The sequence below is a fragment of the Rutidosis leptorrhynchoides genome, chromosome 1, assembly GCF_046630445.1.
Source record: "Rutidosis leptorrhynchoides isolate AG116_Rl617_1_P2 chromosome 1, CSIRO_AGI_Rlap_v1, whole genome shotgun sequence".
NCBI lineage: Eukaryota > Viridiplantae > Streptophyta > Magnoliopsida > Asterales > Asteraceae > Rutidosis > Rutidosis leptorrhynchoides.
In genome coordinates, this window is record NC_092333.1 from 637,728,063 (window position 1) to 637,800,151 (window position 72,089).

The 72,089-nt window shown below is 35.4% G+C and overlaps 3 protein-coding genes across 3 annotated transcripts; 1 reads left to right on the forward strand and 2 right to left on the reverse strand.

Annotated features, from left to right (window-relative positions):
- Window positions 1–29,442: 29,442 nt before the first annotated feature.
- Window positions 29,443–44,209, forward strand: LOC139885671 (L-ascorbate oxidase-like). The gene is made up of 5 exons (XM_071869422.1): window positions 29,443–29,743; window positions 29,846–29,938; window positions 30,910–31,122; window positions 41,665–41,862; window positions 43,022–44,209. Exons 1-5 carry the CDS (start codon window positions 29,465–29,467, stop codon window positions 43,979–43,981), a joined length of 1,743 nt encoding a protein of 580 aa, XP_071725523.1. The 5' UTR covers window positions 29,443–29,464; the 3' UTR covers window positions 43,982–44,209.
- Window positions 44,210–46,063: 1,854 nt separating this feature from the next.
- On the reverse strand, window positions 46,064–46,636 carry LOC139849153 (uncharacterized). The gene has a single exon (XM_071838825.1). The coding sequence runs from the start codon at window positions 46,634–46,636 to the stop codon at window positions 46,064–46,066; it is 573 nt and encodes a 190-aa protein (XP_071694926.1).
- A 573-nt stretch (window positions 46,637–47,209) lies between these two features.
- Window positions 47,210–49,466, reverse strand: LOC139849157 (uncharacterized). The gene is made up of 2 exons (XM_071838829.1): window positions 48,422–49,466; window positions 47,210–48,129 (listed from the first exon to the last, which is right to left on the reverse strand). The coding sequence occupies exons 1-2, from the start codon at window positions 49,464–49,466 to the stop codon at window positions 47,210–47,212; spliced, it is 1,965 nt and encodes a 654-aa protein (XP_071694930.1).
- Window positions 49,467–72,089: the final 22,623 nt, after the last annotated feature.

Sequence of the window (72,089 nt, forward strand, 5' to 3'; positions counted from 1 at the left end):
TTTTCACCTTTATATCAGTCACAATTCCAGAATTAAACAAAAAGCTGCTGTCCCAAATAAATCAAACCGAAAACATATGTATTTGAGTAATTCTACTCATACAAACACCATTACAACAACAAGTAATCACCATACTATCAATATATAATCAAAATACAGAAAAATAATGAAAACTCAAAAGTTCTAGGGTTAGGGTTTATACCCTAAATGAGAATCAAGAAGTATAATCGCGTAGAGGAGATTGAAAGGAACTCGTTGATGCACTTTAATTGATGATCCAAGAAATATTGAATGATGATGATGATGTTTTGTTGGTGTGGGGTGACGGCAAGGAGAGGAGGAAGAGGAGAGAGCACAAAGTAATTTTAGGTTTTGGAAATATTGATGAAAAGGAAAATAAAATCACAAAATGAGAAAACAAGGGAGTATTACTCCCTCCCTTGGTGGTTTCAGCCGAACCAAGCAATGGGGTGGGCCCCATTAGATCAAATTTGCTAAAATTTGATTTCCTTGTGGCCCGAAAGCCCAAACGAACCCCGAAACGCGAAAACACGCTTACGCGATTAAAAATCCAAAGAGATAACAATTACGCGACGAAAAATAAATATAAATATAAATACTATATATAATAATATGATCTTAAAATATCATATTTAAAATAATTAGGATTTAAATATCCCAAAAACTCGACCGTTGGTTTAAAAACCGAAAAGATTCGCCGGATAGAAATCTGCGACACGTAGAAACGTATAACTCAAAATATGAATACAAATATTCACATAACACATAATAATTAATATATATATTATTACAAAAATAATAATATAGGTCATAGAAATGACGTAGCACGAATAACAGTTAACGGGCGTTAAACAATTAACGATAAAAGATAACAGAAAAAGTAGGGTCGTGACAGTACCTTCCCGTTACGGAAATTTCGTCCCGAAATTTAAGCAGGTGCAGGGGTTGACTCAGCATCTGGGAACAAATGCGGGTACTTCTGATTCATCTGATCTTCATGCTCCCAAGTGAACTCGGGACCGTGTCTGGCGTTCCATCTAACCCGGACAATAGGAATTCGGCTCTGCTTAAGAGTCTTAACCTCTCGATCCATAATTTCAATAGGTTCCTCAATAAAGTGTAGTTGCTTATCAACATGAAGTTCTTCTAGAGGAATAGTTTTATCGGCTTCGGCCAAACACTTCTTTAATTTCGATACATGAAAAACATCGTGAACAGCACTGAGTTCTTGTGGCAACTTCAAACGATAAGCCGCCGGTCCAACTCTCTCAATGATCTTAAACGGTCCAACAAAATGAGGACTTATCTTTCCCCTTTTACCAAAACGGATCACACCCTTCCAAGGTGAAACCTTTAACATAACACGATCACCAACTTGAAATTCTACATCTTTCCTTCCCTTATCGGCATAACTCTTTTGTCGACTTCTAGCGGTTCTCAACCTTTCCTTAATCTGTACGATCTTCTCGGTAGTCTCATGAATAATTTCTGGACCTGTGAGTTGAGCATCCCCAACCTCATTCCAACAGACAGGAGACCAACACTTCCTACCATACAGAGCTTCAAACGGTGCGGCTTTAATACTTGCATGATAACTGTTGTTATAAGAAAACTCAGCTAGCGGCAAGTATTTATCCCACCCATTACCAAAATCAATAACACACGCTCGTAACATATCTTCTAACGTCTGAATGGTCCTTTCACTCTGACCATCTGTTTGAGTATGATAAGCGGTGCTCATATCTAACCTAGTTCCCAAGGCTTCCTGTAAGGATCGCCAAAACTTCGATACAAATCGACTATCTCGGTCTGAAATAATGGATACAGGAACACCATGCCTAGAAACAATCTCCTTCAAGTACAAATGAGTAAGCTTCTCCATCGAATCCGTTTCCCTAATCGGCAAAAAGTGAGCTGACTTAGTGAGTCGATCTACAATCACCCAAATAGTGTCATAGCCACCCGCAACTCTCGGTAACTTAGTAATAAAATCCATCGTAATTCCTTCCCACTTCCACTCGGGAATCTCAGGTTGCACCAAAAGTTCAGACGATTTTTGATGTTCTGCTTTAACCTTAGCACAGGTCAAACACTTAGCCACATACGTAGCCACATCACCTTTCAAATTAGGCCACCAATACAGCTCCTTAAGATCATGATACATCTTTCCTGAACCAGGATGAATAGAGTACCTAGACTTATGAGCCTTATCCAAAACAAGTTGTCGCAGTTCGCCAAACTTCGAAACCCAAAGACGTCCTGCAAAGTATCTAGTACCATCTGCTCGTACCTCAAACTTCTTAGCCATACCTCTTACGTTCTCTTTCACAAAATTCTCTTCCTTTAAGGCTTCTTGTTGTGCCTCAAGAATCTGCCTTGCGAGGTTTGTTCTAATTATCATATTCAAGGCTCTAAACCTGCGAGGTTCAGCCCTTTCTTTATGACTCAACACATCAGCCACAACATTGGCCTTACCCGGATGATATAAAAGTTCACAATCGTAATCATTCAACGTCTCAATCCATCTTCGTTGTCTCATGTTCAACTGTTTCTGATCGAGGATATGTTGAAGACTTTTGTGATCTGTGTACACAGTTCTCTTGACCCCATACAAATAATGTCTCCAAATCTTAAGCGCAAAAATAACGGCCCCCAACTCTAAATCATGAGTTGTATAGTTCTGCTCGTGAATCTTCAATTGACGTGACGCGTACGCAATAATTTTCTTTCGTTGCATCAAAACACAACCAAAGCCTTGACGCGAAGCATCACAATAAACAACAAAATCATCATTACCCTCGGGCAGTGATAATATCGCAGCGGTAGTCAACTTCTTCTTCAAAATTTGAAAAGCAGTCTCTTGTTCATCCTTCCACGCATACTTCTTCCCCTTGTGCATTAAAGCAGTCAGAGGTTTCGCTATACGAGAGAAATCTTGAATGAACCTTCTATAGTAACCTGCTAATCCTAGGAACTGACGAATCTGAGTAGGAGTTTTCGGAGTTTCCCACTTTTCAATCGCCTCAATCTTAGCAGGATCAACTTGTATCCCTTGTTTACTAACAATATGTCCAAGGAATTGAACTTCTCGTAACCAGAATGTACACTTAGAGAACTTAGCGTACAACTCTTCTTTTCTCAATAGATCAAGCACTAACCTTAAATTTTCTTCGTGCTCTTCATCACTCTTTGAATAAATAAGGATGTCGTCGATGAACACAATAACGAACTTGTCCAGATAGGGTCTACACAATTGGTTCATGAGGTCCATGAATACAGCAGGTGCATTTGTCAATCCGAACAGCATAACAAGAAACTCAAAGTGACCGTAACAGGTGCGAAAAGCAGTTTTCGAAACATCAGATTCTTTAACACGCAACTGATGATAGCCGGAACGAAGATTGATTTTTGAATAAACAGATAAACCCTAAAGCTGATCGAACAGATCATCAATTCTTGGAAGGGGGTAACAGTTTTTAATAGTAAGCTTGTTCAACTTACGATAATCAATGCACAAACGGAAATAACCATCATTCTTCTTAACAAATAGAACAGGTGCTCCCCAAGGGGATGAACTAGGACAAATAAAACCCTTGTCTAACAACTCACGGAGTTGACTTGACAATTCTTGAAGTTCGGAAGGCGAAATTCGGTAAGGAGCACGTGCTATAGGAGCAGCACCAGGAACAAGATCAATTTGAAATTCTACCGCGCATTGCGGCGGAAGGCCAGGTAAATCTTCGGGAAACACCTCGGAAAAATCTCTAACAATATGAACATCACCAACACTCTTCGTTTCTTTATTGGAATCAACAACTTGGGCCAGAATAGCATGACAGCCTTTACGAAGATGTTTAAGAACTTTCAAACAGCTAATAAGATTTAACTGTCGGCATTTCTTATCTCCAAAAACCATCAGCGGCTCTCCAACCACATTAGTAATACGAATAGCTTTATCATAACACACAATCTTAGCACGATTCGCAGATAACCAATCCATCCCAATATGTAAGACCCAAATATTTATTGTACATAATGTATTTAAGGTGTACTATGTGTGTATGGAGTGTGCACAACATGTAGGTGTTGCTTGCTCGACCGTCGAAGGAAAACTGGACGTTGTTTGAGGTACAAGGTGTGTACGTACCTTTTCAACCCCAAATAAAGTTTGTGTTGATGTTTCAAAGCCTTACCATTGGAAAGAAAATCTTATTACGTTTCCAACGATATTTGATTCATCGAAAACGGAGCTACGGTCAAAAAGTTATGGCCAAAACAAGTTTCTGAAATCTGACCTGCAGAGTGGAGCGGCGCTCCACAATGTGGCGCGGCGCGCCGAATGGGTCAGAAGCAATTTTCAGCCTTTTTAAAGGCTTTAGATGAAGGGTACTTTGGTCTTTTCACTTGGGGTCGGTTTAGGGTCATCAAAACTGATCCTTTGATCAGTTTGGATCATATTTCACTCATCAAACACTCTCATCTTCAAACCCTAGAGTGAGAGGAGAGTTTTAGAGAGAGAGAGCTCCAATTGGAGAAGAAGAAGGGTGTTTCGGGTCAAACCTCGGGTATTAAAGTTGTTCCACTCGTCAACGGCATCATTTTGGCGGTATTGGTAAGTTCTAACTCCGAATTTCATTGTTGATTTTGCTATTCAAAGTTAGGGTTTGAACTTGATTTGTTGATAAACCCATTTAGACTCATGAAGTGACTTTAGTGATGCTAGTAATCGGGTTTATTGTTATTGTTGGTGGATTTCGGTTTGGTGAACAAATTGGTTATGTTTAGAACTTGAAATTGGGTTTAATCACTAGGTTTAGTGATTGTGGAAGTATTGAAACCTATTTAGGGTTATTTGGTTGACTAACTTTGACTTTGGGTCAAATTAGGGTTTGGTGGTGATTATGACCCAATTGGCGATTTAACAAAGTTTATAAACTTAAAATGGATTAAGTTGAAGTGTTAAACCGAGTTAAATGTGTTTTGGTGTCAAAACTTGCTAATAGCGTGATATTGACTTCTTATGGGTCAAACTAGGGTTTAAGTGTCATTTTGGGCAAGATAGGTGTTTAACACCTATGATCGGGTTTAATTGGCGTATTAAGACCATTCTCACTTGTGTTAGTGATTATTGGTTAATTTTGGGTGCGTTTTGTACTTGGAAGTGCATTTGGGTCAAATTTGCACTAAGTGTCAATTTGGGTTGATTTGTGAATCCATTCTAAGTGTAATGTTGTAATTGTGATAATGGATTAGGTATTTCCCCATTGGCGACTTGCGGATTACTTGGAAGCACTCTTCAAGACTTCAAGGTGAGTGATATTATCCTATGTACATATGTATGTGTAGGATGGGTGCGGGTCGGGTGAAGTGATTCTCGGCTATAGAGCTCACTTCACATATAGGTGGATTTGATGGACTTGTGCATAGGTCCAATTGGCACGGTTGTGCGTTTTGGTTGACTACCTTTAGCAAAGTACACATTTTGGGTGTACGTTATCACACGTGGTTGTGAGTGGAATAATTATGCGTATGTGTATATAATGTATTTATTTGTGTCGTATGAATGTGGCATTGTCGCGTTGTTTAAGACACCACATGGTAAAGAAGTGGATGTCGCGTTGTTTAAGACACCACAATGTAATGGAGGGGATGTCGCGTTGTTTAAGACACCATCCATCGTATTGAATGGCATGTGGAATCGTCGCGTTGTTTAAGACGCCACATTGTAAAGGGTGAGTGAGTCGCGTTGTTTAAGACATCACCCGGGGGATTAGTGACTACGCGTTGATTAAGTAGCACTAACGGATGTTATGAACTCCAACGGTCTTGTATGTACCGTTTCCCTTGTTCGAATTGGTTAACCATGGTTGTATGAATTATGTATTGGCATATTTAATTATGAACTATATGCTTTTGGTATTGCTAGCTATTGTGGACTTGCGGTTATTGGTATATGCACGATATGTTGCATGATTGTCGAATTGCTAATTCGTGATTAATGTTGTGTTGTCGTGATGTAGTTAACCCTCCGGGGTAGTTATTGGCGTTGTTCACATTGACGTTGGTGAACTTACCTTATTGATGGTATTATTAGCTTGTTGCTTAGTGATCGTATGGTATACTTAGATTAGCTTGCCTTTAGGCTTGGACGCTCCGGTATGCGATATTTGTTTATTTATGTGGCGTGTCCATTTTATGCATATATATGTATGTAGTATATTATCATTCACTAAGCGTTAGCTTACCCTCTCGTTGTTGACTCTTTTTATAGATTGCATGCGGATGGTGGCTCGGGTAAGTGCGAGGACTAGAAGACTTGCATAGTTGCTTTAGAGGCTTGCTTTTGGATTGTTTAGGATTGGGTAGCGTATCCCCAATCTCCATGCTCGGCCTTGTTTCGTATTAAGAGTCTTATGGTCAAAAATTGTATTTTGATACTTAAAGGGTAATTTGGGTCGATGTGGGCCCCGCTTCGTAAACTCAATTTTATTAATTGAACGTGCTAGTTTTATATATATGAATTTATGGTTAAAAGCGTTTTGGCTAAAAATGTCGGAAACTAGTCAAACATTTTTACAATTAAGTAACCCGGGGACAGCCCCCTTTTGCGCGCCGCGCAAGGGGGAGTGCGCGCCGCGCAGGTAGCCCCAACAGCAAATTTTTTTTTTTTAGTCACGAATTTAACGGGGTTTTGTCGCGGTATGGTTTGGGTCGTTACAAGTGGTATCAGAGCATGGTCTAAGGGATTTAGGTGACTTGAGATAGGTGCCTAGACTTAGACTTTTGTGTGTGCTTAAATTGTTGCGGGACTTGTAGGATTTCGGGTCGGAATGGGTTTAGTTAGTGCCTTGTTTATAGGTCGACTAACGTATATATTAGTAATGCGGATATTATTAATATGCTTTTGTGTTGTGGTAATAATTCTCGCGTGTGTTTGTATCGCGTAGAATTTTGGTTGTGTTTGTTCTTATCATCGAGCGAGGCGGTCGTTGTACTAACGAGTCGATGCGGCGTGTGTGCGTAATAAGAACTTTCAAACCTTATTACGGGTACAAATCGTGTCTAACAAGTGATGTACGACGAGTGTTTAGCAAGATGGGACGGTGTTGTGCGTGCGGTTTTATACGTTCGTGGACTAATCGTTTTGCATTCTTTTGAATGACGATGCGAAACGAGACCGAGGCGAATGATGCGGAGTTTAACGCTAGAGTTGCGGCCGCCGTTGCGGAGCAAATGGGTGCGTTGGAAGAAAGAATGGAAAGGAGGTATTCCGAACTTCAAAGTAGTAGTGAAATGGAGCGTTATCTTAAGAGCTTCATGAGGACTAAATCCCCGATGTATGACGGAAAGTCGGATCCTTTGGTGAGCACAACTTGGATTTCGGACGTCGAAGGGTGTTTCCGTACTATTGATTGCCCTCCCGAGAGAAAGACGAGACTCGCTACGAGTTTGTTGCGGGATAGGGCGAGGGATTGGTTGGATGGTAAGATTGATCTTGTCGGTGGTGAAACGTTTATGGCCTTATCGTGGGACGAATTTAAGGAGGAATTCTTCGAGGAATTCCGGACTTCGGCCGATTTGTGGGAATTGCGTAATGAGTTGCGAAATTTGCGACAAGGATCTATGGATTTAAATACTCTCAAGACGACCTTTATGGCGAAGGCTCGTTTTTGTCCGGAGTATTTGGGAAGTGATCGTTTATTAATGGGGGATTTCTATCGGACTTTGAATGACGACTTGAAAAGAAAAATTAGACGTGGTCAAGCGAAATCGTTTTCGGAATTATTCGACTTGGCTAGGGGTTTCGAGTCGCATACACGATCGAAGAAGGGTGAGCCTTCAAGGGATAGAAGGGTTGTTTCTTATGGTGCTCCGAGTAAGAGGACTAAGGGTCCGAGTGTGAGCACGGGTGGTACGCGGACGAGTATATCGAATTCTAGCGCGTCTAGATGTTACAATGGTGGCATGAGGGGTCACAAGTCTTGGGAATGTTCGATGCTGTTTGAGTTTGAGTTGTTAATGCCTTGTGTTGTGCATATTGTTGTTATGGGTGACGTTCCTAATGGAAGTACCCTATGGTGACGTTTGATTGTCGGGCGAAGGGCGTAAGACTTGGTGCAACCAAGCATTCCTTGATATTTGAGAAATGTTTCTACCAAGCCACGGAAATGGTTTTGGTGTTCGATTGTTAAGCGCGTGTTCGCTTTTATGTTGAAGTGATGAACCATGAGGTTCGTCGGGTGGTTGGAACCCTTGAGATCGAGTGTTTTTAATCTCGATGTGTGTTGGTAATGGAGTCTACATGATGCAACATTAGGTGCCTCTTTTATACCTACTAGCGTGGTGTTCGACTCCGATTGTGTTGCGGTACGCTTTCGTTCAAAGTGTATAAGGATTGGTTAAAATCCTTCGTGAACTCGAGGTTAGAGCGAGATGTGGTGATGGGTCGTGTGTACCCAATCGTTGGTAAAGTCTACATTTGGTAGCACTGTACGGTAGTACGAGTTATGGATATGGAACGTAGTTCCAAGTGGGGGAGTTACACTCCCGCACGAGGAAGTTTTAGGGTGAGATTTCGGATAGTGCTTATGGTAGATCCGAAACTTGTGTTGAGACCTAGTTTTGGTCAATTGGTGGTAGAGTACAATTTTTGGCTCATTGGTACTTATGATATTGGATTTGTAAATTACCACCGAGGTGGTAAGTTTGGTGAATCTCGTCGAGAGATAATGGACGTGTTTTGGCGAGCAAGGTGAAATCCCTCGGTTAAGGGATGTGCGTAACGGATTCTCTTCTAGAGAAATATTGTTTTGTGCCTATGTTTGATATAGGTGGTTCTTGCTCGATAGTGTAGACGGTTAGCGGTATCCGTTAGGGTTCACTATAGTGTAGCGGAGCGCGATGTTGCACTACTCGTTGTGTGAGGTATTGTTATAGTGGTGAAGCATGACTTTCGGGGTCCGCTGACTTCATCATGAGGTATTGTTATATCGGTGAAGCATGACTTTCGGGTCCGCTGACTTCATCCGGTGTTGAGTGATCTATCAGTTGTTTTATACTCCTATGGTGGGATCGTGAGGACCGTATTGTGTGATTACTGATGCGATAGCCGTATTTCGCTCACATGTCGTTACGGGCGTGACAGTGGTCGATTTTGTACGCCTAGGGTTTTAAGTTGTTATAGTCGATTGGACGCTAGCGGTTCTAGTCGTTCGCCTATGATGTTACGGTAGTTGCGTATTGGTTGTATTATGCGCTACAAGGGATGTTTAGTGATTGGTGTTATCCGTAAGGATTCGTTTGGTTCGGTCTTCATCGTTTCGGGTTGTTGACCTTAGGTTGAGACTTGGTTGCTTTAGCACGGTACTTGGTAATGGTACGCTAGAGGAGTGATATCTCGGTTAGAGATGGGATGAGTTTCCCGATGCGAGGGAATGAGTATGGTTTTAGTGCTCGGATTGTAGATTTGAGAAAAAAAAAAAATCGTGGATGACGATTTAGTTGTGGAAGGCGATTCGTCGGGAAGAATTGCTTATGAAAGTCGGATTGGGACTTATGTTGAGGACCGTGGTGTGTGGTCCGTTTGGTTAAGTGACGAGGATCACGAGGACGTGATCGATTCTAAGTGGGGGAGAGTTGTAAGACCCAAATATTTATTGTACATAATGTATTTAAGGTGTACTATGTGTGTATGGAGTGTGCACAACATGTAGGTGTTGCTTGCTCGACCGTCGAAGGAAAACTGGACGTTGTTTGAGGTACAAGGTGTGTACGTACCTTTTCAACCCCAAATAAAGTTTGTGTTGATGTTTCAAAGCCTTACCATTGGAAAGAAAATCTTATTACGTTTCCAACGATATTTGATTCATCGAAAACGGAGCTACGGTCAAAAAGTTATGGCCAAAACAAGTTTCTGAAATCTGACCTGCAGAGTGGAGCGGCGCTCCACAATGTGGCGCGGCGCGCCGAATGGGTCAGAAGCAATTTTCAGCCTTTTTAAAGGCTTTAGATGAAGGGTACTTTGGTCTTTTCACTTGGGGTCGGTTTAGGGTCATCAAAACTGATCCTTTGATCAGTTTGGATCATATTTCACTCATCAAACACTCTCATCTTCAAACCCTAGAGTGAGAGGAGAGTTTTAGAGAGAGAGAGCTCCAATTGGAGAAGAAGAAGGGTGTTTCGGGTCAAACCTCGGGTATTAAAGTTGTTCCACTCGTCAACGGCATCATTTTGGCGGTATTGGTAAGTTCTAACTCCGAATTTCATTGTTGATTTTGCTATTCAAAGTTAGGGTTTGAACTTGATTTGTTGATAAACCCATTTAGACTCATGAAGTGACTTTAGTGATGCTAGTAATCGGGTTTATTGTTATTGTTGGTGGATTTCGGTTTGGTGAACAAATTGGTTATGTTTAGAACTTGAAATTGGGTTTAATCACTAGGTTTAGTGATTGTGGAAGTATTGAAACCTATTTAGGGTTATTTGGTTGACTAACTTTGACTTTGGGTCAAATTAGGGTTTGGTGGTGATTATGACCCAATTGGCGATTTAACAAAGTTTATAAACTTAAAATGGATTAAGTTGAAGTGTTAAACCGAGTTAAATGTGTTTTGGTGTCAAAACTTGCTAATAGCGTGATATTGACTTCTTATGGGTCAAACTAGGGTTTAAGTGTCATTTTGGGCAAGATAGGTGTTTAACACCTATGATCGGGTTTAATTGGCGTATTAAGACCATTCTCACTTGTGTTAGTGATTATTGGTTAATTTTGGGTGCGTTTTGTACTTGGAAGTGCATTTGGGTCAAATTTGCACTAAGTGTCAATTTGGGTTGATTTGTGAATCCATTCTAAGTGTAATGTTGTAATTGTGATAATGGATTAGGTATTTCCCCATTGGCGACTTGCGGATTACTTGGAAGCACTCTTCAAGACTTCAAGGTGAGTGATATTATCCTAAGTACATATGTATGTGTAGGATGGGTGCGGGTCGGGTGAAGTGATTCTCGGCTATAGAGCTCACTTCACATATAGGTGGATTTGATGGACTTGTGCATAGGTCCAATTGGCACGGTTGTGCGTTTTGGTTGACTACCTTTAGTAAAGTACACATTTTGGGTGTACGTTATCACACGTGGTTGTGAGTGGAATAATTATGCGTATGTGTATATAATGTATTTATTTGTGTCGTATGAATGTGGCATTGTCGCGTTGTTTAAGACACCACATGGTAAAGAAGTGGATGTCGCGTTGTTTAAGACACCACAATGTAATGGAGGGGATGTCGCGTTGTTTAAGACACCATCCATCGTATTGAATGGCATGTGGAATCGTCGCGTTGTTTAAGACGCCACATTGTAAAGGGTGAGTGAGTCGCGTTGTTTAAGACATCACCCGGGGGATTAGTGACTACGCGTTGATTAAGTAGCACTAACGGATGTTATGAACTCCAACGGTCTTGTATGTACCGTTTCCCTTGTTCGAATTGGTTAACCATGGTTGTATGAATTATGTATTGGCATATTTAATTATGAACTATATGCTTTTGGTATTGCTAGCTATTGTGGACTTGCGGTTATTGGTATATGCACGATATGTTGCATGATTGTCGAATTGCTAATTCGTGATTAATGTTGTGTTGTCGTGATGTAGTTAACCCTCCGGGGTAGTTATTGGCGTTGTTCACATTGACGTTGGTGAACTTACCTTATTGATGGTATTATTAGCTTGTTGCTTAGTGATCGTATGGTATACTTAGATTAGCTTGCCTTTAGGCTTGGACGCTCCGGTATGCGATATTTGTTTATTTATGTGGCGTGTCCATTTTATGCATATATATGTATGTAGTATATTATCATTCACTAAGCGTTAGCTTACCCTCTCGTTGTTGACTCTTTTTATAGATTGCATGCGGATGGTGGCTCGGGTAAGTGCGAGGACTAGAAGACTTGCATAGTTGCTTTAGAGGCTTGCTTTTGGATTGTTTAGGATTGGGTAGCGTATCCCCAATCTCCATGCTCGGCCTTGTTTCGTATTAAGAGTCTTATGGTCAAAAATTGTATTTTGATACTTAAAGGGTAATTTGGGTCGATGTGGGCCCCGCTTCGTAAACTCAATTTTATTAATTGAACGTGCTAGTTTTATATATATGAATTTATGGTTAAAAGCGTTTTGGCTAAAAATGTCGGAAACTAGTCAAACATTTTTACAATTAAGTAACCCGGGGACAGCCCCCTTTTGCGCGCCGCGCAAGGGGGAGTGCGCGCCGCGCAGGTAGCCCCAACAGCAAATTTTTTTTTTTTAGTCACGAATTTAACGGGGTTTTGTCGCGGTATGGTTTGGGTCGTTACACAATAACAATGTCAAAACTACCAAGTTCAATCGGTACCAAATCTACCTCAAAATCTCTACCAGCCAAACTAATGTTACATTTACGATACACAGTCTTAGCAGTAAGCACTTTACCATTAGCTATTTCAACAACATAAGTATTATCTAAAGGAGCTAACGGTGTTTCAATTTTTGGACTTAATTTACTCGACACAAAACTCAAATCAGCCCCTGAATCAAATAGTACATAAACTGATAAATCGTTGACTGAGAACGTACCCGTAACAAGTTTAGGATCTTCCTCAGCATCCCTGGCGTTAATGTTGAACGCTCTACCACGTACAGTCTCTGCAGTCTTCTTGTTGGGACAGGCATCACGGAAATGCCCCGGCTTCCCACACTCGTAACAAACTCTCTGATTACCACCATTATTCGACTTTCCATTACCATTACCATTCCCACCTCTATTACCAGCATTATTACCACTATTACCACCTGCATCAAGAGTAGCAGAACCCGGCAGAAGCACCGTACAATCCTTAGCAATGTGTCCCTGTTTGGAACACCTCTTGCAAGTCACCGTACAATAACCCTCATGAGCCTTGTAACATCGAGGATACACACGCTGACTGTGGTAGTTTGAACCAGAAGTATCCTGCTTTTTCTGCTGACCCTGGCTTTGATTACGGTTATTATCTCACTTTCTCTTCCCATTATCAGCTTTCTTAACAGTCTCTTCACTGGGTTTGGTTACAGCAGCCTTGCTTTTTCTCAAGATCTTATCATTCAACTTATGAGCCATAGACATCGTGGCCTCAATTGTCTGGGGCTCACTAGACTCAACCCCATGCTCGATTTTCTCAGATAACCCATCAATGTAAGCTTCAATCTTAAGATTCTCATCAGCATAAACATTAGGGCACAACAAAGTCAACTCGAAGAACCTTTGCTCGTAGGCATCTAATTCGGTGCCCTTCATTTTCAAGTTCTTAAGTTCAACCTCTAGCTTCTTAAGCTCACCCCGGGGACAATAGCGGGTGATCATTCTTTCCTTGAAATTATTCCAAGTTAAACCATAAGCCACATCATTTCCCAAACTATTAACCAAGTTATTCCACCAAGTCAATGCACTATCCTTAAGAGTGCAGCTAGCAAAACTAACCTTGTCCTCCTCTCGGACTCGACTAACCCTGAAAATAGACTCGATTTTCTCGAACCAGCGGGTAAGTCCTATGGGTCCTTCAGTACCACTGAATTCCTGTGGACGACCTGCCATGAACGTTTTGTGAGAACATCCCACCTGATTGTTATTATTCATATTAGCAATAGCATTTGCTGCCATATCAGCAGCTATCCCTTCGGTGATAAGACGTTGCATACGGGCTTCGTTGGACTCTCTAGGAGGCATGATCTTCAAAACAGAATAACACAACTGTTAGTACTAAGAATAATACCAGTGTTATAAACGAATAGATCGAACAAGAAAAGATTAACCATGAAAATAATAGTCAGTAAACACTATGAGTAATAACATGACTGTTATGATAGTTATAGAAATAACCACCACATGCATACATATTTTATGATAACATCATACAACATATATAGCACCTAACATACATGATCTACATTACGCATAATATAACATGCCAAGAGTCACAACATCAGAAATAAAATGTGATAATGATAATAGATGTCATAAAAATAACCATCCATACATAATGAAAAACATCCCATAACAAAACCTTAATAAAATCATCGGCAAAACGCCGTACATAACCCAAAAATGTATGTATGAAAGGACATTAAGTCTTATGAAATAAGTAATCAATCATGAATCATCATATCACATCTGCTTAGAGCGGGTGTGATAAGCTGGGCCAGCATGAGTCTCTGCAGGAGGCTCATACTTCCGCAACTTTCCTTTCACTTCTTCCAACTCTGCCTTCAAACCACGAACTGTGCTCTCTAGAGCCTCGAACTTAACGTCAAATTCATGGTTATGCTTACGATTCTCGAACCTAACATTATTCTTGAAGCTAACAAACGAATCCATACTAGCTCGAATCTGGTCAATCACCTCGTTATGTGGCAAAGTACGCATACAATCACTAAGCGCATTAATATGCGTCTTGTCGGTGTAAGCTCTGTTCATGTGAGTTAGGGTGGAAAAGTAGTAGTGAACGGGATCATCGATCAAAGGTTGATCAGCACGGCGTCTTTCAGCAGTCGTAGGAGCAGGAGCAGGAACAGAGTTGTTGCTCGAAGTCGACATCTGCAAATAGTAAAACCACAAACCATATACCAAATAGAAATAAATGCTTATGATATATCTCATACGAAATGAAATGCATAATAATGCTATAGCAAAAGGGTCGGGCTGTAGACTAGACTCTAATGCACCCTAAGAATCACGGGTTGACCACATTAAGACCTCCTAGTTCCCTACAACCTGAGCTCTGATACCAACTGTAATGGCCCCGTCAAAACACTTAACAGCTCCATCACTTGGTCCCACAGCTTGATCGAACTTAAATGAATTTAACAAACGACATTGCATTCTTTTATTTCAAAAGTTTCCCAAAAAGGAAAGCATACCAAAATATGTAGTTTAAAAGTAACCCAACATATTAATTAACCAAAGTTGACATAAAACATTTTCAACAAACCCACAAATTTAAATTATCCAAAAACAGAATGCAAACTTAAGTTTCATAATTTGTTTAATTAAAATCTGCCCAAATGCATGCAGACTCTTCTAAACACAGCGGAAGCATCACATAAACTCAAGTACCAGTGAAAACATGCGAGTAAGCTGTCAACACAAAGGTTGAGTGAATTATAGGTTTAAATAATTGAATAAACTTTAGACCACAAGATTTAAAAATGTTAGAAAACATTAAACATTATTCCATTATCAATGAGCCACCTGGTAACCACTTAACTGTTTATTTACCCTTGCCAAACACAATAATAATATACACTGGACAGTGTATCTACAACAAAATACGAAGTACTAAATATTCCGATTATAAATTGCTAGCGCGACTAGCTCGAAATGGGATTGTCAAACCCGATAGATCTATCCGTAGGATTCGCGTTCACCGGTAGAAACCAATGATTACAGTTACCAGACTAGGAAATATTTTTTTCCAACTCACAATGAATAATTTAAATTTAATTGTCACTTGTGTCTAAACGTGAAATAAAATGCATGTAATCACATCCCAAAAATATACTTTGAAAAGTATGTAAAAACGAGACTATAACTCACCTTAATAGTAACGAAGTAACCAACACAAATAAGCGAACAGCAAATGAAGTACAGTGATCAGGAATGATCACAACGCCGACCTATAAATAAAGCAGGTCGATATAAATAACTAACTTAGGTCAAGTATTAGTATGATAGCTATTGTACATGTTGCAAGTAGACATAGAACAATACTCAGCATGCATCGGTTTGATCGGAACAGCTTACGGACACACACTTTCTATTTTTAGCAAGTTTCTATTTTTAGCAGGTTTCCATTTTTGGAAAGTTTCTATTTTTGGAAAGTTTCTATTTTTGGAAAGTTTCTATTTTTAGAAAGTTTCTATTTTTGGAAAGTTTATATTTTAGGAAAGTTTATAAGTTAGGAAAGTTTCCTTAATTAGAAAGTCAACAAAATTCAACTGAAAGTCAAAGTCAACTGAAAGTCAACTCAAAAGTCAACCTTGGTCAAACATAGTCAACGTTGATTTTAAAAGTGTAAGTTGTAATAATAATGTAAGTTATAATGTTTATTAAAGTTAAATATGTCTAATTATGTCATAACATAAGTTTAATTACATTAATGAATTATTAAAGTTAATATAAGTTTAAATGATATAATTAATATAACATAAGTATTTAATTAATTAATTAAATATTAGTCATAATATAAGTATTATTAATTAATAATAAATTTTAAATCATATCATAAGTATTATTAATTAATAATGAATTATTAATCATATCATAAGTTTCTAATTATAATTATTAAATCATAAGTATTTAATAATTAAATAATAATTAAATAATAACTAAGCCTTATAATAATTAAATAATTAATTAATCCTTATTATAAGTCTTATAATAATAATCTTATAATATAAGTTTAATACTTATCATAAGTATTTTCCATTAATAATAAAAGTATTATTAATCATAAGTTTAATTAAAATGTTAATTAAATCATAAGTAATAATTAAATGATATAATAAATATATATCATAAGTCTTAAAATTTAATAATTACTTTTTATATCATAAGTAATTAAATGATAATGAAATTCATTATTTATATCATAAGTTTAATAATTAATCATAAGTTTAAAATCAAAAGTTCATCGGGTCGTATCTTGAGCCCCGAGTGTCGGTTTTCGGCGAGCCTTACATATATCTCCGCCTAATCAAACCACCCGACACTTTGGTATACTCAAGAACACACCAAGAACAGTCCACTAGTCATGGTGATTAGCCATGACACCACTTGGAACTTCAATTCAATCAAAATCGTGTTTTAGCCATAACGGGTGATTCGTGGCTCGGATTTAGATGACCCGAACATGAAAGTTTATCCCACCATCAATCCTAACACACTAAAACACCCTAAACTCACCAAATATGGTCACAAAGTCGGACCAAACCTGGTTCATATCAATATCACATTTCAATTTTAACAAAATACCATTTTGATCATATCTAGGGCTCCGGGAATCGAAACGACATGAATCCGGAGTCTAAAATTAATGTATTGATGAGAGGAACTCATGTAAATACTTTATTTTCACCTTTATATCAGTCACAATTCCAGAATTAAACAAAAAGCTGCTGTCCCAAATAAATCAAACCGAAAACATATGTATTTGAGTAATTTTACGCATACAAACACCATTACAACAACAAGTAATCATCATACTATCAATATATAATCAAAATACAGAAAAATAATGAAAAATCAAAAGTTCTAGGGTTAGGGTTTATACCCTAAACGAGAATCAAGAAGTATACTCGCGTAGAGGAGATTGAAAGGAACGCGTTGATGCACTTTAATTGATGATCCAAGCAATATTGAATGATGATGATGATGTTTTGTTGGTGTGGGGTGACTGCAAGGAGAGGAGGAAGAGGATAGAGCACAAAGTAATTTTAGGTTTTGGAAAATTGATGAAAAGGAAAATAAAATCACAAAATGAGAAAACAAGGGAGTATTACTCCCTCCCTTGGTGGTTTCGGCCATACCAAGCAATGGGGTGGGCCCCATTATCCCAAATTTGCTAAATGTTGATTTCCTTGTGGCCCGAAAGCCCGAACGAACCCCGAAACGCGAAAACACGCTTACGCGATTAAAAATCCATAGAGATAACAATTACGCGACGAAAAATAAATATAAATACTATATATAATAATATGATCTTAAAATATCATATTTAAAATAATTAGGATTTAAATATCCCAAAAACTCGACCGTTGGTTTAAAAACCGAAAAGATTCACCGGATAGAAATCCGCGACACGTAGAAACGTATAACTCAAAATATGAATACAAATATTCACATAACACATAATAATTAATATATATATTATTACAAAAATAATAATATAGGTCATAGAAATGACGTAGCACGAATAACAGTTAACGGTCGTTAAACAATTAACGGTAAAAGATAACGGAAAAAGTAGGGTCGTGACAGCTAGTCCCTCCAGAGCAAGTTAGAATGATTACTTGGGAACAGTTTTATGTGAAGGTATGTGAACAGTACTGTAATGTGTTCGATATGAACAGAATCAAGATGGAGTTCCTAGAAATGTGGATGACACCGCAGATGTCAATTGATGAGGTGATTGAGAAATACATGGACAAGTTAAGGTTTGTGCAACAATGGGTGCCTGATGAACAATCAAGAATCCAACATTTTGTAAATATGATCTTGCCGGAATACAGGACGTTTGTAAGGTTCGCGCCAACGTTATCTCAGGCTTTTGTGATGGCAAAGATGGTAGAAAGTGATGTACGAGCAGCAAGGGGTATGAATTTGGGAAACGTTATATCACAAGGTAGTCAAGCTACCAGTCAGTCAGGTTCTAAGTCTAAGAAATCTTTTAGGTTTAGACAAAATGGTAAAGGTAATCAAGCAAGTTCAGGGTTTGGTTCAGGAAGGAGAGAATGGTGTAAAGGTTGTAAGTCTTCTCACAGTGGGCAGTGTTCTGAGGCAACGAGAAGATGTTTGAGATGTGGTATGGTAGGTCATGAGTCTCGGAGGTGTTCTTTTAGGGAGAATGTGTGTTGGAGTTATCATCAGTCGGGTCACCGTTCAGCTAGTTGTCAGGCGTCAAAGGGCGCAAGTTCCGGGGCAGGGTCAGGGGCGCGTTCGGCATCTGACGGGGGTTCCACAGCCTCTAGTGGACAGAAGAGAAAGAACCCGCCGACTGCGGAAGCCAGGACCTTTCAGATGACAGTTGAGGCTGCAACTAATATTGATGACGTCATAACCGGTATGTTCTTGATCAACTCAATACCTGCTAAAGTATTGTTTGATTCAGGTGCAAATAGGACGTTTATGTCTATAGATTTCTGTACTAAGTTAGGGTTACCTGCTACTGTGCTGCCTGAGCCTATTAGAGTAGAGGTAGCTGATGGTAAGACGATTACAGTCACAACGTATGTGTCTGGAGCTAGTATAGAAATTGATGGTAGACCACTTTCTATGTCCTGTTTAGTGTTGCCTATCCCTAGTTTTGATGTAGTGTTAGGGATGAACTGGATGAGCCTGCATAAGGCCCATATTAAGTGTGATAAGAAGATTTTGACTTTTCGTTTGACCGACGAAACCCGTATTGTGGCTCGAGAGGAACGAAGTGGGTTCAGTTTTCCGTTGATATCTATGATGAAGGCGAAAAAGTCACTTTCTAAAGGGTGTGAGTCTTTTATGGCTTATGTTATTGACGCTAAGATAGAGAAGAGATATGTTACTGATATTCCAGTACTTTCGGAATTTCCTGAGGTATGTCCTGACGAGTTATCGGGGTTGCCGCCGGTAAGAGAAGTAGAGTATAAGATTGAGTTGGTTCCATGAACAACTCCAGTGGTTAAGGCTCCTTATAGGTTAGTACCTTCTAAAATTAGAGAGATGATGTCTCAGATACAGGAACTGTTAGACAGGGGGTTTATAATACCGAGTTCCTCGCCGTGGGGTGTGCCGGTGTTGTTTATAAAGAAGAAAGACCGTACTCTGAGAATGTGTATAGATTATCGAGAATTGAATAAGAGAACGGTTAAGAATAAGTATCCTTTACCTAGAATCGATGATATGTTTGACCAGCATCAGGGTGCGTCGTATTTTTAAAAAATAGATCTTAGATTCGGGTATCATTAGGTTTGGGTTGCAGAATCAGATATACCGAAGACAACGTTCAGAATGAGATATGGGCATTACGAGTTCTTGGTTATGCCATTTGGGTTGACGAATGCTCCAGCAGTTTTCATGGATCTGATGAACAGAGTTTGTAAACTGTATTTAGATCAGTTTGTGATTGTGTTTATCGATGATATATTGGTGTATTCCAAGTCAGAAGCTGATCATGCGACACATCTTCGATTGGTGTTAGAGTTGTTAAAGAAAGAGCAATTATACGCTAAGTTCTCGAAGTGTGAGTTTTGGCTTCGAGAGGTGCAATTTCTGGGTCATGTTATCTGTGAAGCAGGTATTAAAGTGGATCCATCGAAAATAGAAGCGGTAATGGGTTGGAATTCGCCGAAGACGCCGACAGAAGTTAAGAGTTTCTTGGGTCTTGCGGGTTATTATCGCCGGTTTATCAAAGTTTTTTCTAAAATAGCGGGTCCGTTAACCAAATTGACCAGAAAAGACGTAAGTATTCGATGGAGTGACCAACAGGAACAGGATTTTCAGACGCTCAAACAATTGTTGTGTCAGGCTCCAGTGTTAGCATTGCCAGAGGGTCCAAATGACTTTGTGGTTTATTGTGATGCGTCAATTATCGGGTTAGGGTGTGTACTGATGCAGAGAGATAAAGTTATTACGTACGCTTCTCGTCAGTTAAAGACACACGAATGTAATTATCCGGTTCATGATTTAGAAATGGCCAAAGTGGTATTTGCGTTGAAGTTATGGAGACACTACTTACACGGTACAAAATGTGTAATATGTACAGATCATAAGAGTCTTCAGCATATTTTCACGCAGAAAGAACTGAATATGCGACAGAGACGGTGGATAGAGCTTATAAAAGACTATGATTGTGAAATAAAGTATCACCCGGGCAAAGCAAATGTTGTTGCCGATGCTTTAAGTCGTAAAAAGACCGCGGAGACCGTAAAATTTATGAGAACCGAAATAGTTTCTGTAGTGACCCGAACTTTTCCATGTTTATATATATTAATTGAGATTGATATTTACATGACTAAATATTTCCAACGTATTAAGCAATCAAACTTGTTTAGACTTGATTAAATGAAATAAGTTTCATATAGACAATTGATCACCCAAGTTGACCGGCGATTCACGAACGTTACAAAATTGTAAAAACTACATGTTGTGGTATATATAGACATATATATATGGTTGACATGAGATTATGATGAGTAAGTATCTCACTAAGTATATTAACAATGTGTGATATACATAAGAAATGAGATTACTAAGTTAAGAAACTCGAAATGATATATATAACGATTATCGTTATGATAACGTCTACTAAATATATATGTATCATATTAAGATATTGATACACTATATTTAACATGATAAAATGATATTTAAATATATCATTAAGTGTGTTAACAATGAACTACATATGTAAAAACAAGACTACTAACTCAAGAATTACGAAACGAGACTTATATGTAACGATTATCGTTGTAACGATATTTTAATGTATATATCATATTAAGAGATATTCATACATCATAATATCATGATAATATAATAATTTAACATCTCATTTGATATAATAAACATTGGGTTAACAACATTAATTGAGATCGTTAACTTAAAGGTTTCAAAACAACACTTACATGTAACGACTAACGAAGACTTAACGACTCCATTAGAATGTATATACATGTTGTGTTTTGATATGTATTCTTACACTTTTTAAAGACTTCAAGACACATATCAAAGTACTTCTACTTAACAAAAATGCTTACAATTACATCCTCGTTCAGTTTCATCAACAATTCTACTCGTATGCACCCGTATTCGTACTCGTACAATACACAGCTTTTAGATGTATGTACTATTGGTATATACACTCCAATGATCAGCTCTTAGTAGCCCATGTGAGTCACCTAACACATATGGGAACCATCATTTGGCAACTAGCATGAAATATCTCATAAAATTACAAAAATATTAGTAATCATTCATGACTTATTTACATGAAAACAAAATTACATATCCTTTATATCTAATCCATATACCAATGACCAAAAACACCTACAAACACTTTAATTCTTCAATTTTCTTCATATAATTGATCTCTCTCAAGTTCCATCTTCAAGTTCTAAGTGTTCTTCATAAATTCTACAAGTTCTAGTTTCATAAAATCAAGAATACTTTCAAGTTTACTAGCTCACTTCCAATCTTGTAAAGTGATCATCCAACCTCAAGAAATCTTTCTTATTTACAGTAAGATATCTTTCTAATATAAGGTAATACTCATATTCAAACTTTGATTCAATTTCTATAACTATAACAATCTTATTTCGAGTGGAAATCTTACTTGAACTTGTTTTCGTGTCATGATTCTGCTTCAAGAACTTTCAAGCCATCCAAGGATCCTTTGAAGCTAGATCTATTTTTCTCATTTTCAGTAGGTTTATCCACAAAACCTGAGGTAGTAATGATGTTCATAACATCATTCGATTCATATATATAAAGCTATCTTATTCGAAGGTTTAAACATGTAATCACTAGAACATAGTTTAATATATATGTACATATTTGTTATAGGTTAATGAATCGATCCGTGGACAAGTCTTATTTTCGAGGAAGGAAATATATGTGAAAGTGAGTTATAGTCCCACTTTTAAAATCTAATATTTTTGAGATGAGAATACATGCAGGTTTTATAAATGATTTACAAAATAGACACAAGTACGTGAAACTACATTCTATGGTTGAATTATTGAAATCGAATATGCCCCTTTTTATTAAGTCTGGTAATCTAAGAATTAGGGAACAGACACCCTAATTGACGCGAATCCTAAAGATAGATCTATTGGGCCTAACAAACCCCATCCAAAGTACCGGATGCTTTAGTACTTCGAAATTTATATCATATCCGAAGGGTGTTCCGGAATGATGGGGATATTCTTATATATGCATCTTGTTAATGTCGGTTACCAGGTGTTCACCATATGAATGATTTTTATCTCTATTTATGGGATGTGTATTGAAATATGAAATCTTGTGGTCTATTGTTACGATTTGATATATATAGGTTAAACCTATAACTCACCAACATTTTTGTTGACGTTTAAAGCATGTTTATTCTCAGGTGAATACTAAGAGCTTCCGCTGTTGCATACTAAAATAAGGACAAGATTTGGAGTCCATGTTTGTATGATATTGTGTAAAAACTGCATTCAAGAAACATATGTCGATGTAATATATTTCTATTGTAAACCATTATGTAATGGTCGTGTGTAAACAGTATATTTTAGATTATCATTATTTGATAATCTACGTAATGTTTTTAAAACCTTTATTGATAAAATAAAGGTTATGGTTGTTTTAAAAATGAATGCAGTCTTTGAAAAACGTCTCATATAAAGGTCAAAACCTCGCAACGAAATCAATTAATATGGAACGTTTATAATCAATATGAACGGGACATTTCAGTTTCTGACCTAATTGAACAGATAAAACAGGTGCAAGCCCAAGCTTTATTGGAGGAGAATTTAAAGACTGAATTGATGACCAAAATAAAGGACCAATTGATTGACAATTCTCGTGGACTTAAGACGTTTAAAAACCGAATTTGGGTGTCTATGCTTGGAGATTTAAGGAAACTGATCTTAAATGAAGCACACAAATCGAGGTTAACTGTCCATCCGGGTAGTACTAAGATGTATAACGACTTAAAACCGATATATTGGTGGCCAACAATGAAGAAATATGTTGCTCAATTGGTGGAAAAGTGTCATATTTGTGCATAGGTTAATGCAGAACATCAGAAACCCTATGGTTCATTACAGCAGTTGAAAATTCCAGAATGGAAATGGGACCATATTACGATGGATTTTGTAACCAAATTACCTAGATCTCAGAGAGGTAATGATATGATATGGGTAATTGTTGATCGACTGACGAAAAGTGCACATTTCTTAGCAACAAAAGAGACAGATTCGTTAAGTACTTTGGCAGAATTGTACTTGAAAGAAATAGTTAGTCAACATGGGGTTTCGTTGTCTATCGTATCTGACAGGAATTCTAGATTTGTATCGAACTTCTGGAATAGTTTACAGAAAAGTTTGGGAACGAGGGTAAATCTGAGTACCGCGTATCATCCACAGACCGATGGTCAAAGTGAGCGTACTATACAGACACTAGAGGATATGCTTAGGTCCTGCGTATTAGAGTACGGTGGTCCGTAGGATATACATCTACCTTTGATCGAGTTTGCCTACAACAACACTTACCATTCGAGTATTGGTATGCCGCCTTATGAAATGTTATATGGTCGCAAGTGTAGAACGCTGACTTGTTGGTTAGAATCCGGTGAGAAACAGTTTGCAGGTCCAGAATTAGTTCAGATAACAGCCGACAAGGTAGCGATAGCGCGTGAAAAATTAAAAGTGGCACGTGAGAGACAGAAAATGTACGCTAATCCACGTAAACGTCCAGTAAACTTTGAGGTGGGTAATCATGTTTACTTGAAAGTTTCGCCGTGAAAGGGTGTTATCAGGTTTGGTAAGCAGGGAAAGTTAGCTCCGAGATACATAGGGCCATTCAAGATTATTCAGAGAGTTAATGATCAGACGGTTGTATTAGAGCTCCCGACAGAGTTAGCAGGAATTCATAACACTTTCAATGTGTGTTACCTTAGGAAGTGTAAGGTTGATGATGAGACGCAATTGGTTCCATTAAGTGATTTGAGGGTGGACTTAAATCAAAAGTTAGTTGAAGAACCGGTTAGGATTGTTGATAGAAAGGTGACAAAGCTGAAAAAGAAGGAGACCTATATGGTGCTTGTTGAGTGGAAGCATAGTTTAGGATCGAACCTTACGTGGGAGACCGAAGAGCTGATGAAGGCTCATTATCCACGTCTGTTTGACCATGACCAGATTCCGAGGATGGAATCTCTTTAAAGGGGTGGATTTGTAACATCCTCAGATCGGGCCTAGATGTAAGATGACTTTATTGCCCTTAGGCATAATTGTGTGATTAATTATGCTTTTATTTTAATTATTTGTTTAGTGTTATGTTATTATTTGGTTAAGACCAGTTTGTGACAAGGGTCACAGAACAGGTTCGTTTATTTAATTTAGACTCCGTTAGGGCAGTCAAATTAAGTACAAAAGTTATCAGATAACTGGTAAATACCCGTGTGTGATGGGGTATGTTATTTAACTCACATATATAAGCTTGTTATAGCTCATTTCTATCTTTTTCTTGAAACTTCGAAATTACTCCGTACCTTAACTCTCACCACTTGAAAACCCTAGATCTCTAATTTGTGTTCTAGAGCTCAAATCATTCATATCAACTTGTTCTCTACGATTTACTGAGTTTTTAGAGGTAAGAATCAAAGTATTTCAAGCTCTAATCTTTGAGAAAATGATGATTTTGTGTTAACTTTGTTAAAAGAGCAATTTTGAGTCAAAATGGTTGATTTTGATGTTGTTTGTGTTAAAATCTTGTGGGTTTATGTTTATTGATGTCCAGTGTAACTGATTTGGTCAGTTTAGAGGTAAGAAACGAGCTCTAGAGCACCAATTGGTGATTTTAGGTCGAAACCCGTCAGTTTTCTGCTGCTGCTGCTCGATGAACAGAACCGTACGGTTGCAGCTTCCAACCGCACGGGTACACGGTGCAACCGTACGGGTGCATGTGCAACCGTACGGATGCAGTGGTGTTGGTGCAACAGGGCAGAAAGTGTGAAACCGTACGGATGCACTATGCAACTGTACGGATGGACTTGCAACCGTACGGGTGCATGTGCAACCGTACAGATGCAGATCAGATCAGTAGTTGTTGTTTGATTTAGTTGTTTCCTTGCCATTATGCTGTCTGCGTGACTTATGATTATCAGGATGTAAATTCTGAAAATGCATAAGTGTTAGGTGGACTTTTAGCGGTGCTTTTTGTGACTGATTTTCTGTACTGTGTTGTTTTGTGTTAACAGACAGAAACTAACTTGATTTACCTTATGTTCAGGTGATAAGGATAAGGAAGCCGCTCAGTGATAGATTATCTGAGCTTATTACTGGTATTCGGTGAGTGGGTCTATCTCCGGATAGAGTATTAAGTAGCTGACACGCTACTTGTTCAGACTCTTTATTATTATGTTTATGTCTTGTATGATTGCCATGTATAGTTAGATATTTCCATGCTAGTTAGGACGATTGCATGACTGAATATCTGTGATATTATGTACGCACTGTTAGTTGGACACCAACCGAGGCGGCAAGGTAGGGTTGATGTGAGGTCGACTGTGGTAGCCTGGTCGGGTCATGGTGTTACTAATTGTTCAGTATAGCATAGAAGGACGCATGTGTTGCGTCTGGACGGTTATGCGGTGGAGTCAGTAAAGCGGACTATCGGTAGACTGTAGCTTGATCAACTAAGTCGTGTGCTCGTACAAGCCGCCGATCCTCATATTGTTAGTTGTTGTTATATGCTAGTTCAGGACGTTAGCATATCTGTGGCCTTTGCATATTCAGTTGCTTATGCTTTGTCTGTTAGATAGTATACATTCACTTAGAAATTGTGCTAATTCCCCCATATTTCCACCCTTGCAGGTTTAGGTACTGCTGTTTATGATGGGTGTTGCGGACGGGTTTGAAGACATGTTTGACTACGTGATTAACTCTGATGTTTCAATTTTAATCATGTTTTCACGTAACACCGATGTTTTGGAATATTGTAATAACAGTAACTAAGTTGATTTGTTAACTATGGTTTGTAAGCATTAACCAGGGTTATTTTAGTAACTAATTGTACTTCCGCTGTGATATAAAAAAAATCTGGGTGTTACACATAGATCGGAAAAGAGGCTCTATTGATGGTGGATAAAGAGATCAAGTGTGAAAATTAACCGGAAGTTGGTTGGCAAGAAAAAGGATCGGTAAGATGAATAATTGAGAGAGACATAGTTAAGATAATTAAGTATGGGCTATATATTAATATTTCATTTGAATTCGGCATATTAGAGGAAGCTGAGCACCCCCTCTATTCCCTCTCTGTCTCCACTACTGTTAGTACGATTTGTATATCAGAAGGAGTATCTACATAAAAAAAAAGTTTTGGTACTAAACCAACAATTGTATACAAATTACAAGGACTATCTCAATAACTTTAAATAGTTTAAATCATTTTAACTTTAACATCAACTAAATTAGGTTAATTAACTACATGTGTTATTCTTGTTATATAATAAAAAAAATTAGTGAGAATTTTTTTTATCATGTAAGTGGTTATCAAATTCGATTCATCAATTCGAAAATGACTATGAACCATGTTTATTTTATGTTACATTTCAAATATTTAATTGTAGACGAAAAAGTTTACTACGGGAAAATCTTTTGAGCAAAACTAATAAAAATGTTTAGCACCTTTTCTAATTAACTACTCCGTATTGAATGTATAGTGAACAACATAATTCTTTTAGTGTATGTTTGTTCTCCTTTTTAATTGAATGATTCAACGTTGAATACCGAATCATTCATCATTCAACGCATTTATTACTGACCTCTGAATGACAGATGATGTTGAATGATTCATCATTCAATGTTAAACAATTCAGAACTATAAATATCTCTTAACCATTAAACACCTAAATTTTTTATAATATTCTCTTTACATTATATCAGTAACACTTATTAAACAACTATATTGTAATTTTATTCGTGTCATATATTAATAAAGTAATTTTACATCATTCACAATATTCGTTCAAAATAATTATCAAGCTGATTATTTTCATCCAGAATCTTTGAATTATTCAAATTATGAACAATTTAGCGATAAATCATTTAGGTTTATCAAACACATCCTTAGTGCGTATTGCAATAATCAAATTCATTTTAAAATACTATTTTTTTAATTGGTGTTAGAGCACTAACAACGGGAGATGTTGATGTTAAATTGCCGCCAATCTTCTAGCCAATAATTGGCATCGTTTGGAGCAAAGTGCCAAAGTAACGCAAATCTTAGCTCGTAAAGGATTTCGTGAATGTTAAGCATAAACCATCACGGATGTTATTGTTTTAATTGGTTGTACATTTGACTTTAAGATGTGTACTATAGTTTATTTAATTAATTTAAAGTGGTTGAGAAACACTATAATGATGATTGAGAGTGATATGTAGTGATGAGTAGGAAATAAGAAGGAAATAGTGATGTGAAGTTGATGTGACAGTGTGTTAATTATAAGAAAGATGTTATGGTTGAGAGTGATCTTAGACTATTAATAACACCGTGTTACATATTTCTCGTTAGATGATGTGTCACAATTTGACGAAACGTGACGCCCCTAACCCGACATCACTCTCTAATGGATAGGGGCATTAGTGACTTTCTTGACCAAAAAAAGGTTGTGTTTTTTTTACCGTTCAGATTTTGATACATATTTATATACATTATTAACTTTTTTCTCCACCAAACTTTCAATCAAATTTTATCACATCTTTAATATCTTTTCACTCAAATTTAACACTAAAATTTAACAATAACCATTATTTAACTTCACTCATGACCTTGTCACATCACCAAAAAAATGCATTTTGTATGTAACGTTACAGTCAGGATTAACACCAGACTTATAATTAGAACATAGGTTGCAAATCATACAAACAAACCATCCATATATATTATTTGTTTCAAAATCAAAGAGCCATTGGCCTAACATTCTAGCAGTATCAAGCCTCTTCAACTATAAAGTTATAAAACCGTGAGTTTGAGTTCACTGATGTATATTTGTAAATATTCATGAAAAAATTATGGCAAGTGAATCTACCTTGAAGAAATTTTACTTGTTTCAAAGCCATAATGGAAACCCTAAATTACATCGAGTTAATTAGAGCATCTACAATTATTCTAACCCTACATGGTGTTTATATGTATCTGTGTATTAGCTATTTTTAGTTGAATATAATGCTGCTTTAAAAAAATAAATTATCATCCTACTTGTAAACTACGTTATTGTTTGCTTTTAAAAAGTTTGCAAAATAATCAAGTATGGAGTACAGTATCAAACAATCGGTCAAAGCACGCGGAATTCAGAAAAAAATAAAAATAAATAAAAATAAAAACGATATTAATGATAATTAACAATTAATATTTGATAATAATAATAATAATAATAATAATAATAATAATAATAATAATAATATGTAGAAGTATAATAATATAAAGTTAATAATTATAATTATAATTTAATTTAATTTAATTATATTACAATATAGAAAAAATAATAGTAATAAAAACAGTAAGCGATTCGTTTTCCTCTCGAACGCGTGTGTGTGCAAATGATGAGTGTCGTTGAAATAAATGATACACCGATGCAAAACTTGCCGTTCAGCAAAAATAATAACAATAATAATAATAATAACAATAATAATTTAATAATAATGAATAATTAAATAATAATTATAATTTATAATTATAATTATAATTATAATTATAATATAATAAATAAAAAAAAAACATGAATAGAATGGATGTCCATTCGAAGAACAATAATTACTAAATACAGAGCAACATAGCTTTTTAAACAAGTAACGAAGGCATTATCACTAGTAGTTTCGCATTAACAACCAGAGCTCTTGAAAAGTTTCACCCAAATATATATAGTACCTTATACCTTTACCATTATAGTTGATTCATTCACATCCCATTTTATACCAAAAATGGCTCTTACCAGGCTTACACCTATTTGTTTACTTGTATACTTTTGTTATTTTGGGGTGTTATTGAGCTCTACTTTGGCCTCAAAAGCTAGACATTTCGAATGGGAAGTCGAATACATGTACGGTGCACCTGATTGTTTAGAAAATGTTGTGATGGGCATCAACGGTCAGTTCCCTGGCCCGACCATTAAAGCTCGAGTTGGGGACACCGTTGTTGTCCATCTTACTAACAAACTCCATACGGAAGGAGTTGTTATTCATTGGCATGGAATTAGACAGGTTTGTAACGTTTTGGAATTTATATAAGTATATATGGTATTAATTGAGTTATTAATTAAACGGTGTTTAAGTTTCTGTTTTTATAATAATGAATACATGTAGCTTGGAACACCATGGGCTGATGGAACTGCATCTATATCACAATGTGCTATAAATCCTGGAGAAACATTTGAATACAGGTTCAAGGTTGATAAGGTATGTATGAAAATATGGAACTTTTGATTCTATATTTATTATTTAATTATTTATATGTATATATAATAATTTATATCCTTTGTCATATCACATTTATTTTAAAATTTTAAAATATTCCAACTAATTAAGAAATGATACATATTATAATATCATATTGAAAATCCTATCCTATAGTACTAATATAATAATAATACCTATCTACAAAACAATGGAAATACTTTATGTAAGACCAGGCGTGATTTTGTGCGTCGAATCCTAGTTGGGGAGAATGATGACGCTCACAACGTATGTTATATGGTGTTGTGAGACAACATTTTTAGGCGTGAGGGTGTAGTCGGAGACATAACAACCTTTGACTCGTTTTGATTGGTTTGTTTCTTTTTTATTTAAATTTACTTATTCTCTTAATTTTCACTCAATACTAATCATATTTAATCAAATCACTCACAAGCTACCATAACTATTTTACACAACATTCACCATAACAAGGTAGACTACCATAAATATATCACACAACCTTTCGGTATAATATAACCATGATGATTTCAGTAGATTTTTAGATATTGGTAATATTGTATGTTAAAAGATAGGATACGTTATTGGAATTTTTTCTAATGATTACTATAAGAGTTATGTTTAAAAATTCGAACATACTTAATTTATTTGTACATTAAAAATAATCACCCAGATTGTGAAGATAACTAACCATAACTAATTTAATTTAATTCATAAATTTGATTTTTAATGACACTCTTTAAGGGTGCATGTTCTTAGAAAAATACACACTATTATTCATAGAGAAGTGTTATAACGTGACCTGAATAAATTAATCAAGTGTTATAACGTGAGAAGTGTTATAACGTGAATAAATTAAGAAGTATTATTCATAGAGAAGTGTTATAACGTGAGGATGAATAAGATTTGAAAAAAATACAAAATTCGAATGATAAACTATGGATGATTTGGTGCAGGCAGGTACATACTTTTATCATGGACATTATGGGATGCAAAGATCAGCAGGATTGTATGGGTTACTAATAGTAGACGTTGAAGAAGGGAAAAAAGAACCATTCAATTATGATGGAGAGTTTAATTTGTTGCTGAGTGATTGGTGGCATAAAGATATTCATGAACAAGAGGTTGATCTCTCTGCTAATCCGATGCGTTGGATAGGTGAACCACAAGTAAGAAATTTGTTTTTTCTTCCTTTTTTTCTATATATATAAAATATAAATAAGTAAATAAATGATACTATGGTTAATTATGCCTCAAAAAATTATAGTTAAAATTGACGCCTTGTAATGGGCGTTGCTTTCCGTCAATATTTAGACACGTTAATTTGATGCCACATTTGACGCCCGTAACAAATAGTCTTGTTGTAAAATTAAGTTTATTATCATGCATATGTAAAATGTAAAATATGTAAATGTAAATGTCAAATTAAAATTTAGACATGACTATGTATTGGCACTATATCGTATTGATTCATGGTCTAAAAAACACTATACCTTGAGAATTTTTGCTTGATTTGAGATAAATTTGATACATGTGAGTATATATCTTTATAGGTTTTGGTAAGTTTGAATAAATTTATCTGAAAAATAAATTAATCCTATTTATTAAAAAGTAATAGATAGATGAAGGTGAAACATTGAGTTGTAGCTCAACTGGTAGTGGTTTGTCTCTCTTAGCCAGAGGTCGGGAGTTTGACTCCGCTGGCTGCAACATTGCACCCGAATTGGTCCGGGTTTCCTCCAAGGTGGTAGTTGGGGGCGGGTTATGCAACTACGAGAGATGAACGCGTGTAGGAGTGGTCAGTATTTTGTTTGAAACCGTTTAACCCGAAAACCATACCGAAAAAAAGCCAAACCGAATTTGAAAAACGGTTTTCGGATCAAGTCAAACCGAAATCGAATTTAAATTCGGTTTTCGGTTTTAAAAATTCTGAATTCGGTTTAACCGAAAACCGAATTCAAAATTTTTATATATTTAAATTGTATATTTATGTTTTAATGTCATTATAATTTGAGATCTAATCAATAAAATATGTTTTCACCCATATGATAATTTGATAGCTCACATATAATTATGTTACTCAAATTATTATGTTCTTCTTCTTAATAACAGGAGCAATAAACGTCATAATTAAGTTATAAATATTAATAAATCATCGAATTCTTGATGATTTAATAGTACATCATTGTTTTAGCATATGAATAACCAAGACATCACTAACGCTACAATTAAACAACCATCGTTCTTAGTTGTTTCATAATATTAGGTTTTAACCGAAAATCGAACCGAATCCGAAATCGAATTCGGTTTCGGTTAGGTTCGGTTTTACCTTTGAATTCGGTTTTCGGTTCGATTTTCGGTTTTGCCCCAAAAAATTTAAAAACCGAATACACCGAACTGAATAAACCGAACTACCTGAAAATTGAACCAATGAACACTCCTAAACGCGTGGATGGTTTTGTCTACCTGAGTGATCCAAAGGCCAAACTGATGTAAAAAAAAAGATAGATGTGTTGAAGGTGTGAAGAATTTGATCAAAGGAACAAGACGTGACTTGATGAACAAGGCGCTTGACTTGGTGAACAAGTCGTAGGAAACTTGACTTGGTGAACAAGTCTTAGAGATTTTGTTGCCTTAATTAAATCTTCTAGTAGAAATGGAGTATGGAGCAAGTAGTAGATATTTATAGAATATCTTTTGCTTGAAGGACAAGTGTAACTTGATGGACAAGTTTAACTCTTCCTATAAATTGTAACCCCTAGCCTCATTGTAATGTGTGCACAATAATAGAAGAAAATCTCTGGTTTGCGCCCGTTGACTAAACCCTTCTCCGTGTTTTGGAGTTGGGATATAACCACGTTAAATACCCTGTGTCGTTTATCGTTTTTATTTATTGTTCTAGCTTTATTAATCGTTTGTCGTTTTTGGGTTTGGTGGTTTGATGAATCACCTGTCTTGTTAGGGCCTACCGAATTCCTAACAAGTGGTATCAGAGCTTTAAGGTTCGAAGACGGGCACGATGGCGATTTGAAAACAAAATATTCTATTCGTTTGATGATTCGGGTTTTTCATCAAGGTTAGATTAAACGACAGGGTTGTGTGTCTTGCAACTTGTGTCGAGATATCGAAGATTTGTTGCTGAAGACAAAGAAGAGATTTTGGGGAAGATTCGGGTATCGGATCTAAGTTATCATTCCTTGCGGTCCCGTTCGAGGGAATGGTGAACTTTTCAAAATTCGGATTCTACTGCGCAGCTGGAGAATAAAAATTACTGCGGGTTCGTTAGTCGTTGGATTGGCTTGAAATTTTTACCGACGGTGCTGGAGTCATAGATCTAGTAGCTGTAAAAATTTTAGGAAGATCGGACCTTTAGATTTCAAGATATGATTTTTCGAATGCTTCTGTTCAAGATTTAGTTACAGAGCTATTAGAGGAGAAAAATTACTACGGGTTCGTTAACCGTCGGATCACATTGAAAATTTTACTGTAGATGTTAGACTCATATATCTAGTCATGGTCAAAATTGGACAGTGATCGAACCGTTATATCTTGAGTAATGTTTTTTAGAAGTTGCAGCCGTTCGGGTTTAGAGCAGTTGTACGAGAAAATTCATAGAGGGTTCGTCTACCGTTGGATCGACGTGAAACTATGACTGTAGGTTCCAGAGTTACCGATCTAAGAGTGGTAAAATTTTGGTGATGATCGGACCGTTGGATCTTGAGATACGATTTTTTAAAGTTGCGGCAGTTTTATGGAGAGAGTTCCGGTTTTGATGTTGCGAGTGGCGAGACGTTTTGTCTTGCGAATCTTCGGGCGATAAAGGCTGTGATTTTTTTTCCAGAGATGAAGGTTTGTTACGGGAGCTAAATATATTCCGAATGTGATGGACGGCGTTGTGGGCGCACCTCTGAGCGCGCGTGCGTTTTCCTGGTAACGTTGAGTTGATCCTGGAGTCTTGTATCGAAATCTCACTGGTCCGCACATAGACAGTTGGGAGTTCCGTTTGGCGGCGGTAAAGATTGGGTCTGAACTATCGTTGGAAGGGAGGCTCATATGGATTTGGGTTTGAGGGGAGGTTTGTTTTGGGTGCAAACCTTAGTCATACATCGAATATTGGGAAAAAACAAGTGTGTGTGCTTAAGAAGTTGGTTTCTCTCAGGTTTGGGAGGTAAGGTAGCAAACAATGGGACATTCGTTTGAAAATCAAAAGTGAGAGTCATCGTGAAGGTTAGACACTCGCAGGTTGTAGTCTGGATGTGTGGATAGCGCAACGTGACATTTGCAGCATGTCGACTTTTGACTTAACCCCTTGGTTGGCACATGCGGTTGTGCACCCTCAGTGGATGAGTTGATCTTGGAGCCTTGTACCGTAAATAGACTTGATGTGGTCCCATTCAAGTTGTGTTCCGATGTTGCGGCAAGTACTAAAGAAGGTTGGATCTTGACTATCATTGGAGGGATGCCGAGTTGAACTTGGGTTTGAGGGGAGGTTTGTTATGGTGCAAACCAAAGTCCAACATCAGATTATTGAACGAGTCGACTAATGTATTTGGTCGAATATTCCATAGTATTTTGGAGTATGTGGGCAGGGTTAGCTTCTCTCACTGAAGAAATTGGTTTGAAGTTGTCGGATAGGACGCGTTCGACTGTGGCTCGGGTTTAGGTGATGGTTTGTTCAACAAAGCGAGCAGTTTCTTATGGGTGACCAATTAGGAATGTTCAGGTGATGGTAGAAGTGGATAATCTTGTAAGTCCTGGAACTTGAGCTTTCTAGAGGGTGTCTGGAACTCGGTGGGAGTTTGGTAATCGACGGAAGTACTGAGCTAGTGGGAGTTTGAAGACTAATGGGAGTTATGGAGACGATTATGCAACGTGGGTCTCTTGTATTCACATGATTAGTGCGTATAACACTAGGGTACTTGGATGCTGCAAGTATACCCTCGAATGGCAAAGAGATTTGTAACTGACCGGTGGAACGAACCAGATTGTTCTCGGATAGCCGCAGTTTTATTTCTTACTCGTACAGTGGGAGCGTGCTTAGGATGAGAATATAGGGTTTGTGAAATTCATAGCTATGAGGAGGTCAGTGTACCAGCGAGAAAGCGGAAAGTTGAAAAGGTGGTAGATTTCGAGGTTGTTCTCACTGGAGCCTTGATGAAGAGTACAAAGACGTCTGTTGAATTTTCTGATTGCTGTTAAAAGGAAATCATAGATAGACGGGAAATTCTGTACGAGGGTGATCATTGACATGTGGGTTCGGGATGTCTAGATTGATTAGTGAGGTGGTGTAGTCTCATGAAGAATCCTATAATTGAAGAGTTGCATACTTCAATTGATCTTCTTGTGTAAGAAGATGGTGGTGCAAGAAACCGAGAGTACCGCTGTTAGTAACTGGAGATCTGGTTGAAGCTTATCGGTTTTGATGTCGAAAGACTTCCCTCCCTCAGGTGTGGAAGAGCGGCGTGACCAAAAGTCGTAGCTGAGAGGAGATCTGTGATGCCCCGTACAAAACCATCGTGTACGAATCATCAACAACAGGATCATTACAAGGTTAAGTACTATATGCTGTAATAAAATAAGTTGCATTCACGATAAAAAGGTGATGTCATAACCGACATCAAATGTTTTACAATCCAAAAGCATGCTTCACTAAGTGGAAGCAAATAATAAGTGTATGTGACCACAATGGTCGTTACAAGTCATAATTCAAAAGTACTAAAGTTTGAATGCAAGGTAAAGTAGTTCATGCGATAACAACTCTAAGCAGCGGGTGTCTACAGTACGACTAGTACACAGCGGAAGCTAACCTCAAGCACCTGAAAAAAACATGCTTAAAACGTTAACACAGGTTGGTGAACTATAGTTTAAGTATAACAGTATGTAAGGCAGGCCACGAGATTTCAGTGCTACAAAGAGCGTTTCAAAACGATATGATAAAGTATATGCTTAACCGTGGGCACTTGGTAACTAACTTAACGTTTATACCCCCTGAAAGTACACTTGGCAAGTGCGTATGATTACGAAGTATTAATCACTCGTTAAATGCTAGCGCGACTAGCCCGAGTGGGGATGTCAAACCCTATGGATCCATATCTAAGATTCGCGTTCACGGTTCAAAAACCAATGATTAAACGTTACCGAGCTAAAGGGAATGTTTGTGCCGTTGTATAACCCACACATATATAAGTTTTTAAGTACTCGTGCCTAGTATGTAAAACATAAAACGTGTATGTATTCTCAGTCCCAAATAGTTAAAGTAAAAAGGGATGCTATAACTCACAATGATAATGTAGTCGTAAAGTTGGTTCGGAAAAGGTGTGCAAGTAATCGGTCCGAAGGTCCTCAACCTAAGTCAAATAGTACTAAGTCATTAAATCGTCCCAAAAGGTTTAAAAGCATGTAAATAAGGTCTTAAGGGTCATCATCATTCATCATCAAACAAAAGGCGTAAAGTAAGTTTCGTTCATGAAAGTAGTTTAAAACAAGGGCTGAGTTCGGTCAGTCACCACGGCCTCTACACCTACTGAAATAAGGTGAGACCAGTGGCCATGGCTCCGTATACAAGTCCGTTAAGTGTGGTAAAATTTACAGAAGCAAACTCGTCTTCGCTTGACCGTGGCGACGGTCTAAGTGCGAGTAGGTCAGAAATTTCTGCACAACGTTAAAAGGACATAGTGACGATCGGAGGGCCATAAATCCTAAACCGTAACTCGGATTAAGACGAGTCCTATATGAAAAGTTATCTACACGAACTGAGCTATCTGAAAATCAAGGTTACAGTAACCCAGGTGTATTGGTCTGTTACAGAAACCAGAAAAACTGAAACTATAAACAGAAAACAGAAAAATAAATGGACATAGTGACGCTCGGAGGGCCATAGATTCTAAACCGTAACTCGGATTAAGACGAGTCTTATATGAAAAGTTATCTACTCGAAAAGATCTATTTGAAAATAAAGGTCTCAGTAGCCCAGGTCTACTGGTCTGTTACAGAAACAGTAGGACAGAGGGCTGTAAACAGAAAACAGGAAGTTAAAAGTGAGTTCCGGTGGTCTTGGTACTTGATGCTTATCACGGTTCTCATTCTTGATGCATATAACTTCAAGCGTACAACTCGTTGATGTGTTTGCATCATCTTAACCAAGATTTGACCATCATAACACTAGTGTAAGTCTATGATATGAAGCACAACTCACTTAAGAGTTGTATGAAGTTTGATGAACCAAAGTTGCATCAAGATCATAGATTCAACACATGCATGAATTAGAAAAGTAATATTGTACTACAAACTTGAAAATAAACTAACTAATCAAGATCTTAAGTGGTTAGTTTGATCTTGAAGATCCAAGACCCAAAAGTCTAGATCAAACATAAGTGTACAAAGTTATAATTAAAAGTTTCATTTGCATGTTCTTGAACTTTTAACTTTAGTTCAAGATAAATGAGGTCAAGGTTAACTAGTAACACTTTGACCATTATAACAAGAATCACGAAATTAAAAGTGTATGAATAAATTTACAAGTAATAAGTTCATGGTTATTCATACTTTAAAGATTCAAGCCAAGGCTTTGATTCTTAAGAAAGTAAACCTCAAGTTTACAAACATGAATGCATGTATGATTTTTAGAACTTATGAACTTTAAATCTTTAAAATATCAATTGTAGAACCATAAACTAGAGAGTTTAGGTTGTTGCTTGTTCTTGAATAACAAGATAATATGAAGAACAAACTAGGAAGTTTGATTATTTAAAACAACAAACAACTTCAAGAAGGTAATCAACAACAAGAACAAGTAATTAAACAACAACACAACCAAGTAAAAGAATGATGATGGTGGCGGTTTTAGATGAAGAAAAAGAAGAGAAAATAAGCCTTGTTACTTACCAAGTAGAGAGAAAAATGTGAGAAAGAGAAGTAGCAAAGTGAAGTGTGTGTAAGAGTGAGATGAATGCAAGTAATAAGTAACATAAAAAAAAATTGAACCTCCCCCCTCCCCATGTAAAGTGGACGATTTTTAGGCCATCCAATGGGGGTGGTCAACTTCCTAAATTCTTGTGTTGAGCATGGTGTAAGTGTTGAATGGTAAAAGTAAATGCATGGGGGAAAGGGTTACTAGCATGCTTGTAAGTATTTTGTTTTTAGTTTAATCTAGTTATTCCAAGGTTTATATTAACAAGTTACTAGCCTAAAGTTGGGCTTCTAGTAGTCTATTTAGATGTAGGGTGGGCTTATATGTCCAATATCATGAGTCCATTAACTTTGTCAAGCCCAAGTTCAAGTATTTAACAAATAAATCCAATTAAAGCCCAAGTAACCAACTAATCACCATAGTTAATTAAAATGATTAATAAAATTAATCATGAATGTAAATAATACTTGAAAATATTATTCGGGTAAGTTCCGGGTGTCACAAAGACGTTTCGGGCAATTAAAGTCAAGTTCGGGCAATCATGGCAACATGCAAATGTAATGACATACATTCGTTTAATCACACGTATTAATAATAATAATTATTAATAAATAAACGTTGGAAAATCCAGGGTCGTTACAAGATCGGGAGTTGCTATGGGTGTTTGAACAACATTAACACTTGAGGTGGTTATTGGTTTCTAGTTCCAACAAGTAGTGTTGAAGACCTTGTATCGAAAGTCTACTCATTCGACGTATGTGATGAGTGTGCGTGTCCCAAATGGAGTTTGGCGGTATAATAGTGGTTTGACGTTCTTGGTTGGAATGGAGATTGATGTTCGGGGTTTGTTCAAAATCTTCAAGTGAGAGATTGTTGAGTAGTGAAGAGTTTGCTCAAAGTCTTCAAGTGAGAGATTGTTGAAGGTGTGAAGAATTTGATCAAAGGAACAAGACGTGACTTGATGAGCAAGGCGCTTGACTTGGTGAACAAGTCGTAGGGAACTTGACTTGGTGAACAAGTCGTAGAGATTTTGTTGCCTTAATTAAATCTTCTAGTAGGAATGGAGTATGGAGCAAGTAGTAGATATTTATGGAATATCTTTTGCTTGAAGGACAAGTGTAACTTGATGGATAAGTTTAACTCTTTTTATAAATTGTAACCCCTAGCCTCATTGTAATGTGTGCACAATAATAGAAGAAAATCTCTGGTTTGCGCCCGTGAACTAAACTTTTCTCCGTGTTTTGGAGTTGGGATATAACCACGTTAAATACCCTGTGTCGTTTATCGTTTTTATTTATCGTTCTAGCTTTATTAATCGTTTGTCGTTTGTGGGTTTGGTGGTTTGATGAATCACGTGTCTTGTTAGGGCCTACCGAATTCCTAACAAGATGAAGTAGATATAGAAATTTAAATATATAATAGTTGCTTTTATTGAACAAGTATAGAGGAACGAATGCCACTATATATTTTTGATATGGAAAGTATTATTTAAAGTTTTTTGTCACAAAGGTTATGTTTTTCTTTGAACATGGCCGGAGGAAATTGTTTTATTATTATTATTATTATTATTATTATTATTATTATTATTATTATTATTATTATTATTATTATTATTATTATTATTATTATTATTATTATTATTATTATTATTATTATTATTATTATTATTATTATTATTATTATTATTATTATTATTATTATTATTATTATTATTATTATTATTATTATTATTATTATTATTATTATTATTATTATTTTTTTTTTAATTTTGTTGTTTTTGTGTTACGCTTCAATTAAAAAGTAAAACATACTCCGTATTATTCATTCATGTTTCAAGTGTTAACAATTAGATTATACGTATCTACTTAATTAAGAACGTACATATACACAAAGATTTACACTCATTTTGAGTTTTGAGACTCATATAATCAGAAGTCCTAGAGGGTAAATATAACTCACCCACTCTCAAATTAAGACGACCTGAGCATATTGTGCAAGTTCAAATTAACTTAAATATGTGCATTCCTTCCTTATTAACAATATACTTAATGGTTAAAGTCAAAAATAGGCTACAAACTTACACAAATGTACCGATGTCGCCCACAAACTCATTTCCGTTCTACTGTCGCCTACAAACTTTCAAAAAGTGTACCAATGTAAATAAAAACTTTCAAAAAGTGTATCAATGTAAACAAAAATGACTTGCTACCAGCTAAACCGATTAAAAATGATATTAAATCAACACGTGTCGTTCGTGGATTGGATTTTATTTATAAAAAAAAAAGTATCAGGTCAAATTTAGTATTCAACAGGTCAAAAATATAAAATGTTAATATTAGCACATTTTTTGAAAGTTTGTAGGCGACAGTAGGACGGAAATGAGTTTGTGGGCGACATCGGTACATTTGTGTAATTTTGTAGCCTATTTTTGCCTTTAACCCTATACATAATAATATCATCAATGAATAGTACATAGCTGATGTCATGATGACGTCATCTATTTTATCTTTTAGTATTTTTTTTTTTTTTTTTTTTTTTTTTTTTTACGTTTTTCACCCCGATTATTTGGTCCAACGGAGTGGCCATTCGGCCATTTCCTAGTTTAGAATAATACCGTGTAAATATAATTATAATTCTTTATAAACTTATTACAATTACAATATGTTATATATTATATTATAAATTATAATATTAATTTTAATAATAATATAACAAATATAATGCAATATAATGCAATATAATGTATAGATGATTTGAAAGGGTTTATTCATAATTTATATGGAGTACTACACAAAAAATTACCGTGGCAGTGAATTTTTTTTCCAAAAAAAAAAAAGTAATAACACTAGAAGCGTCCGAAGATCAACAAGTACAACATATACACAATGACATCCAAACATAACCAAAACAAACGACAAAAAACTACAGTCATAACTCAACTGTCAAACCAAATGAGCGGATCACAATTAACTCGAAAAGTACACCAACAAAATGAAATTAACCTATGTAACAACTGTACTAAAAAATGATGTAAAAAAAAAACTTAACAAACAATAAACAGCGACGACGATTAAGAGAACGTCGACTATCACAATAGAACAACATCGGCGGCCACAACATCACGAGCTGTCATAAAAAGATCTTAAACCGCAAAAGACCGGATCTACCTCCAAATCTGGACTGAACCAGATCTCCAACAAAGAGATCGTTGCCTATCTAAATTCTTAGGCGCTACGCCGCTACCGATAAAAAGGACCTGATACCCACCTACATACGGCAACAAAATACCCCATGTGCTAGTGAACCTGACGAGACCGGTTTACTCGGCCATAATTGAGTATTACTAGAAGAAAAAAAATATAATTTCGTTTTTTTACACATTGCCCAAGACTTTGTTCTTTGTTTATGCTACTACGTTATTTATGTTTGGTAAATATCTAAGGGTGTGGATGGTAGAATCGTGGTTTTTATTTCTATTTAGTTTAATTTAATTTAATTTAAATCTTGTATTATAAATCGTGGTTTTCATTTCTAGTATTTATAATATGAAAGAAAAAGCTATTCAAAAAGTTGAATTGAAAAGATAAAAGGACACAAATCATGGTTGCATGCTTGTTGGAATGTTGTTAATGCACCTTTTGTTTAGCAACCAACTACAAAGTTTGTGTAACAAGGCTTTCATGTGGGAATTTTAATAAGTACTAAAAAACAAACCTAAAAGACCTATTGATTCTATATTTTTAAATTTTTAAATACGTTTCGAATTACTAACTTAACAATTTTTTGTTTATTTATTTTGCAGAGTCTGTTGTTGAATGGAAGAGGGCAATACAATTGTTCATTAGCAGCGGCGCATAATAGCAACGGTGGTCTTCCAGGGTGCAAGTTTAAGGGAAACGAAAAATGCGCACCAAACATTCTACATGTAAAGCCAAACAGAACATACAGACTCAGGGTGGCAAGCACTACTGCTTTAGCTTCACTCAACCTTGCCATTGGGGTTGGTCTACTCACTTTTCCATTACTCCGTATATTATAAGTAGTTATATTAATATTAATATTAATTTTTTATTAAAAAATATAATAATAATTAGTTTTATATTTATCGTAAATAATATTAATCATCAACCATCTGAGAGACTAGTTATTAGAGTTACTCCGGATAATATTATTATTATAAGAGGTATCATGTTCAAGTAAAATATTCATTCTCTCGGAATAAGTATAACTAAAAATAAATTGATGAGCAATTCATTATTTTCATGTATGCAAAAGAGTTGAGAGGTAAAACTATTAAAAACTAAATGATTAAGGAGTCTTACTAATAAGAGAAAAGTAAAGAGTTTAATTATGAAAAGAATAAAAAAAAAAAAAAAGCCTTTTTATTTTTCGCAGAAGCAATTAAAGTTGAGATAATAATTTATTTGTAATATTAATCAATGTTAGATACAAATTATCCTGTTAATTTCATATAACTAATAATATTAGCATTCACTAAACCCATTTAATGAGTTTATTTACACAACATACACATTCAATTTTTGGTTTTTGGTCTTAGAATGTTTAGTTAGTTGTATCATGTATGTTTTCGTTAGTTTTTTTTTTTTTTTTTTTTTTTTTTTTTTTTCTTTCGGTTTTGTGATTATTAAAGTTTTCCTTATGTTTATCAAAAAAATACATTGGATTTTTTTATAAACATGTTTCTATATAAACGATAGTTTATGGTTCCTCATCTTACACATTGTGTATGTATATACTCTATGTGATTGATACGTCCATCTTACAGGCTTTACTGACAGTGATCGTGACAATATATGGTTACAGATTTGGTAGCAATGTGTGAATGTTTGTTGATATCTTTATTAAGTGGTCTCTATATAAATAACCAAACATTGTGATATTATGACGTATTAAAAGTATAATTATCTGAAATAAAGTGGAGCATATTCATCGCAACTTGCAGTAGGGGCATCTCTATCGTTAGCTTAGTTACCTCATTGTCAAAGATATATCGACAAATATATAGTCATTCTATTTATTCTATCTATACAACTTTAATTATGAACAAACAACTAAAAAGTAGCATTATGCTAACATCTTTTTAACTTTTTTTTTTCTTCTTATTTTTTTTTTTTATTATTTTTTTTTTTTTTTTGCAGAACCACAAAATGGTGATGGTTGAGGCTGATGGGAACTACATTGAACCATTTTCGGTAAACGACTTCGACATATACTCGGGTGAAACCTACTCGGTCCTATTCAAAACCGACCAAAATCCTAACGAGAATTATTGGATTTCGGTCGGCGTTAGAGGACGAGAACCAAAAACGCCTCAAGGCTTAGTTATATTACACTATAAATCCACAACTGCATCAAAACTTCCTAGACTCGCACCGCCACAAACCCCTCTTTGGAATGACTACGTCCATAGCAAAACATTCTCTAATAAAATACTTGCCCTTTCAGGATCACCAAAGCCTCCCACCACATACCATCGACGAATTTTCCTACTCAATACACAAAATCGAATAGATGGTTACACTAAGTGGGCCATCAACAATGTGTCATTAACCCTACCTCCAACCCCTTACTTAGGATCAATAAAACATGGTTTCACCGAAGCGTTTAACCAAAAAAGTCCACCCGACACGTTCCATGACACGTATGACATTATGAGGCCCCCGGCGAACCCTAACACCACCTATGGAAATGGTGTTTATATGCTAAAATTTAACAATACAATTGATGTGATACTACAAAATGCCAATGCATTAAATGCAAATGTGAGTGAGATACATCCTTGGCATCTTCATGGACATGACTTTTGGGTGTTGGGATATGGTGAAGGGAAGTTTTCTAAGAACGACGAAAAGAAATTAAATTTGATAAATCCACCACTGAGGAATACAGCGGTAATATTCCCTTATGGGTGGACCGCGTTAAGATTTGTGACTGATAATCCAGGTGTGTGGGCGTTTCATTGTCATATAGAGCCACATTTGCATATGGGCATGGGTGTGGTTTTCGCCGAAGGGGTTCATCTTGTGCGCAACATACCAAATGAGGCCCTGTCTTGTGGCTTAACTGGTAAGATGTTGATGAGCGGAAACCACGACTAGAATAAGTGATTAATTTTGTAATTTTTTACACAAAATACTTAAACATTGAGGATTGTTTGTTTTCTTGTATTATTTATTATGAAGGGTGTCATTGAAAAATATGTAAAAGGGTGACTGTTTTTAGATAGTACTAGTATGGTACCTTGGAGTATTGGATTGAGGATGTTCACGTTGGGCTAATTAAGTAGCCTATCTATGTTAAATTAAGGGGAACATTTTATCATTAATTTTAAGGGTAGTGTCCTATTCATTCAGATGTGTTATTATACGGCCTAATAAAATATTCTTGTGACCATTTCAACTGTTTTCTGTACCACCGTAACATATCATTTTAATGAAGTTTGAACTAAACTATATACGGAGTAATATTGAGATAGAAAAGTGAAAAATAAAATTTGTTCTTTAAGTTTCAAATTTCTAGCACGGATTATCACAAGTACAACATGAAGTCCAAATATTCGTGTTCATTCAAATAAAAAATGTTTCATTTGTTAAGCAAACATCTGAAATGTCTTTTAGGAAAAGTTGTGATAAATGTGGTTTTTGGGTTTGCAAGAAACAAGAAATTGAAAAAGATAGATAGATGACCAAATTAGATGTTCTGCCAAGATGGGGTTAGGAAGATTTGATGGGTGGTATAGCAGAAGCGGCACACATTCGGCCGACTAGGTTTTGGATCAAACCATCTGATACCATGTTAGAATGTTATAATTCACCCATGATTCTTATTGATCAAAGAGGCCAAATATATAGTACATGATCTGATCTCATATCCCCTGATTTTAGAGATCCTACATTTAATATGAGATATGGATAGATATGCCTACATTTAATGTTAGATATTACATAAGATATTGTCTACGTCTAATATCCGTTAACAGTTGTGACAGTATATATATGTGGATTGAGGTTCTACACATATCTCAAGTAATAGCGATAGGGAAATTCTTAGAGGACACCCTCCCTAGCCCATGAACGTCAGAGTCCTAACACAAATGTCCTTTTTATTATTAAACTAGTCCGAACCGGCTCGCGCGTTGCGGCGGAGGGTTTCGGCCTGCATATTCATATTTAATGTAGCGTTGTGTATTTACAGAGGGCAACACGGCTCATGTGTTAAGCGCCGTTTTAGATGTCGTTGTGTTAAGCGTTTTTTAAAAAGTATCCGTTTCGAACGTAGTTAGTTTTGTTTTGTTCAATAAATGTTTTCAAGTGTAACGGTGCTGTTGAAAAAATTTAACTCGCGGCGAACAGAAAGGTACGGGCTGTCGTTGTGTTTAACGTTTTTTAAAAAGTGTCCGTTTCGAACGTGGTTAGTTTCGTTTTGTTCACAAAATTATTTCGAGTCTGACGCTGCCGTCGAAAAAATTTAACTCGTGGCGAGCGGAAAGATACGGGTTGTCGTTGTTTTAGCATTTTTTTGAGAAGTGTCTGTTCCGCGTATAGTTAGTCTCGTTGGGTTCGTAAGATTTTTTCGAGTTGAACGGTGGTCTCGGAAAAATTTAAATCGCACCGAGCGAGAAGATATGGCCCGTTATAAATTCGGGTGAAATTAGTTTCTTTTATTTTAATTAAATTATATATTTAAACTTTTTACCCCTGGAAAAGTGTAAACTTGAGGAGTCGTTGTGTAAATTATAGCTGAAGTTGAGGGACCGTTTGTAATGTGAACGCAAACTCAAAACGATAATAGGATATAACTGAAATGACGACATTCTCCATAGCTTTTAGTATATGTGTATTAATAATATTAATTAATATTAATATTAATATTAATATTAATATTAATAATATTAATAATATTAATTACACTTAATTAATAAATATATTAATAGGATATAGAAAATATAAATACTACTTAATAAGTCAATAGTATATTTTAAGTAGTAAGCACTGATTTCTAATTTTTTGATTTTATAGCTTCATTTTAATTTTTTATTTATTAATTATAATTATATTAATTAAATGTTAATTTATTTATACTTTTTTATTTTTCTCAATAAGTTTATTATTTGACAAAATAAATAATTTCCTTAAATAAAATAAATAATTAACAACAACAAATAATTTGAAATTAATATTTTAATCGAGATTTACATGCGAAGACTCATAATTGGAACGCATATATTGAATGTACATATCTTGTTGATTTCTATACGGACGTTCCCATTCGCCATCATATTTATATATATTCCATTGTGGATGAGTCGGAGGTATCGGATAGTATCCTTGTAAATCCACTTTTACAAAGTGGTTACCATTTATGCGAGCAATTACACATATATCATGTTGTTGTGACTCGGGTGGACTGCTCCAAAGTGGTAAACATGTTGTATCTGCTTCGTTGCTCAAACATAGCAAAACTACATTGTACCTTGAAGCAATTAGAAAATCCATATCTGGCAAAGTCATCCAATACTTCCGAACTGCACTAGCATCTTGTGGAAGATTGATCGTCTGATAAAGTTGGAACAATTCACTTTCTCCAAACAGATTAACGTATATTTCTTTATGCATTATTATCTCTTCAAGCAACTCCATCCTACTTTGTGGCCAACGATTTTCATGAAGACCGAGAAATGAAGCTATCGATCTAAATCCGCAATTCCCGTCACCTTCTACATTGTGTATGTTTGTTACATACGGTCGAAACATTTCTGGAATTTGATTTAATAATGGGATAGACGAGAAAAATGTTTGGTGTACATAAGAACTATGTCTGGAAGGTTCTTAGTTCAATTCCGGTATACCGAATCGATCTTGTGCGTAAGAACTATGTCTGGCAGGTTCATGTTGTCGGTTCAATGATGCCTTTTTTTTGCTGCTTCACACTTGGACGTCCACGAGTATTAATGTGAACAACGGGTTCTTGAATATGAGATAGCATGTCCAACTCAGGGTGACATTGAAAATTGCCATCTTGTGATGATATACATGGGTAAAAATTAAGATAAGTTAGTATGGGTTAAAAGTGTTAAATTATTGTCTAAATTATTATTCATATTATTGTTATGTGTGATAGTATAGTAGATTGTGCATGTATCTGTATGATGGTATTATGCATGATAAGTCAAGTAGGAGTGAATATTTTTTTTTTCTTTCGAAAAGCAAGAATATATTACCACAAGCCCGCTAGGGTAGGGGGGGAACCCGTACAATAGCAATCAAGACCAACAAGAAAACGAATTAAGCATAAGTTGCGCAGATAGCAACTACTAAACTATTATATTACACAAGACAAGACCATGGATTCGAGATCCAACCTAGCCAATCCAATCTATGATTCTTTAGGCGAGTAGAAATCCATTCAAATGATTTGAGTTGAATTTCCATCAAACCCGACGGTCCACACCAAGAGGAATTAGAGAACACCTTTAGATTACGATTCTTCCATATCAAGTAGCCGCACGTCCACTCAATAGATTGCCAAATACTCGACCAAAGCGGGGATAGAGAACGGTTGCATTTGCTTCTAAACAATTCACTAATACTCAAGTTTGTAACCGCCCCTAGGCCCCACCATTTATAATCACGAATCCAAATGTCCATCGCATAACGACAAAAAATTAACGAATGCTCAATAGATTCCACATCATCATCACACAAAGGGCATCTAACGGAATCCAAGTCAATACCTCTTTTATCGAGTTCGGTACGTACCGGGATCCTCCTTTTTAATGCTCTCCATATGAAGATCGCGACTTTAAAGGGAACCAAATTATTCTTCAAAAAATCTTCATTGTTTGCATACGACCCGTAGTTGAGAATCCTTTCGTCTATAACACTTGCTAGCTTCTTTGTAGAAAATAAACCATTACCCGCTAGGTTCCAAATCCACGAATCCGTAGCCTTATCTTGCTTCACATAAGCATTTAGTAGTGCCGTAAGAGAGTCAAGATCATTGATGGCCCGACCCGAAATATCTCTTTTCCACCGAAAGTTACAAACAAAACTATGATCATTCCAAGTAATCTGGTCTTGTACTCTTGCCTTCGAATCTTCATCCAAGTGAAATAACTGCGTGAACCTTTGCTTTAATGGCGCACCGCAAAGCCATGAATCATTCCAAAAATCTGTGTCCGCACCATCACCAATTACCTTTATGAAAGAGGAAGCGAAATTTGTGTCCAATTTCTCGATCATGATACCTGCACGTAAAATATTGGATCAAACACTACCCACCCCTACCGATCCGGAAAGACACGTAGGAGGAAGTAGCCAGTTAGAACCATAAATACTCTTGATAATCGTGACCCAAAGTGCATTCGGCTCGGTCTTTGTCCGCCAAAACCACTTTCCCAAAAGAGCGAGATTTTTCCCCCGTAAAGACCCAATATTTAGACCCCCATAATCGTATGGTAATAAACATTCATCCCATTTAACCCAAGACAATTTAGAGTTCTCACCCGTCCCGCTCCAAAAAAAAATTCCTTCTAATACTCTCTAAATTTTTTAGAACACTCATGGGAGCACGAAAAAGGGAGAAATAGTATAGCGGTAGACTACTAAGAACCGAATTAACGAGCGTTAATCTTCCACCATAAGAAATCGACCTTGCTTTCCAATTCGTGAGTTTCAAGTAAAATTTCTCAATCATGGGCTTCCAACTTTGCTCCTTACTCAGGTTTTTACCTACCGGAAGACCAAGATAGATAAACGGGAGATCGCCTACCTTACAACCAACACGCGAAGCCAAGCCTTCAATGTCAATGCTAGCAACCCCTAACCCATACAACACGCTTTTATGGAAATTGATTTTAAGTCCCGATAAGTTCTCAAAGCATTTAAGAATTTTCACGAGGTTACAAAAGTTTTGGCTTTGCCATTCCCCAATAAAAATCGTATCATCCGCGAATTGTAGGTGAGATAAGCCTACTTTATCTATCCCTACTTCAACACCCTTGTAAAGACCATCACGACAAGCTCTTTTAACTATGAGATTCAAACCCTCCGCAGCGATAAGAAAAAGAAAAGGTGATAACGGGTCACCTTGTCGAACCCCTCTCTCAATAAGAAATTCGTTGGTAGGTGAACCGTTAACTAAAATTGAAATTGAAGCCGATTTGAGGCATGCATGAATCCACTTTCTCCATCTAATCCCAAAGCCCATTCTATTCATCATATCCAACAAGAAATCCCAACTCAAGCTATCAAAGGCTTTCTCGAAATCAACTTTAAAAATGAGACTTTTCTTCTTTTTTCGCTTTAGATAATCAATGGCTTCATTCGCAATCAAGGAGCCATCAAGAATGTATCTACCTTTAAGATAAGCGCTTTGCTCGTATCCAATAACCGAGGGCAAGACCTTTCTTATGCGAATAGAGAGCACTTTCGCTAGAATCTTGTAATAACAACCTATTAGGCTTATGGGTCGATACTCATTAAGCCCTAATGGAACATTATTTTTCGGGACTAGAGTAATAAAGGAGGCGTTACACCCTTTGGAGATATCACAATTATCCCAAAACCAATCGAGCGCCTTCATAAGATCCTCTTTAATCAAATCCTAATGTAGGTTAAAGAACTTAAATTTGAAACCATCAGGGCCAGGCGCTTTTGAACAATCACACTCTTTTATTGCTTTCAAGACTTCTTTTTCAGTGAATTTTCCTTCAATTTCAGCGGCTTGATCCACACTTATTTTAGCGACATCATCAGGTACCTGAACATCAGCAGCCTGTACGATAGGAGCATTGATGGCCGCTGCAGTAGCTGCGGCAGGTGCACTAGTACACGCGTCTGGAAGGGCAGCAGAAGCTGCGGTAGCTGTGGAAGCAGTAATGGACGAAGCACTGAATGGAACAGAAGGGTCAATTGGGCTAGAAACAGCAGCTACATCGACACCATGCTGAATATATAACCCACCCACATACGACTGGTTCGCAAATCGCATTCTGTTGACATTTCTTTTCTCATAAAGTGCCTTAAAATAATCGTGAGTAGCTTGCTTCACCTCAATGGGATCTTCACACCAACTACCATTTATTTTTAAGCCCCGGATATTTCTTTTTGAATTTCTTCTTTTGAAGACCGAATGGAAATATTTGGTGTTTTCATCCCCGTCGTGGATCCATTTGACTCGTGATTTTTGCCTAACCATGTTCGCCTTAATCTTATCTTTTTCCAACCATTGCTTTCTGATTTCTAACCAACTTCGCCTATCCTCATCACATTAAAATATGAAAAGAAAGTAAGTACTCCATATTGGTATGACTTTGAAAATCTACATGTAAATATGTAATTGTATTAAAAAGCAATAAAAAATTCAATATGTTCTACTTGCATATCTTTTGAAATACGGAGTATCAAAATAGGGTGGAAAATATAGTATGGTGGGATGGGACTATCTAATCATTGAGATGACATGCTAGGTGATATTGCTAAAAACGAACATATATTTCATAGCATTATCCCTCAAGAAAGACAAACTTTTAGTTGCAATTGTTCTATTTACAAGTAATATTCGTTTAAATAATAAAAGGTGAAGACAAAAGATAGATTCGACGAATTGAAGACACAAACGATCAAAAAGCTCAAAAGTACAAAGTACAATCAAAGTGGTTCAAATTATTGGTGAGAAACGTCTCAAAATTACAAGAGTACAAGTCGCAAAATACAAAATACAAGATATTAAATTATACGCAAGGACGTTCGAAAATCCAGAACCGGGACCAGAGTCAACTCTCAACGCTCGACGCAACGGACTAAAAATTACAAGTCAACTATGCACATAAATATAATATAATATTTAAATAATTCTTAAAATTATTTATATATTATATTTATTTATTAAACCTTCGGCAAACTAGAAAACAAAGACATGTGAACTTCCCTAGCTGGCCATGCGATCGCATGGCCTGGAAGCAGTGGCGGAACTTGACCCCGACTCGAGAGGGGGCGAAACTAATTGAAGGGAGTAAGAAACTAATCGAAGGGGTGTAAACACTAAAAAAAACCTTATATTTTCGTAAAATTTTTTTTTTTTTAGTGTAAAATTTTTTTTCCCCCAAATCGAGGGGGGGCGGATACCCCCTTTTGTCCCTTAAATGTTCCGCCCATGCCTGGAAGAGTTAATTCCATGCGATCGCATGGCTGAAAAATCCAGCCCAGGTCCTATAAATTCAACGTGTTTTGGCCAAAATATATCCATCTTTTTCCTTCTAATAATAAGGGTATGTTAGCGAATGTTGTAAGGGTGTAAGTCAAAATTCTGTCCGTGTAACGCTGCGCTATTTTTAATCATTGTAAGTTATGTTCAACCTTTTTAATTTAATGTCTCGTAGCTAAGTTATTATTATGCTTATTTAATGCCGAAGTAATCATGATGTTGGGCTAAAATATTAAAATTGGGTAATTGAGTTTTGTACCATAATTGGGGTTTGGACAAAAGAACAACACTTGTGAAAATTAGACTATGGGCTATTAATGGGCTTTATATTTGTTTAACTAATTGATAGTTTGTTAATTTAATATAAAGATTTACAATTGGACGTACCTATAAATAGCCACATACACTCGATCGGACACGATGGGCGGGATATTTATATGTACGAATAATCGTTCATTTAACCGGACACGGGAATGAATTAATAGTTAATGGACTTATTAAAACAAGGGTGGATTATGTACAAGGACACTTGGCGTAATTGTTAACAAAGTATTAAAACCTTGGGTTACACGCAGTCGATATCCTGGTGTAATTATTAAACAAAGTATTAAGACCTTGTTACAGTTTAAGTCCCCAATTAGTTGGAATATTTGACTTCGGATATAAGGATAATTTGACGAGGACACTCGCACTTTAAATTTATGACCGATGGACTGTTATGGACAAAAACCAGACGGACATATTGAATAATCCAGGACAAAGGACAATTAACCCATGGGAATAAACTAAAATCAACACGTCAAACATCATGATTACGGAAGTTTAAATAAGCATAATTCCTTTATTTTCATATTTAATTGCACTTTTAATTATCACACTTTAATTTATTGTCATTTATCGTACCTTTTAATTATCGCAATTTTATTTTATCGCACTTTCATTATCGTTATTTACTTTACGCTTTAAATTAAGTTATATTTATTTTTAATATTTTACATTAGGTTTTAACTGCGACTAAAGTTTTAAAAATCGACAAACCGGTCATTAAACGGTAAAAACCCCCTTTATAATAATAATACTACTTATATATAATTTTATATTTTTACAATTATAAGTTAAAACTAATATAGCGTTAAACTTGGCTAAAGATCCATGTGGAACGAACCGGACTTACTAAAAACTACACTACTGTACGATTAGGTACACTGCCTATAAGAGTTGTAGCAAGGTTTAGGTATATCCATTCTATAAATAAATAAATATCTTGTGTAAAATTGTATCGTATTTAATAGTATTTCCAGCAAAAAAATTAATAGTATTTTATACACCACCTCGCACACATCAAGTATTTTTGGCGCCGCTGCCGGGGACACTAAAACGCCGAAAGCGCAACGCTATAAAATTTTTTTATTAAGTTCTTTGTATAAAAAAAAATATACTTTTTAAATATTAAAAATTCAAAAATATAAAAAGAAAAACAAAATAAAGTATATATTTTTAAGAATTGTTTAAAATACATAAATTATAAAGTACTTTTATTTTCTATTTTAGTTTTTAAAAGTTAAGTTTTTATTTATTTTATATAATTAATTTATATAATTATAAAACAGAATTAGAAAACAGAAAAAAAAACATTCGACCTGGTACTGTAGCAGCCCATATACTGGCCCGAAACCCTAGCTCATGCGACCGCATGAGCCCGAAAGCAAAAATTCATGCGATCGCATGAAACCATCTGACACGCCAGAGTTGACTAGTAACAGCAATAATTACGGAGTATATTATTATTATTATTATTATTTAATCAAAACCCTAATTAGGGTTAGTGTATTTAATTAATTAAGTTTTAGTTTTATATTTTTGTATTTTAAGTTTAATTAGTTTTATAAATATATAAAATTAATACTTTTATAAAATAAATAATATAAAAATAATATTTTTAATAAATTGTACTTTTTACAACTTTAAGTTTATTTTTATATTTTGTATTTTTTTATTCGTTTTAGCGTAATATTTATATTTTTCGCTCGTATTTAGTTTTAAGACATAGTTTTTGCCATAGTTATTTTTATTTCTAGATTTTTAGGCTTTGCCGTAAAATCCCTTAAGTGCTTTTTCTTTAGACTAAGATTTAGGTGTTTTAGAATTTTGCGACTCCGTTTTAAGATTTTAGTACTTTTTAAGTTATTGCCATTTGGGATATAGTTTTTCTTTTAAGCTTTAATACCTTTAGACGCAACTTTTAATTCTTAGTTTTTAGTTCCTTTTTAAGTTTCGACGCGCTACTTTCTTATTTTTATTTTTCGACGCCTATTATTTTTCGACGCGCTTTTTTTCTTTCTTATTTTTCGCCGCTCTAGTTTTTAGGACTTAGATTTTTTCTATTTCTTCTCTAAAATTTCTTTAAATTTCTACGAAAAATTATTTTAAGTGGTTAAATTGATAGACATCCAAATTTTCTGCTTCGTAGTAATAGTTGGATTTGTTAGTGGCTGAGTTGTGAGCTTCCGATTTAAAGGGTTCTGGCTCCCTGCTACATCTATTGGCTATTCGAAACGTGGGCAAAAGCAGAAAAGTCTGTTAATTTGATAACTTAAATAATTTTTATCTTTTATAACTAATATGATATTCAGTGAATGCACCGAGCAAAACGTTCACCACCTTTTGTACGTTCACCACCTGTAACTCGATCAAGACATCTAGCAAATATTGTCGCCGTTGATTTTTCTTTAGAATCTTCATCCAGTCAACCAAGTACTCCAATTCAAATTTCCGATAATCCAGTTTTTGAACCCAACCTCACAATTGAGAACCCGGAGGATATTCATGGACAATTCAGAGATCCTGAACCACTAATCTTTCCTCCGGAACCACCAATCATTCAAACGGAGATTTTCGAGGAACAACCCATTAAATCAGGATCCTATAGTGATTCAGATTCAACAAATTCAATCATGGAAAATCTAGAACCTCTAAGTATGGAAGACCGAATGAAAGCTAAACGCACTGGCCAAGGTCACGCAATTACTCAACCTGACATAAATGCGCTAGATTATGAAATCATGGGACAAATTCTACACATGGTAACAAATCAATGCCAATTTAGTGGTGCGCCGAAGGAAGATCCAAATGAACATCTTCGAACCTTTAATAGGATCTGTACACTATTTAAAATCCGAGAAGTGGAGGATGAACATATATATCTCATGTTATTTCCCTGGACTTTAAAGGGAGAAGCCAAAGATTGGTTAGAATCGTTACCTGAAGGGGCGATTGATACATGGGACGTTTTAGTTGAAAAATTTCTTAAACAATTCTTTCCGGCATCTAAAGCCGTAAGACTTCAAGGATAAATTGTTACGTTCACACAAAAGCCAAATGAAACTCTATATGAGGCGTGTACAAGATTTGGAAAGTTATTAAGAGGATGTCCGCAACATGGTTTAGACACCTGTCAAATAGTACAAATATTCTACCAAGGATGCGACATCACTACAAGAAAAGATATCGATATAGCAGCTGGTGGTTCCATTATGAAGAAAACCGCAATTGATGCTTACAAAATTATTGATAACACTGCTTCCCACTCACATGAGTAGCATAAAGAAAAAGATATCGTTAGATCATCTAAAGCAGCTAGAGCCGATTCTAGCCATGACTTAGATTCCATTTCTGCAAAGATAGATGCTGTCGAGAGACGAATGGAAAAGATGAATAAGGATATACACTCAATAAGAATTAGTTATGAGCAGTGTGGAGGACCACATTTAACAAAAGATTGTCTCAATATTGAACTAACAATGGAACAAAGAGAGAATGTTTCATACATAAACCAAAGGCCTGGAAATAATTATCAGAATAATTATCAACCGCCAAGACCAAGTTACAATCAAAACCAGAATTATAACCGAAATGTTCCATACAACAACCAACAAGGTCCAAGCAATCAACAAGTATCCAATAATACTTACAATTAGCAAAGACCTATTTTTCAAAACAAACCACCACAAATTGATGATAAAAAGCCAAATTTAGAAGACATGATGTCAAAGCTAGTTGATTCTCAAACTCATTTTTTCACATCTCATAAACAAACTAATGAACAAAATGCTCAAGCATTTAGAAATCAACAAGCTTCTATTCAAATTCTGGAACAAGAAGTGAGCAACCTAGCAAGGTTGATAGGTGAAAGAAAACCGGGAAGTCTACCTAGTGATACAAATGCTAACCCCCGGAATGAAACAGCTAAAGCCATTACCACAAGAAGTGGTATTACACTTAAACCACCTAAAATACCTGTAATTTCTGATGAAGCTATTCCTACTCCACAAGAACCACAAATCTGAGCAAGATAAGGAAACAGAACCGGTAGTTGAAAAGGTTAATGAAGATAACACAGTTAAGGCAAAACCTTATGTTAAACCATACCAACCACCACTTCCTTACCCGGGTAAAATGAGAAAAGAGAGACTTGAAGCCGAGCAATCCAAATTCTTGGATATGTTTAAACAGATAAATGTCAATCTTCCTTTCATTGATGTGATTTCAGGAATGCCTAGATATGCTAAATTCTTGAAAGATCTGATCACAAATAGAAAGAAAATGGAAGAACTCTCGGCTGTTACTATGAATGCTAATTGTTCTGCAGTACTTTTGAATAAGATACCAGAAAAATTATCTGATCCAGGAAGTTTCACAATTCCATGTTTTCTGGGTAGTCTTAGTTCAATAGAAGCATTGGCAGACTTAGGTGCTAGCATAAATTTAATGCCGTATTCACTATACACTAAACTAGACCTTGGAGAATTGAAACCAACATGAATAAGCATACAACCAGCCGATCAATCAGTAAAATATCCTAGAGGGATAATGGTGAACATGCTAGTTAAAGTTGGTACTTTAGTATTTCCAGTAGATTTTGTTATTCTGGACATGGAAGAAGATTCTCGAGTACCTCTCATATTAGGAAGACCATTCTTAAACACGGCTAAAGTAATAATAGACGTGTTTGGTAAGAAACTGACCCTAAGTATAGAGGACGAGAGTGTTACCTTTTCTATTGATAGAGCCATGCAACAACCGCAATCTGCAGATGATACATGTTATTATATTCAAACTATAGATTCACATGCAGAATTGTTAGAAGAAATTCCAGAATTACAAGGAACAGGAGAATGTTCTTTAGGAGAAGGAACTGAACCAATTGATGAAACTAAAATGTTAGCTACACTTATGGCTAATGGATATGAACCAACAACAGAAGAAATTCAAATGCTAAAAGAAGAAGACAGATATCGATATAAATCATCGATAGAAGAACCACTGACATTAGAGTTAAAGCCACTTCCAAACCATTTGGAATATGCTTATTTACATGGTGAAACTGAATTACCTGTAATAATATCATCTTCTCTTACTGAAAATGAAAAATCTCAACTTATTTCTGTGCTAAAAGCTCATAAACCAGCTATTGCATGGAAGATTCATGATATTAAAGGAATAAGTCCTTCGTATTGCACACATAAAATCCTTATGGAAGAAGGTCATAAAACGTATGTGCAACGCCAACGAAGACTAAATCCTAATATGCAAGATGTTGTTAAGAAATAAATTATTAAACTGCTAGATGCAGGTTTAATTTATCCAATCTCTGATAGTCCATGGATAAGCCCAGTTCAATGCGTACCTAAGAAGGGTGGCATGACTGTCATCACAAATGAGAAAAATGAGCTTATTCCTACTAGGACTGTAACAGGATGGTATGTTTGTATTGATTATAGAAAATTAAATGACGCCACCAGAAAAGATCACTTTCCCTTACCTTTTATTGATCAAATGTTGGAAAGATTAGCCGGAAATAGTTAATATTGTTTTCTTGATGGTTTTTCCGGATATTTTCAAATTCCAATAGCACCCGAAGATCAAGAGAAAACCACGTTCACGTGCCCTTATGGTACTTTTGCTTACAAACGCATGCCATTTGGACTTTGCAACGCCCCTGCAACCTTTCAAAGGTGCATGATGGCAATTTTTCACGACATGATAAAAGAATGCATGGAAGTTTTCATGGATGACTTTTCAGTCTTCGGTGATACATTTGAATCATGTCTAGTTAATCTTGAACGAATGCTTATTAGATGCGAACAATCAAATCTAGTACTTAATTGGGAGAAATGCCATTTCATGGTTAAAGAAGGCATCGTTCTTGGTCATAAAATTTCAAAGGAAGGAATTGAAGTGGATATAGCTAAAGTAGATGTAATTGCTAAACTTCTACATCCCACCAATGTTAGAGGAGTTAGGAGTTTTCTAGGGCATGCCGGTTTTTACCGACGTTTCATAAAAGATTTTTCTAAAATTGCCACTCCTATGAATAAACTCCTAGAAAAGGATGCTCCATTCATGTTTTCAGATGAATGCATCAAATATTTTAATATTCTTAAAGAAAAACTCACTAATGCGCCGATCATGATAACCCCAAATTGGAATCTACCATTTGAACTAATGTGCGATGCAAGTGATTTTGCAATGGGAGCCGTTTTAGGACAAAGGGTTGAAAAACGATTTCAACCTATTTATTATGCTAGTAAGACGTTACAAGGAGCACAAACAAATTACACAACTACTGAAAAAGAACTCCTTGCTATTGTCTTTACTTTTGACAAATTTCGTTCATATCTCGTTCTAGCTAAAACGGTGGTCTATACCGACCATTCGGCTCTTAGATACCTATTTTCGAAACAAGATGCTAAACCACGATTAATCCATTAGATCTTATCTTACAAGAGTTCGATATAGAAATCCGAGACAAAAAGGGAGCAGAAAATCTCGCCGCTGATCATCTTTCTCGTCTTGAAAATCCTGAATTAGAAGTTCTAAATGAATCGGCAATACAAGACAACTTTTCTGATGAATATCTATTAAAGATAGATTATAATGAAATTCCATGGTTTGCAGACTATGCAAACTATTTAGTATGTGGATTCCTTGAAAAAGGATTGTCGTACCAAAAACGAAAGAAATATTTTAGTGATATAAAACACTATTTCTGGAAAGATCCACATTTGTTTAAAAGTTATCCCGATGGAATAATACGCCGATGTGTATTCGGAGATGAAGCTAGTCAAATTTTAAACCATTGTTACACAGGACCAACAGGAGGGCATTATGGGCCTCAGCTCACAGCAAGAAAAGTTTACGATGCTGGATTCTATTGGCCTATAATTTTCAAAGATGCACACCTTCTTTGCAAATCCTGTGATGCTTATCAAAGGGCCGGAAAAATAAGTCAACGTGATGAAATACCACAAAATGTCATTCAAGTATGTGAAGTATTTGACATTTGGGGCATTGACTTTATGGGTCCATTTCCAAAATCTCATAATAATCTCTACATTCCCGTTGCTATTGATTATGTATCTAAATGGGTGGAAGCACAAGCTCTCCCAACTAATGATGCACGAGTTGTAGTCAACTTTTTAAAACGTCTTTTTGCAAGGTTTGAAACACCGAAAGCTTTAATAAGTGATCGGGGTAGTCATTTTTGTAATAATCAACTTGAGAAAGTTCTCAAAAGATATGGAGTAACTCATAAAATCTCCACTGCATATCATCCACAAACAAGTGGACAAGTTGAAAATACCAACCGAGCTTTAAAACGTATTCTAGAAAAAACCGTAGGATCAAATCCGAAGGAATGGTCCATGAAATTGGAGGATGCACTCTGGGCTTTTCGAACAGCCTACAAAACTCCAATTGGAACCACACCTTTTAGACTCGTTTATGGAAAAACATGTCATCTTCCAGTAGAAATTGAACACAAAGCATTTTGGGCTTTGAAGACATGTAATCTTGATTTACATGAAGCTGGACGTCTACGTTTAAGTCAATTAATCGAATTAGAAGAATTAAGACACGAAGCATATGAAAATTCGTTAATCTATAAGGAAAGAACGAAGAAATGGCATGATAAAAGAATCAGAAGTTCAAAAGAATTTAAAGAAGGAGACATAGTTCTTCTTTTCAATTCACGATTCAAGCTATTTTCTGGAAAATTGAAATCAAGATGGTCTGGACCATTCATAGTCAAAAGAGTTTTCCCATACGGAACAGTAGAATTAATAAATTCAAATGGGATTGAATTTAAGGTTAATGGTCACAGAGTTAAACATTACATAGATAGTCCAATGGAAGTTGACAACGAAGTTAATCACAATTTCATCACCACAGCTAACTAAGTGTGGGGAGAATCAAGTCTTTTAAGGATAATATATATTTCTGTTAGAGTTAGATATTCTGTTTTCGTGTAGTTTGCGAAAATAGAATTCGAATGGTCTTTCCCTAGCAGACCTTAAAGAACTAGTCTTCTCCTCCCATTCTGAATTTTTATTTTTTTTAGGTTTTACAAGATGAAGACTTCCTGTGAACTAAACCATGGTCTAATGCTACACGCTTTGATCACTAAACGTAATAATGACACCCTTCCAAGTGAATTGGTATCATTAATCAGAGGCAAATTGGACGGAGTAAGAAAAGAATCCAGGAACGAAAATAATAAGTTACATTTTGGTAAAGGAAAATCAAAATCCGCAGCAAAAAGAAGAGCACGACACCTTGAAAGATGTCACAAATGCGGAAAATGGTCACACGAAGGAAAATGCTCGACGAATCAAACATATTCCAATACCGAGTTCGTTACTTTATGCAGAGATGGACCGTTCATATGTTTAGAAGAAAAAACATTGAATGCTCGAGGTTACGCCTATGTAGCTATGGAAAACCAATTAGTCCGACTATCTTATGAGTGGGCTAAAACAGGTCACTGAGAATTCTATTTCACAGGTAAGTATGTACAGTTTTTATTTTTATTTTTATTATTTTTAACCTTTTGATAATAAACGCTAAATTGTTCGCTATAAAGTATTAAATTGGTATTCAATAAAATTAGGTATGCGTAACCGAAATTATTAATATCATACAAAAATTTATTACATCACTGCGAAATTTACCTTTTATTCTTAAGGTATAAATATCTTTAATCAATCAACCCAAAATATTTCAAAAATTCTTCAGGAGTAAAACTAGGTAATATAGCCGAAATTACTTTACCGAAAAGAGGGGCGTATATTTTTGATAATATTTGATTGATTTAAGTGGGATAAAAGACCAAAAAGATTTTTAATTTTTATTTTTACTTTGTTTTTAAAATTAATATATTAATATTAAATTATTATTGTAAACTTTTTAAATCAATATATTTAAGTTTGTAAATAATTGAAAAATTAATATTTTTAATATAAGTTTGTATGTATAAAAACAAAAATATAATATAAGTTTGGTGTGAATTTTTAAAATTTTAATAATATGAATTTTTAATTTTATGCAATTTAAATTTAAGTTTGGTGTGAATTTAAAAACAAAAATTTACTTTATTTCGCTAAGTTAAAAATATGATTTTTAAAATTCGTCGTGAGTTGAAAACTAGGTCGTTGAACCCAAGGGAGGGACGAGAACTTTTATTATCATTATTTTTAATCTTATTAAATTAAAGTATGCCAAAAACATTAAAAAACCCAAAAATCTTTGCTTTTAAAACAACCGCGTTTAAAAATGACAAAATTTTAAAAATTTTGTTGAGGGACGGACTAGGACAACGATCCGAAACGCCCTCATCCTAAAAAGAAACAAAATTTTAATTTTTTTTATTAATTATATGTTTTATTAAGTATAAGGTTTTTATATATAAAAAAAGGGCAAAAATCACTGTACCTGAACCCCATGCGATCGCATGGGGTTTGCACTGCAACCTCATGCGATCGCATGAGGCTGGAAATCAGGCCAGATACAAGAGCTCCAGCGAGCTGTTCTCTGCACACTCCACACACACACATACGCGAAAATACCCCAAAACCTCTCAAATTTCATCATTTTTTCACCAAATTTCACTAAATTTCTCGCTACAATCCGCTCTAAACATGAATTTGATAAGGAGTTTATCAAAAAGGGTAACAATTTCACCCCTAAATCTCTTTAAATTTAATTTTTAGTGTTCTTGAGCTATATTTTACCTAATTTGATTTTGTTAATTTCTAGTGTAATTAGTGTTAAATTGTTAGTATATTATGCATGTATAACCTAGATTGATGCTATTTAACATGATTTAAAGCCAAAAACTTCAAATTTTTTAGAAATCTAGGGTTTGTGTTCTTGAGCAATTTGGGGCTTTTTGATATAAACAGGTTATGGCCGATTTTTGTCATGAATTATTGCTAAATTAAGTAGTGTAACATGTTTAGGTAGCTAAATGATCCAAACTTTGATCCTAAACATGATTTTGAGAATTAAAGTGGACTTTTTAGGTATAAAATTCAAGAACTTGATTAAATTAATGTAAATGCCATTTAAAACTTGTTTAATTGCTAGTAATGGTTGTTTTAACATGTTATTTGAGTTGAATGCTTATGAACTTTGTAAACATTTTCATTTATGCTTATTTGAAAAAGTGTAGAATTGTTAAAATTGTGAAAATGCGTATAAGTTTAAGTTGATTTAACATGTTATTGTAATTATGTTAATTTGTTATTTTGCTAACACTAATGCATATTTGGATGCACAAATTTTGTGTTTAATGTGTTTTGCAGAGATTTACTAATACTGAAACTGGAGGTTCATCATCATCATCTAGACGACCTGCTCCAGAACCTGAACCAGAAATGCAATATGAACCTGAACCGGAGCAACAACAGGAACCACAACAACAACCTGATCAACACGTACCTTATTATGATCCGCTACAATTTGTTGATGCCTTCATAGTATTTCCGATACATCCACCAGTAGAATACCCAACAATTCCTAAACACACGTTGCATCCTAATCTGAGACTCGATAGAAGCTGGAGGGATTACCCAGCATATCAAAGTAACAAATTCAAACTGCTACCGAAAAATGTAGAAGTGCCAAGGGTAATCGATTGGGATCCTTTGGAAAGGGTCCAACTTGCTAACTCAGTTAGACAACATTTGATCCAAAGGTATGGCAGCACTTCTTTTCACGATTGGGAACGTTTATTCACCATCCATAGACCTGTATATAAGGAATGGTGTATAGAGCTTATGAGTACTATAGCATTAAATGCAGATGTAGATAGGTTAGATGATAGAAGTTTTCTTAGGTTTATACTTGGCCGTAGGATGTACAGGATGTCCATGCTGGACATGGCCAGGGCATTACAGATTTACACTCCTAGTGAATTGCTACTATTCGATTGTATGAATTTGATTTATCGTGGTGAAAGGGTAGATAGGAATTTTGACGTGAACGCCGTTTGGAGGCGTATGTCAAACTATAATGTTTTTACACTGGGAGGAAAACACTCCTACTTACATATTAACAAAGCCGAGCTTCGTATAATTCATAGATTTCTGGCTAACTCGATTACACAGAGAGGTCACAACAAGGAGAAAATGACCTTACATGATTTATTTTACCTAAAGTGTATTCGAGACCCAAGAAGCTTTGTTAATATCCCTTACTGTGTTGGTTTTTATTTGTCTAAGATGGTGGAAGGAATACTGGAAGGGGGAATAATAGGAGGAGGTATTTTTGTTACTCTCATTAGAGAGTATTTAGGTGTAGATAGGGACCAAGGAGGTCCACTTTTGGAATGTAGGGAACATGTTAAGCCTTTAGGATTGAAGGTCTATCAGGGTGCTAAGGTATTAAAGAGCAGACGCAACCAGCCAGTACCCTATGAAGGTAGTCATCCTCAGGTAGAGAGAGTTTCAGATGAGGAAATGGAGGAAGTGGATGACATTAGGGATGTCATTAGGGAAGCTATGACTGACGTCTACCAGCGTGTAGACGAGGTAGATATGACAAACGGAGAGAGATTTAGTCGGATGGAGCAGTGGCAAGCCCGGAATGATTACGAGCATTCCAGGCAACGACAGCATAATACTTGGGACTATCATCAGCGTCAGATTATGAGACGGCTGTCACCTCAGGATCACTACGTCCCAACCCGACCCGCTTACTATCCTCCACACCAGCTCGAGATGAGACCACCATATACTCTCTACGACCCTAACCAGGCCTACCAGTACACCTATCACCAACCATGGAACCTGGACGACAACATGAACTGGAACCCCTATCCAGATTGATATAGTTCCTGTTGGTGATTTTTATGATTTTTATCTTTTTATTATTTTTATTTATTTATGTTTAAACATATGATATTGTGATACATTAATGTATTGTTTAATATTTTTATTATTTGGTACTAATATTTCATATTTGATTTGAAAGTGGGATTTAAAGTCCCATTTCAAATTACCATGCATGTTTATATTTGTATGTATGTATATTGTCAATTGTACACAACAGGGTAAAACAGCGCATTTTTAAAGACTGGCATTAAGTTCAGCAAAAGCTACTGATTTTGACGACAAAATAAAAAACAAATGTGATGTAACAACAAGACGGAATGAACAAATGATGTGCATCATTTATCATTCAACAAACAAACGCTAATATGTTTGGAAACTTTGGTAAAATTTAATCATTTTTCTACGCTAATCACCCTCAATAATTTAAATTGTTACTGATTTCTTGCAAATGAGGGCATTTCAAGATCTTAAGTGTGGGAAGGGGTTAAATTCTTTCAGATTTTTAAATATTTTAACTTATACACTTGGTTACCATTAAAAATACTAGTAATGCAGTAGTTGTGTTAGAATCTAGTGCTCTCTGATAATAAAGAACAACCCTAGTCTTATATACTGACTACCCAGTTCTAGTAAAATTTTCAAAATTTTCAATTAAATGAATTCAAAATCATGTTTATACATATTTATGAACGATAAAACTAGGTGTTAACACCGAAATTATTGTTACCTCGGAAAGGACATAAATTGAGAAACAAACCAAAATATTAGAATTCATTTAAAATGGAATAGAGGACAATAAAAAGGCAAAGAAAGGAAAATAAAAGCCAAGTGTGGGAAAAATTTACCAAGTTATTTTGAACATATATCACATATTTTTGTACAAATAACTGAAGATGCTTTTGCTTTAGACTAAACTAATCAGCTTTACCCGATTTACTGTAATATATTTGAAAGAAAGATGGATCTACACGATGAATCAATTCCATCATTAAAAGGAAGTAAAGTCTTCCGAAAAAGACACGCGCTTCTTGATTTAGGTCATGAAGTTGTCGTCCAGACCAGCTGTAGGTTGACGAAAAATCTAGAAAAGTCATCTCTAAAATCAGCAGAAAATCCACGGTCCTCAACATCAAACAGGGTCGCCAAGTGGTCAGACTTATCCTAACCATGAGAGGATCTGTCTCGTAAAATGGGGAGGACGCCATGCAAATTAGCTTGATAAGACTAATGAATCAGACCCCCAGAAAGGATAATCTCCTTAAAGATTAAAAATCAGCTTTTAAGCCTGATATTACTCAATCCTAGAGATTGACCTTAAAGATTGAGAATTACAAACTCATGGAATTCGATGATATCTAAACTCGAGCTTGAACGAGAAAATATTTTGATCAAAATTACAAACCGATTTGTTTTCTGAAAAACCCATTTTTAATGCGTTCATTACCATTGAACGTAAAATCCTAGGAATTCACCTGGAATTCATTAGGTCACCTGAACCAAATCGGGTGTCAACCGTAAGAATGGTGGTTGCATAGCATGGTCAAAGACAGGACCTTTTGCCAGACCGAAAAACTATAAGGGTGAGCTTTACTATTACTCCTACAAAGGATAGTAATTGCATCCAACACGTTATAGACCATAATTAAAAGCATGTCAGGGGACATTGCCTTAACAGTTGCTTGTTCAACGCTTTCCTTTACAACCGGACGGTAGTTTACCGAAAGGTAATATACGGAGCAAGTATAGTGGACGTGTTGCTTTTCTAATACAAGGTTAGCAAGTGGGTGACACAAAACCGCAAGTTTTGAGCCAAAATTTTAAAATCTGAAACCCACAAAACCCACAAAAATAATTTGCAAACATCGGTGAAGGGTTATTCCGGAAAACTTATCTAGGGTAAAAGCTAGATCGTATTTTCAAAAGATCAAATGTTTTCATAAAGATCCAATTTCCTTAAGGATCTAAATTTTTATGGTCATGTGGGACTGTAAACCATATCGTTACTACCATTGTTCATACCGCCGTATAGAAATCACTGATGTACAAAGTGTGAAGAATAAAGAAGTGATTCTAGTATTTTTATTTCAAGACTATATTGCTTGAGGACAAGCAACGCTCAAGTGTGGGAATATTTGATAATGCTAGAAACGAACATATATTTCATAGCATTATCCCTCAAGAAAGACAAGCTTTTAGTTGCAATTGTTCTATTTACAAGTAATATTCGTTTAAATAATAAAAGGTGAAGACAAAAGACAGATTCGACGAATTGAAGACGCAAATGACTAAAAAGCTCAAAAGTACAAAGTACAATCAAAGTGGTTCAAATTATTGGTGAGAAACGTCTCAAAATTACAAGAATACAAGTCGCAAAACGCAAAATACAAGATATTAAATTATACGCAAGGACGTTCGAAAATCCGGAATCGGGACCAGAGTCAACTCTCAACGCTCGACGCAACGGACTAAAAATTACAAGTCAACTATGCACATAAATATAATATAATATTTAAATAATTCTTAAAATTATTTATATATTATATTTATTTATTAAACCGTCGGCAAACTAGAAAACAAAGACATGCGAACTTTCCCAGCTGGCCATGTGATCGCATGGCCTGGAAGAGTTAATTCCATGCGATTGCATGGCTGAAAAATCCAGCCCAGGTCCTATAAATTCAACGTGTTTTGGCCAAAATATATCCATCTTTTTCCTTCTTCTTACTCATACGTAAATATATATATATATATATATATATATATATATATATATATATATATATATATATATATATATATATATATATATATATATATATATATATATATATTATAATTTTAATTTTAAATTCTAATAATAAGGGTATGTTAGCGAATGTTGTAAGGGTGTAAGTCGAAATTCTGTCCGTGTAACGCTACGCTATTTTTAATCATTGTAAGTTATGTTCAACCTTTTTAATTTAATGTCTCGTAGCTAAGTTATTATTATGCTTATTTAATTCTGAAGTAATCATGATGTTGGGCTAAAATATTAAAATTGGGTAATTGAGCTTTGTACCATAATTGGGGTTTGGACAAAAGAACGACACTTGTGGAAATTAGACTATGGGCTATTAATGGGCTTGATATTTTTTTAACTAATTGATAGTTTGTTAATTTAATATAAAGATTTACAATTGGACGTACCTATAAATAACCACATACACTCGATCGGACACGATGGGCGGGATATTTATATGTACGAATAATCGTTCATTTAACCGGACACGGGAATAAATTAATAGTTAATGGACTTATTAAAACAAGGGTGGATTATGTACAAGGACACTTGGCGTAATTGTTAACAAAGTATTAAAACCTTGGGTTACACGCAGTCGATATCCTGGTGTAATTATTAAACAAAGTATTAAGATCTTGTTACAGTTTAAGTCCCCAATTAGTTGGAATATTTGACTTCGGATATAAGGATAATTTGACGAGGACACTCGCACTTTAAATTTATGACCGATGGACTGTTATGGACAAAAACCAGACGGACATATTGAATAATCCAGGACAAAGGACAATTAACCCATGGGAATAAACTAAAATAAACACGTCAAACATCATGATTACGGAAGTTTAAATAAGCATAATTCCTTTATTTTCATATTTAATTGCACTTTTAATTATCGCACTTTAATTTATTATCATTTATCGTACCTTTTAATTATCGCAATTTTATTTTATCGCACTTTCATTATCGTTATTTACTTTACGCTTTAAATTAAGTTATATTTATTTTTAATATTTTACATTAGGTTTTAACTGCGACTAAAGTTTTAAAAATTGACAAACCGGTAATTAAACGGTAAAAACCCCCTTTATAATAATAATACTACTTATATATATTTTTGTATTTTTACAATTATAAGTTAAAACTAATATAGCGTTAAACTTGGCTAAAGATCCCTGTGGAACGAACCGGACTTACTAAAAACTACACTACTGTACAATTAGGTACACTGCCTATAAGTGTTGTAGCAAGGTTTGGGTATATCCATTCTATAAATAAATAAATATCTTGTGTAAAATTGTATCATATTTAATAGAATTTCCAGCAAAAAAATTAATAGTATTTTATACACCATCTCGCACACATCACTAGGTAAAAAAGTGAATAGGTGCGTCCGGGTAGTCAGACCCATAGCGATAAGAGAAGCGACAATGATAGGTGGTGGTGGTCATATTGACCGGTAGAAAAAGGAATAAAGTAATTTGTATAATTCTAAAACTAACAGATGTCATCAACTTCAATCTTAGATTTATGTCATGTTTAGGCCACCTTCAACCATGACATACTATTTAAAAAAGACTAAACTCCACGTCAGCGTTACATCAACATTTCTTTAAAAAGATCGTAAAAGACTGAACACTACCAACCATTACTTCCTTCTTTAAAAAGACTGATCCCACTAATTGTAATATAATATACATATACAATAGAAGTAATAATAAAATAATAGCATAAAACAAAATATGGGGCATGCATTTTTGGATTTTCGGTCAAAAGCTTCACGTCTTACTACTTCTCAAATAAGACAAAATCCTAAAAGTTCATTTTAATGAAGTAAATGACGTAGCTATACCTACAGTGTCTTTTGGAGTTCAAAAAATGACAGACTTAAAGACTTAGCCGTTGGCTCTGGTCTTATACATCAAAAACACATGTTATGTAACACACATCATTATTGCGGGACGGGGGGACTACACTGTAGTCTCTTATAAAAAACCCTGATTTTGTTTGAATGACAAAATTTTATAAACACTCCAATCCTCTAGAAAAACTCTATAGAGGCCACCGCCACCACTTACATCGGTTTAATGAGCCAAGAAACCCAAGATAAATCAAAATTTCTACTATATATAATCCAGTTAAAAGAAAAGATACAGATAAACTCAAAAAGCTCCTACATCTTTATCGTATGATTATTGAAAACAACCCCATTCCTATGCCTCCAAAGTAACCATACACATGCCGCAACAATCGCGAACATCTTGGTCTCGACCTCTTCTAAACCACTCTAATGCTTGAACCAAAGCATCCAATCTGACCATGCATTCAAAACCGGCATGCTAACATCGATCCACCTCCTGACCTTCGACCAAAGTTGTGATGCAACATTACAATCGAAAAGAATATGGTCCCAAGATTCAACATTATAAGAACACGGAGGACCTGAAATCGATTTAATCTCCAAGCCACACTCGAAAGAGTAAGTCTAGTAGGTAACATGAAAATCCCCACTCGCCATAAAAAAATGTTGACCTTTCGCGGTAAAACATTGCACTAATTTGTGGATGGTGTAAGCGATGGCAAAAGGATATCATCTACTCGAGCTCTTGTCGCATGATCTGAGAAGATACCATCTAAAGCCATAGACCAACACCACGAATCATCATGTGAAACCAGCGAAACCGAACTAAGCTCACCTAACATGTTTAACAAAGCTTCGTTCCTACTACCCAACACTACACGGCTCCAATTCCACATCTAACTACCATTAACCAATTGGTCTCTTAATAAACAATCAACATTTGTATCCAAGTGTGCAAGTATATTATATCTCAACAACAAAGGACCAACACCAATTCAATGATCTTTTCAAAACATAATTAAATTACCATTGTCAACTTTCTTTCTAAGAGTACTGATCACGCATAAAATGGTGCAATGGGTTCGGTTCATGCAAGATTAACAATGATGAAGGGTTTAAGGGTTTTTTGAGTTTAACTCTCCAGTCCGGAGTACCGTGAATAACCCTCATACGAGATGAGGATCTCATAAAGGGTGGTTAAACGTAACCCACCATCATTCGGGTTAACCGAATTTGATGCCCCAAGGGCGATGTTAGGGTTTACGTGATGTGCGCTGAAATGTCCCGTTCTTATTGATTAAAAACGTTCCATATTAATTGATTTCGTTGCGAGGTTTTGACCTCTATATGAGACATTTTTCAAAGACTGCATTCATTTTTAAAACAAACCATAACCTTTATTTCATAAATAAAGGTTTAAAAAGCTTTACGTAGATTATCAAATAATGATAATCTAAAATATCCTGTTTACACACGACCATTACATAATGGTTTACAATACAAATATGTTACATCGAAATCAGTTTCTTGAATGCAGTTTTTACACAATATCATACAAACATGGACTCCAAATCTTGTCCTTATTTTAGTATGCAACAGCGGAAGCTCTTAGTATTCACCTGAGAATAAACATGCTTTAAACGTCAACAAAAATGTTGGTGAGTTATAGGTTTAACCTATATATATCAAATCGTAACAATAGACCACAAGATTTCATATTTCAATACACATCCCATACATAGAGATAAAAATCATTCATATGGTGAACACCTAGTAACCAACATTAACAAGATGCATATATAAGAATATCCCCATCATTCCGGGACACCCTTCGGATATGATATAAATTTCGAAGTACTAAAGCATCCGGTACTTTGGATGGGGTTTGTTAGGCCCAATAGATATATCTTTAGGATTCGCGTCAATTAGGGTGTCTGTTCCCTAATTCTTAGATTACCAGACTTAATAAAAAGGGGCATATTCGATTTCGATAATTCAACCATAGAATGTAGTTTCACGTACTTGTGTCTATTTTGTAAATCATTTATAAAACCTGCATGTATTCTCATCCCAAAAATATTAGATTTTAAAAGTGGGACTATAACTCACTTTCACAGATTTTTACTTCGTCGGGAAGTAAGACTTGGCCACTGGTTGATTCACGAACCTATAACAATATATACATATATATCAAAGTATGTTCAAAATATATTTACAACACTTTTAATATATTTTGATGTTTTAAGTTTATTAAGTCAGCTGTCCTCGTTAGTAACCTACAACTAGTTGTCCACAGTTAGATGTACAGAAATAAATCGATAAATATTATCTTGAATCAATCCACGACCCAGTGTATACGTATCTCAGTATTGATCACAACTCAAACTATATATATTTTGGAATCAACCTCAACCCTGTATAGCTAACTCCAACATTCACATATAGAGTGTCTATGGTTGTTCCGAAATATATATAGATGTGTCGACATGATAGGTCGAAACATTGTATACGTGTCTATGGTATCTCAAGATTACATAATATACAATACAAGTTGATTAAGTTATGATTGGAATAGATTTGTTACCAATTTTCACGTAGCTAAAATGAGAAAAATTATCCAATCTTGTTTTACCCATAACTTCTTCATTTTAAATTCGTTTTGAGTGAATCAAATTGCTATGGTTTCATATTGAACTCTATTTTATGAATCTAAACAGAAAAAGTATAGGTTTATAGTCGGAAAAAAAAAGTTACAAGTCATTTTTGTAAAGGTAGTCATTTCAGTCGAAAGAACGACGTCTAGATGACCATTTTAGAAAACATACTTCCACTTTGAGTTTAACCATAATTTTTGGATATAGTTTCATGTTCATAATAAAAATCATTTTCCCAGAATAACAACTTTTAAATCAAAGTTTATCATAGTTTTTAATTAACTAACCCAAAACAGCCCGCGGTGTTACTACGACGGCGTAAATCCGGTTTTACGGTGTTTTTCGTGTTTCCAGGTTTTAAATCATTAAGTTAGCATATCATATAGATATAGAACATGTGTTTAGTTGATTTTAAAAGTCAAGTTAGAAGGATTAACTTTTATTTGCGAACAAGTTTAGAATTAACTAAATTATGTTCTAGTGATTACAAGTTTAAACCTTCGAATAAGATAGCTTTATATGTATGAATCGAATGATGTTATGAATATCATTACTACGTAAAGTTCCTTGGATAAACCTAATGGAAATGAGAAAAATAGATCTAGCTTCAAAGGATCCTTGGATGGCTTGAAAGTTCTTGAAGCAGAATCATGACACGAAAACAATTTCAAGTAAGATTTCCACTCGAAATAAGATTGTTATAGTTATATAAATTGAATTAAAGTTTGAATATGATTATTACCTTGTATTAGAAAGATAACCTACTGTAAGTAACAAAGGTTTCTTGATCTTGGATGATTACTTGGAATGGATTTAGAAAACTTGGAAGTAAACTTGCAATCTTGGAAGTATTCTTGATTTTATGAAACTAGAACTTTTGGAATTTATGAAGAACACTTAGAACTTGAAGATAGAACTTGAGAGAGATCAATTAGATGAATAAAATTGAAGAATGAAAGTGTTTGTAGGTGTTTTTGGTCGTTGGTGTATGGATTAGATATAAAGGATATGTAATTTTGTTTTCATGTAAATAAGTCATGAATGATTACTCATATTTTTGTAATTTTATGAGATATTTCATGCTAGTTGTCAAATGATGGTTCCCACATGTGTTAGGTGACTCAAATGGGCTACTAAGAGCTAATCATTGGAGTGTATATACCAATAGTACATACATCTAAAAGCTGTGTATTGTACGAGTACGAATACATGTGCATACGAGTAGAATTGTTGATGAAACTGAACGAGGATGTAATTGTAAGCATTTTTGTTAAGTAGAAGTATTTTGATAAGTGTCTTGAAGTCTTTCAAAAGTATATGAATACATATTAAAATACTACATGTATATACATTTTAACTGAGTCGTTAAGTCATCGTTAGTCGTTACATGTAAATGTTGTTTTGAAACCTTTAGGTTAACGATCTTGTTGAATGTTGTTAACCCATTGTTTATTATAAAAAATGTGATGTTAAATTGTTATATTATCATGATATTATGATATATAATATATCTTAGTATGATATATATACAGTTAAATG

What these genes read in the sequence shown, in the direction of transcription:
- LOC139849157 (XM_071838829.1), bottom strand. Translation starts at nt 49,466, where the DNA reads ATGAAGGCGCTCGATTGGTTTTGGGATAATTGTGATATCTCCAAAGGG. An exon ending in TGTTCTAAAAAATTTAGAGA is followed by an intron (nt 48,130 to 48,421) that starts GTATTAGAAGGA and finishes TTTTACGTGCAG; the next exon opens with GTATCATGATCGAGAAATTG.
- LOC139849153 (XM_071838825.1), bottom strand. Translation starts at nt 46,636, where the DNA reads ATGTTTCGACCGTATGTAACAAACATACACAATGTAGAAGGTGACGGG.
- LOC139885671 (XM_071869422.1), top strand. Translation starts at nt 29,465, where the DNA reads ATGGCTCTTACCAGGCTTACACCTATTTGTTTACTTGTATACTTTTGT. An exon ending in ACAGGTTCAAGGTTGATAAG is followed by an intron (nt 29,939 to 30,909) that starts GTATGTATGAAA and finishes GATTTGGTGCAG; the next exon opens with GCAGGTACATACTTTTATCA. An exon ending in CACTCAACCTTGCCATTGGG is followed by an intron (nt 41,863 to 43,021) that starts GTTGGTCTACTC and finishes TTTTTTTTGCAG; the next exon opens with AACCACAAAATGGTGATGGT.